Source organism: Notechis scutatus, chromosome 2 (genome assembly GCF_049901735.1).
Source record: "Notechis scutatus isolate UNSWTSFEM ecotype Mainland chromosome 2, rNotScu1.2, whole genome shotgun sequence".
NCBI lineage: Eukaryota > Metazoa > Chordata > Lepidosauria > Squamata > Elapidae > Notechis > Notechis scutatus.
Window position 1 is genome coordinate 142,055,068 of NC_142010.1, and position 72,089 is coordinate 142,127,156.

Here is a 72,089-nt window from a genome sequence, read left to right on the forward strand (position 1 = left end):
AGCCTATTTTCAATGCAGGTAAGCGCAGGGTCCACGTGGAAGCTCTGGGAGGGGGGAAAAGGGGTCTTCCGGAAGTGCCAGAAGTCCAGAAATGGGCCTGTTTCCAGATTCCGGATGGCCTCCAGAGCCAGGGGAGGCCGTTTTCGCCCTCTCAGAGGCCCGAGGGAAGCCTCTGGACCCTTGGGAAGGCAAAAAATGACCCTCCCAGAAGTTCTGGTAGGCCACGTCCACCATGGCCACGCCCACCCAGCAACTGGGCTGTGAACCGCTTGCTGGGATTTTTGAATCCCACCCCTGCTGCAGGGCCATAGGGTCCATGGCTCAACCTGAACGGTTCAATTGGCAATGATCTTGAGGAGATTCTTTCCCTCAGGTAGGACTCTGAAACCCCTGAAGGATGTAGGCAACTCTTGGGATTGAACTGCAACGAGAATAACAGCAACCAGTGGGCCTTTCAGCACAGCTGGACCAGCTGCTTTGCCAAAGCACCAATTTCAAGTAGCAACTTCTATGGTGACCAAGCTGTGAACCTTGCACTAAATGATTGCTCTTCTTGAGAGCAATAAAAACGCCTGAAGGAAGACATGAATAAAAGGAGCATGAGAGATTAAGTAAGAAGTAAGAAACTGTCAAATGTTGGAAGGAAAATTTATCTGGTTCGGAGCCAAGCTGGGAGAAAGACACTGGAGACATGGAGGCTGACTGGAAAGAAGGGTTTATTGATGAAGCAGAACCACCAACCACATGTGATTCTGGGCAAGTGAGAAAATGGTGGATGGCTCTTTATAACTTTCTGTGACTTTGAAGTTTGGACTGTTCTGGGGGTGGTGCAATAAAGGGGCTTGTGTTCTGAAAGGGTGTTGGGCAATTGCTATTGTGACTAATGGCTTTCGTCCTGTGTTGAATCTTGGGTGAGGGACTGTTTTCTAATTCTACCATTCTGCCATTGTTTCAAAATATCCTGTCTTAAATGGATTACCAAATCTGCATTTCTAAAAGCTGGCCTCCTCAGTTTCTGCTTAGGGACAGGTAGACTGCTGCTGGTTTCTGCCTCCCTTAAGAGCATGTGTCTTCATTTTTCCCTTCGGGGAAATATAAAATGTTTATTGATTGAATTTTATTTTTTTGAATTTATATTGCCGTCTATTCTCACATGGCTGCTTACAGAATATAAAACCTCATTTAAAACCATAAAACTAATACAAAAGAATCAAATAAATATAATTTTTAAAAAAATAAATCACCTCCCACCCTGGCGACAGCAGATCACAGGAGCCATTTAATATGCTCCATCCTGCTCTGGGTTCCCCAGGTCCGCTGGCTGAACCAGGTCTTCAGCGCCTTCCAGAAGAGTGTTAGAGTGGGGGCCATTTTAATCTCTGGGGGAATGATGTTCCAGAGAGAGGGAACCACCATGAAGAAGGCCCTGCTTCTGGGTCCCACCAGGTGTATCTCCCTCAGGGAATGGGACCAGAACATTCTCTGCCTCCCCGCTCCTGCCTTTTTAATATTTCTCAAATATTAATTCATTCTTGTAGGAGGCGGGGGGGGGCTTCCCACACTTTCTTGCCTTATAGTGCCAGTGGAATAATAAACACCATAAGCATATTTAGAACCATTATCACGTTTCCTCATTGCCAGGTCGCAAAGCAGTAAGCTCTGTGGCAGGAATGGATCACATGTTAGGCAGAGACAAAGATTTTAATTTAGCACACTAAGAATGTACAGAGTAGTCAGCTTGTAAAGATCCTCGTCAGATCCACGTGACAGAGAAAAAAATTAAAACGAAATTATCAAGAAGAGGATCAAAATGATTAGGTCAGGGAAGCAAAGAGCCATCATAACAGAAAGACACAATCTTGTGGTAAGGGATGATGGGACCTTTTGGATCCAACATCAGAAAACCCAGATTATGGGCACTTCACCAGGTCATGCTCTCAAAAACACAGAGTTATTTTGTAGGGAATATGTCTATCAGGATAAACGAACTAAGTATAACCAGTTGGAAGAGAACATGATCATATGAGAAACAGCTATATAATAAGGGAGTGCCCAAGGACCCAGTTTGGGGATTTCTTAACCAAAATTGCTGATGCAATGTCATTGTGTAGGGAAGAAGGGAACTGTTTAGCAAACTGGATCAAACTCTACAGGGAAGCATCCCACTGGTAAGAGGCTTGGACCAACAGGTTCAGCCAGTAGTCCATTAGCAAATCTTCCCTTTGTATGGCAGTTGAAATTGAAAGGCTCTTTAATAACAGATCACCCAAAGCTAGAGCAGTAGAAAAAGTGGTAAAGGCTGCTGTGTTTTTACAGAAGGTAATCAGGAGCAGCTTTTGAGCTGAGATAATACAACTGGCTGGCCCTTGTTTAGCAACCACAGTTGGGACGGTCAACTCGATCATTAAGCAAAATGGTTGCTAAATGAATCTATGACTGTGCTTATTATGTTACTTCAGTTTTCCTTTGCTAAATTACACACCCACGAATGTCATAGGATGTCATAAGAGGGAAGATTAGTCATAACGTTACTTTTTCCTCTCCGTCGTCACTGTGAATGGTCACTAAACAAGGTAGTCACTCAGTGAAGAATAGCTGTGGAGAGATTTATTAATGAGGAATATTCAAGAATCAATTTGCAACAATGAGCAAGTCTGTCAAAGCCCATTTAGTATTAGAGTGAGGATTGGAAAGAAAAGCAGAAAGATAAGATGGTTTAAACTTATGTTCCCAAGCAGAAATGAGGTGAGCCGGAGATGAGATCTTAGGAAAATGAAATTACACGTTTTTTTCTGGATACTTTATAGCTTTTGAATGTAATAACAAACCCAGAGAATTTTTCAGCATAATTCCTCTGAAGTAGCATCAATGTCTGACCCCAAGGTGCTTCTTTGGTGCTCCTTCTTTGTTCTAAACCACTGTAGAATTGCCTGTGCAATATCTTTCAAGCTTGAACAAACCATGTTAAGTCTTTCACAGCATAACTACTATTTATGGCACCGCCTTAGTGAACTACAAAAATCTGGGACACTACTAGGGGTGGCAACAAAATCCAGATCATGCCAGTCATTCATTGTCAGGTAGTGATCATCAGGTTTGTTGTCATGCAGATCAGCTAAACTCTTTTCTTTAAAAAGACTTATTTAATAAAAGAAAAACAGAACAAAGAAAATAAATAATGAAATAAAAAGGATAAAAAATATAGCAATACAACATATAAATAGAAGATAGGTAGAGGATAGGTAAGTAGGGAGAGAGAGAGAGAGAGAGAGAGAGAGAGAGAGAGAGAGAGAGAGAGAAAGAAGAAAGAGAGAGATGGATAGATACTGTAGATAGAGATAGAAAGATAGAGATAGAGATAGAGATAGAGATAGAGATAGAGATAGAGATAGAGATAGAGATAGAGATAGAGATAGAGATGGATGGATGGATGGATGGATGGATGGATGGATGGATAGATAGATAGATAGATAGATACTGTAGAGATAGATAGATAGATAGATAGATAGATAGATAGATAGATAGATAGATAGTTAGATAGATAGATAGATACTGCAGTAGATAGATAGATAGATAGATAGATAGATAGATAGATAGATAGATAGATAGATACTGTAGAGATAGATAGATAGATAGATAGATAGATAGATAGATAGATAGATAGATAGATCTGTCAAGTCATTAACTAGATCAGGGGTGTCAAACTCAAGGCCTGGGGTGCTTAGATCTGGCCCGCGGGACCACCCTGGAAACAACAAAGGACTGGCCCATGGTTCCTTTGCCAGCCAAAACGGAGCTCGGGAGGGCTGCTGGCAGAGGGTTGCAGGAGGCCATCGCAGTCAGAAATGGAGCTCACAAATCCATTTTCACTGGCAGAGCGCATGGGCCACCACATGAGTGATATTGAGCTGGCCACACCCACCCTGGACCCCTGAGGTCAAACACAACCCTGATGTGGCCCTCAATGAAATCAAGTTTGACAGCCCTGAAGTAGATTGACAAGATTTTCTCTATGAATAAATTAACAAATATTCTTATATATGAATAAATGTGAGTTTGTACTGTACAGGTAAATCCTTCAATAAAAGATTGGTGTATTTCATTGCAATTGTGCAGACATACGAACTCATTTATAAATTCCAGCATCAGGTTTTCTATCCACTAAGTAATTGGGGCTATAAATTGATCTTTCCAATGTTGATGGGTGGTCTCTTAACAATAAGAAAGTTATCATATTTTCCCCCACTGTCCTGACTGGAGACAATCACATTGTCTGTCCTGAAAACAGCTGTAAGTGAAGTGGATCTACTTCCCACCAGTTCCTTCATATGTCCTTTTCTCCCTTCCTTGAAATGGACTGACTCCGGGACTTCCGGTTTGGGTCTCTTCAGCAACAGACTAAAATCTGAGATCGTGTGTGGTTTCTATCTGTGCTCACTGCTGGAGCGTCCCGATCCTTTGGATTCGGGGCTGAAGCCACCCTGTAGAGGTGGTGGAGAGGGGGGAGATTGCTAGCTGAGTGGAGGGGAGCTGCATCTCTCCTCCTTGGCTGGCCTAAACTCCTTTCCCCGAAGGCGGTTGTAGCAGTGGTCAGAAATGGCCACCTCAAAGAAGAACCCGACTGGATAAGATTGTGCAGGAGGAAGACAAAGAGGAAAGCAGGACAGACCGGGGTAAACAACAGAGAACATCAAAGCAAGGTACCCTGAATCTAAAAGTACCTAGAGGGATACTTCTGAAAGAAAATCTTTAAGCGGCAAAGGAGAGAGAAAAGGAGGTTAAAAACCCTTTTTTAACCTTTATATTGACAATTACAAATGGTATGGAAAGAAATTTATATTAATCTATTTTGACACTAATAGGCAACCTTAAGCTGAAATCTAAGTGTTAAAAGGATAATAAAGATTTTTTCTTGGTCATTTTAAAGCCCTAAAAAGGAGAAGAGTGGAGGCAAAAGGGTGGGACTTGGAATAATGGAAAAATGGAGTGCCACCTGGAAAAATAAAGAGGATTAACAGTGAAACTTTGAAAAGACTCCTGAGGATACATTGTAACTGAAATCTTATTAAAAGATACAGTAACCCACGGAAAGGAAAAGTAAAGGAAAGAAACAAGAAGGAACAGTCTGGGATCATTTGGTGATTTAAAAAAAAAAAGCTTTTGGCATTGGTTTTTTCTTTCTTTTTCTGCTTTTACTTAAAGTCAATGGAGTGGTTGTTCAAAAGTGTTTAAAATGCCATCACTCCTGGAGGAATTGAAGAGTCTTAAAAAACAGAAAGAAGATGCAGAAAGGGGAGGAAGATCCTTTGGCTTCGTATTTGAATTTTTTGAAATGGAGATCCTGAACTATGAAAAGCAAAAGGAAAAGCTTCAAGAGCAAGAAGAAGGGCAAGACAAAGAAGAAGCCCTTTTCAATGATCAAATAATGCAAAGTGTGGTAATAAGGGGAAAAAGGGGGAAGGAGTTAAAAGTTTGAGATCAAAGGGAACAGCCAAAAAGAAAAATAGTCTGAAAAAGAAGTATAACAGCAAGGAGAAGCAGAAAAGAAAACTACAGAGGGGAAAATTAGAGAGAGAAGGGTATAAAAAAAGGGATGAGAAAAAGGGGGGAAAGATAGAAAGGGAAAGAACTTATGAGGGACAAAAACAGGAAATAAAGAAAAAGGGGAAACCTACTAGGATTAAAGATATTTGCTCAGCTAGAAAACACAGAGACAATGGTTAAATTAAGTTAAAAGTGAAGATTCTGCAAAGGTACAAAAGATAGTGTTGTGACAGTGGAATACTGTAATGAGATAAAAATGAAATAAGTAAATAATCTATGAGATAAAACTATTGTTATGTAATGGTATGTTTATTTATAATTAATGCAATAATAAAGAAGAGAGGGAAACATTGCAATTGTTTCTAAAGATTGATAAAATATTGAAAAGAAATGTGAAAGATTTATAAGGAAATTTATACCAGTTATTAGAATGAATTTGAATAATTATTTTGCTAATTAATAGTAAATAATTTATAAGATAAAACTGTATGACTATCCAATGGTATGCTTATTAACAGTAAAGTAATAATGAAGAAGGGAGGGAAACATTTCAATTGTTCTCAAAGATTGATAGATATTGAAAAGAAACGTGAAAGATTTACAAGGTTCATATCAGTACTAGAATGATTTTGAATAACTATTTTGTTTACTAATGTTTATATATATACAGTATATTGTTTTTGCTATGTTTTTAGAATTTTTCATTTTACATTTTCAAGGGGAAGTACCAAGCAGAGTCTGAATGATGAGATTTACATGATACTGTATAAAATAGATATTAGAAATTTGAATGTTATAATTTTAGAATGCACAAATTCAATGTTTAATGAGATTTCATATGATAATAACAATAAGATTTAAAGGTGTTGCACTTTGATTGGCAATCATAGGGGGAATTTTGCTTCTTAAGAATGTTGGAAGAGAACATATGAAATTGTAAAGAAGACAGACGAAAGTATAAGTACAATGAATAAAAAGATATAGAAATTTAGGTAAAAGAAATACAATTGAATAAGAAGAAAATGAGATAACCATAAAAGAAAATTAAGAGAAGTAAAGGGAGAAATAGTGAGAAGTTGGAAAAAGAGTAATAAGATATGAAGTTGAATACATAAGATGAATATGCATATGAAATTGTGTCTGTATGGAAATGTGATAACCCGGAACCATGCTGTACTCAAATAAGATGTTTTATTTGTTTTGTTAAAACTCAGTAAAACTTTATTAAAAAAAGAAAAGAAATGGACTGACTCCTGCTGGCCACCATGGGATGGACAGCATAGTTATTCTCCTGCAAGGCAGGGTGTGGCAACAAACACAATTGAAGTACTTAAGTATACTGTGTACATAATACCTCCAATGAAAATCCTATTACCCATGCTGCCTTGTTGCAAATGGTTGGGCAGGGAACAGTTGCAAAAGCTTGCCTACACACCATTTACTGTTCACTTCTGCATGGTTAAACAACTTATGTTCCTTCTCCTCTCTTTAACCAAAAAAATAATAGGATGGTAACTACCCTGTTCAGTGGTATGCCAAGATTATATGGCACAAAGCTCTATGAAATGTATATACAGGTATTTCAGCATAACCAAATAACAGAATAACAGAGTTGGAAGGGACCTTGGAGGTCTTCTAGTCCAACCCCCTGCTTAGGCAGGAAACCCTACACCATTTCAGACAAATAGTTATCCAATCTCTTCTTAAAAACGTCCAGTGTTGGAGCATTCACATCTTCTGGAGGCAAGTTGTTCCACTGATTAATTGTTCTGTCAGGAAATTTCTCCTTAGTTCTAGGTTGCTTCACTCCTTGATTAGTTTCCATCCATTGCTTCTTGTCCTGCCTTCAGGTGCTTTGGAAATTGATTGGCCCTCTTCTTTATGGTAACCCCTTAGATATTGGAAGACTGCTATCATGTCACCCTTAGTCCTTCTTTTCATTAAAAGAAGATCCTCGAAGTACAACCACCATTGGATCCAAAATTTCCACTGCTAAGCAAGGCAGTTGTTAAGTGAGGTTTCCCCCATTTTACAACTTTTTTTGCCACAGTTTTGAAGAATCACTCCAGCTGTTAAATGAATCGCTTAGTTGTTAAGTGAATCTGGCTTTCTCCATTGACTTTGTCAGGAGATGGCTGGGAAGATTACAAATGGAGGGTCCCATGATCCCAGGACAGTAAGACTGTCATAAACCCATACCAATTGCTAAGAGCCCAAATTTTGATCATGTGACCATGAGGATGCTGCGATGGTCATAAGCGTGAAAACTGGTCATAAGTCACTTTTTTCAGTGTCATTGTAATTTCAAATGGTCACTAAATGAAATGGTTGCAAGTTGAGGACTACCTGTAGTCATCTCCCCAGTTTGGTTTCCACCAGATGGTTTACACTACAGTTCCCATTCTTGCATGACCACTAGACATACTGGTAGAGGCCAATAGAAGCTATGACCCACAAGGGTAGAGTCTAGACAAATTTAATTTAAAATAAGAGTTGTTGCATTACTTTCACCCGCGGGATAAACCAGTGTTTGCCCCACCTTTACCGCACATTGGATAGATATATTTACCAACAAATTTAACACTAATTCAGCCCTGAGCTTCAGGCAAGTCACCTTCATTTACTTATTATTAAAATGCTTCTGACTGAATCTTTATTTGACACTTTATTTAAACATAGGCAAGGTGTTTTTTTGTTTTAGCTTAGTTGTAGATTGACGCAAACATAGAGAAATATCTGTTATAACTGGCAATCAGCTAGCATTCCTTGAGCTGCATGCTGGGGAAAAGACACTCCATTTGAAGAGTTTTGGAGACAAAGGATGAAATTTCCACTGCACAAATTTCATAACACTGTCTATACAGCACAGCACTCTTACAGGTTGGAGCAGCTCCCGGAGAATGGGGTGGGATTTGTTTTTGAGTTGACAGGCAGGGGATTGCCTCGTTGGAGGTTTTGCCAAGGCTAAAGAATAGGTGTAATGCCTTGAGAAAGGCATGTGGGCTCCATTGGCTCTCGTATTTGGATTGGTTCAATGGATAGGAAAACAACACAAAAATCTCAGTGCCCCTCTTACATGTTCTGCATGCGTTCCACAGCTGAAGCACAAAACCTTGATTATGAGTCCTGCCACTGACTCACAATATGACCTTGGGCAATTTCCTGTTCATGCTTCCCCATTGTGAAACAAGAATGCAGCTACATATGTCAGTGTGTGAAAGAGAGATGCTGCAAAACAAAATCACACCCTTGCATTTGGCATTAGTTAATCAGACAAAAATGCCAAATGAAATCCTCCTTTCACCAGTTAATGAGGGCTGGAAAGACAAGAATGTGAATCTGAAGATTAATTAAGAGATTAGATGGTAATTTAGCCAGGTTATGTGAGCACCGAACACATAACCCCGAGAGGCATTGTCCCATTTTACACGCTAAAGAATTAGAATTCCAGAAAACAAAGAGAAAAAGAAGAGGATTAAGGAAGGGTGGGGCCAAATTGACACGGACCACAGGTCTCCACATCTGCCTGATCACAGATGGTGCAGCAGCCAGGACCACAACCTTCAGCCCACATTAATACAACTCCAAAGCAGGTAAACTATCACTTAGGGTACATTTCCCAGCTGTGTCCCTGGCCTTTAAAACTGTTTCCATTTGCCTACATTTTGGAGGGACGGGCTAAAGATTTAAAGAGGGAACATTCCTTAGAAAGCCCTGTCCTGAGGTGCATTTTGAACTTGGGGAACCTTGACATTCAAACCTTCAGTGGAAACCATCTGCCAGTACAGCAGTACACGACTTAGCATATAATTAAATAAATAAAATAAATAATTAAATTAAATAAAGTATATCGTTAGTATAAAAATATATAAATATTAGCACGGAAAGATGCATGATCTACACCAGTGGTGGGGAACTATGGCCCTTTCATGACTTGTGGACAAACTCCCAGAATTCCTGAGCCAGCCAGAAATTCCTCTCAGATTTCTGAAGAATCATGTACAGGTGAAACTCGAAAAATTAGAACATCGTGCAAAAGTTCATTTATTTCAGTAACGCAACTTAAAAGGTGAAACTACTATATGAGATAGACTCATTACATGCAAAGCAAGATAGTTCAAGCCGTGATTTGCCATAATTGAGATGATTATGGCTTACAGCTCATGAAAACCCCAAATCCACAATCCCAGAAAATTAGAATATTACATGCAATCAATAAAACAAGGATTGTACGTAGAACAATGAAAAGTATAAGCATGCATATGTACTCAGTACTTGGTTTGGGCCCCTTTTGCAGCAATTACTGCCTCAATGCGGCGTGGCATGGAAGCTATCAGCCTGTGGCACTGCTGAGGTGTTATGGAAGACTAGGATGCTTCAATAGCGGCCTTCAGCTCTTCTGCATTGTTCGGTCTCATGTCTCTCATCTTTCTCTTAGTAATGCCCCATAGATTCTCTATGGGGTTCAGGTCAGGCGAGTTTGCTGGCCAATCAAGCACAGTAATCCCATGGTCATTGAACCAGGTTTTGGTGCTTTTGGCAGAGTGGGCAGGTGCCAAGTCCTGCTAGAAAATGAAGTCAGCATCCCCATAAAGCTCGTCTGTGGAAGGAAGCATGAAGTGCTCCAAAATCTCCTGGTAGACGGCTGCGTTGACCCTGGACTTAATGAAGCACAGTGGACCAACACCAGCAGATGACATGGCTCTCCAAATCAACACAGACTGTGGAAACTTCACACTGGGCTTCAAGCATCTTGCAGTGTGTGCCTCTCCATTCTTCCTCCAGACTCTGGGTCCTTGGTTTCCAAATGAGATGCAAAAGTTGCTCTCATCAGAAAAGAGGACTTTAGACCACTGAGCAACAAACCAGTTCTGTTTTTCTTTAGCACAGGTAAGACACTTCTGACGTTGTTGGTTGTTCAGGAGCGGCTTGACAAGAGAATGTCAAGCCCATGTCCAGGATCCGTCTGTGTGTGGTGGCTCTTGATGCACTGACTCCAGCGTCAGTCCACTCCTTGTGAAAGTCCCCAACACTTTTGAATGGCCTTTTCCTGACAATCCTCTCCAGGCTGCGGTCATCCCTGCTGCTTGTGCACCTTTTTCTTCCACACTTTTCCCTTCCACATAACTTTCTATTAATGTGCTTTGATACAGCACTTTGGGAACAGCCAACTTCTTTTGCAATTACCTTTTGAGGCTTTCCCTCCTTATGGAGGGTGTCAATGATGGTTTTGTGCACAACTGTCAGGTCAGCAGTCTTTCCCATGATTGTGATTCTTACTGAACCAGACTGAGAGACCATTTAAAGGCTCAGGAACCCTTTGCAGGTGTTATGGCTTAATTAGCTGATCAGAGTGGGACACTTTGAGCCTAGAATATTGAACCTTTTCACAATATTCTAATTTTCTGAGATTGTGGATTTTGGGTTTTCATGATCTGTAAGCCATAATCATCTCAATTATGACACATCACGGCTTGAACTATCTTGCTTTGCATGTAATGAGTCTATCTCATATATTAGTTTCACCTTTTAAGTTGCATTACTGAAAGAAATGAACTTTTGCACGATATTCTAATTTTTAGAGTTTCACCTGTAAAGGTTCTAACTAACCTATGCCAGCAAGTTTAGTGAATGATACAGTGGCTTACAGTTTACAAGTTAGTCTACATACCAATACCAAAGTAAGGAATGTGTAAATTATAATACAATAGCCCTTTATTTCACATGCTATCAAAATAATGGTTAGACATAGTTGCTAATGCACATTGGATAATTGAGAAAGCTAAAGAATACCCCAAAGAAGTCAACACATACTTCGTAGATTATACAGAAGGGACCTTGGAGGTCTTCTAGTCCAAACCCCACTCCTGCTCAGGCAGTAAACTCTATACTATTTCAGACAAATGGTTGTCCAATCTCTCCTTAAAAACACATTATCTGAACATCTATTCTTTAGAGAAGTTTATAATGCTGGGAAAAGTGAAAGGAAAGAGGAGATGACCACAACCAGAGGCAAGATGGATGGATCTGATTACAGTGGCAATAGGTGCACTCTTGGAAGAAACATCAAATTTGGGCCAGATCATTCTGGAAAAAGTATCTATGTGGTTTCTAAGAGCTGAAATGATCAATTAATCACACACATCAGGATCCCATTTTTTTAAAAAAAAAAATGCTGCTATTCAGCACCCTTTGTTAAGTCCTGTGATCATAATAGTAATATTCCTTCGGAGTCCTTGGTGTTCTGAGTTTAGTTGTTTGCTTGCAGACATTTCATTATCCAAGTAGATAACATCATCAGTGCATGCAACCTAGTTGGATGATGAAATGTTTCCAAGTAACCAACCAAGCTCAGAGAATACCAAGGACTCAGCAATTCACCCCTGAGCTACCTATATTCTCTTCCATTTCAACTCTTTCTCTTTGTGGTAAAGAGAAAATCTGCCATTTGCACCACCACGACAATTAAATAACTACAGGATTAATGAGGCCAACTAAGACAATTTAAAATCTAAAATAATTGTCCCTAGGAACTAATACATCAGGAATAATCTGCTAGATTGGTTTGTGATTGTTCTGCATATCCATTTACCTCCCTGGCAAAAGCCATAGAAGAATAATTGTTAATAAAGAATATTCACTTGCCAAGGTCCTTCAACTCTGAATATGAAAAATGGAGAGAAAAAAAGATAAAGGCAAAACAATGAAGCCAGTATCAAACTGGCCAGCTTGCAGCAACAGCATTGGCACGCTGGGGAAAACCCATCTCCACTCAAATCCAAATAACAACAGACTGCAGAAGTTGTTTCAGTTTGTTTAGAATACAAATGTGGAAATGGAAAGCATGCAAATACAGTGTCAACTATTAAATCATGTGATATTGGGGTGAATGAGAAATTAGAAAAGATGTAGAATGTGTGGACACAAGTCGGTTTATTCCAAAAGTGAATGTGTTATTTTTCAATTAGGTATCCAGCATTGGGAAATATTAAGCCTTTTGAAAACAAAAAAGTTACTAGTTGTTGTATTTTAATAAGCAAAGGGAAACCAGTGATATTTTTAGTAACATGAATTAAAGGAGAGAGAAAAGGTACACAAACTATATAGTTAGTTAGAATGTACCAAAAATGACACAGGTGTGCAAGCTTTTGAGTTCCTATTCAATCAATCAATAGAGCTGGGAGTGACCTTAGAGGTCTTCTAGACCAAGGGTCGCCAACCTTTTGGACCTCAGGGACCACCAAACTCATAATTTTAGATCCCAGGGACCACTAACTGGTTCTGTGGGCGTGGCCTAATTTGTGGGTATGGCTTGGTGGTCATGTGACTGGCTGGGCATGGCTTGTATGTAAATATTATAAATATTTATATAAGTATTGACTTTTTATTTTAAAAAAAGCAACTTTTACCCAAAATTAGGCAAAGCAGGCAGGCAGATTGAGTTGCTCACAGAATCACAGATTCATTCAGAGATCTATCCATCTGCCATTGGCTAGCTCAGTCTGTCACATAAAATTTGCTTGCAAGCAAACTCACAAAATTAACTCACAACACACCATGCATGTAAATATTGATTTTTTTATTTTAAAAAAGCAACTTTTATTCAAAATCAGGCAAAGCAGGCAGATTGAGTTGCTCACAGAATCATTCAGTGATCTATCTGCCATCAGCTAGCTCAGACTCTCAAATTTGCTTGCGGTGAGTCTGCACTGAATTTGCTTGCAAGCAAACCTTCAGTCCTAAGGGAGGTTCCCTGTACTTAAAAACAGAGCCGAAGTTCTAAAGACTAACTAGAAAGCAAGAAATCCAACCATTTTCTGCTTCCTAGCTAATCTAAATCTCCCGGCACAGCAGAACAGATGATGGTCGGAAAAATAAAAAATAAAAATTTAACAGGCAAATTTTCCCAGTAAGGAGTGAGTGGGCGGGGAGGGTTCCCGCGGGCCATGTGGGCCGTGCAGCCTTGTGTTTCTGTGCAGCCTGGATTAATTGCTCTGGGGGTGAGATTCCTCTGCGGCCCACCAAAATTTTCTCACGGCCCACCAGTGGGCCGGGGCCCAGCAGTTGGTGACCGCTGTTCTAGACCAACCCTGTGCTCATGCAGGAAACCCCATATCGTTTCAGATAAGTGGCTGTCCAGTCTTTTCTTTAAAAGCTCCAGTGATGAAGCACCTACAACTTCTGAAGGCAAGCTGATTGGCAGAGAATAGATGGGGGTGGGGCCAGTCAGAGGTGGTATTTGCCAGTTCTCTGAACTACTCAAAATTCCTGCTGCTGGTTCTCCAGAACTGGTCAGAACCTGCTGAATGCCACCTCTGGTTGAGGGGAATATGTCACACACATGTCCCCTTGGCACTGTTTCCAGGACATTCAGATTTGAATAGTAAGAGAATCCAGTTGTTTCAAATGAACTACCAATCTGTGTGCCCCTGAATAACCTGCTCCTAAACTAGTGTTCCTAGTCTAGAGATCAGAGAAGAGAAATTGTTTTCCCATCAGGCTTCAGAACATGACTCTCTCCCTTGGAGAGCTGGATCAACCTCGATCAATAACTGGCTGCCCAAAACTACTGCTGCCATGTGCTGTGTTGAAAATGTGCAATGTAAGCCATTTTATCTCTGCCACTCCACTGTGTAGCCTCTCTAACCCTCTTCTTTTGCCTTGGAGACTTGGATCAGCCTGAACAACAGCTGCCAGCTGTGTGTGTGTGTGTGTGTACGCATGTGTGTATGTGCTGCATTTTGAAGCATGAGAGAGAAAAAGAGATAGACTACTATTTTCACCCATCAGCTGGCATCCAAACTGGAATCAGCCTAGAGATCTGTTAGGTCCAGGGCGAAATTCCGTTTTGAAAAAAGCAGTTTTGATGCCAAAGTTAGGGTGAAACCTCTGCAGCTTGTTGGCTGCTTAAAGGAGGAAAACTTCAGTAATGACTTTAACAGTTGAATAACTAAGGCCAAGCTTAATTTTCCTCAGGAACGATTAGAGAGAAGAAGAAGGCAATATCATGAGGACATGGCTTTGCTCCAGTAGTCAAAAAATCCCTGTCAAAATTGGTTTAAAATATTTTCACAATTGTTACATCATTAATTGCAAAATATCAATGCTTTAAGTTTGTTTTAATCCTATTTTAATTGTGCTTTTATTTATTTATTTTTTCAAAAAAAATATTCTAGATTATTGTGATTCTTTGAATCATATATATATATATATATTATTGCTCTCCCCCCTACTTTGCTCTTGCTACCAGTTTATCATATTTCCTGACAGCATGAATAATATGTTCTTTTTTCCCCTTCCTATCTGAATTATTCATGCATTTACTGCAGAATGAAAGATAAGGACTTGATATCAGTTTCCTTAGAAATATTAATATGATTTTCTATGTCTAGTTATTTCAGTATAAATTATTGGGGGCAGGGGCAGCATGATGAAGCCATGGCAAGAGGGAGGCTTAACTCTTTCCTTTCCCATGTCACAATCTTAATGGAATTCAACCCTGCCTCTGCCCCAAACTGTTATCAAATACAAAATAGGTGTCTCTATCAATCTTCCCAGTGTTAATATCACTTGAAAACAGCAGCCTGAAGTTTATCTCATCCAAGCCTGTATCTGAAACATTATCTTGGAAGGAAGAGTGAGTGGGCTTTAACAAAATGTATAAGCCCCCAATCTAGTTGAGTCAAAATCATAGCCCCCTCCCCCCTGGGAGGGGGGAGAGGTAAAGTATAAAACAGCATAAAAAGGCATGTGCTGAAACAGAATTCCATTTAAGGTTCTGAACAGTTTAGGGCCTCCAGTTTTTCTAGGCACCTGTCTTCCAATATGAAACCTTAAAACTGCAGAGGGGCATTTCCTCACACACACCCCAAATAGCTGGGGACAATGTGTATTGTGAGAATGCAGGAGAGGTTTTGTTGTTGTTGTTGTTGTTGTTGTTGTTGTTGTTGTTGTTGTTGTTGTTGTTATTGTTTTACTGTGGCATTCCAACCCTGGTGCCTGTGTTGTTTGTTCTTCAGTGCCAGGTGAAAAATTGGCTTTCCACATTTGTATTTGGGACTTATTCATCAACAGCCATTATTGTCCATGTTGTGGCTTTTGCTGTTGCAACTATTTAAAGTTCTGCTGAATTTTATTTTACCCTATTATTTTGTGTATTTGTGCCGTGTGATCCACTCTGAGATTTATAAACTAGTAGTGAGCTATACTTACTGTAATAACTAAAATTCAATTCAAGAGCTGGACCAAGATCAAAGGATCCAATTTAACCTTGGCATTTTTCCTTAGGTGAGAGTCTTTTGGCTGGCTTAATGACACCATGATTGGTCAGCATTCAGCTCAATATTGGCATGTCTTCCCCTTCCTCCAGCTTTCCTCATTTTGGAAAATCCGCTTTTGTCTTAGAAATTTAATCCTCCTCCTCTCTCTTAAATGGTGCTTCTCTGGTTTTCAGATGAGGGTTTTCTAAGTGAGTGTTTTCTTGCCACTCCCTTATCCCTGCTGGTTTTTGTGCAAATCCTTGCCGATAATTTCCATCCAGCACCAAGTTTCACATACTCAATGATCATTGAATCACACTTTCCTCCAACCCTTTCCCAGATCAGAGATCTATTTTAAAACACCTGGTAAAGTTCATCTGTCTGAATGCTAAGACCCATTCAGCTTCCCAAGGCCTCACTCAGGTTTAGAGTATAGAAGTACTAAATGGATAGTGGAGAAGATTAAGTCTCTAGCATGTTATTTTCTTGTGTGTGAGGAGGGAAGTGTGAGGAAGTTCACACCAACTCCAGGACTTTTCCTGCTCAGATGAATGACAACCATTGGATGGACAACTGAGCTACTAGATGTAGTGGTGTCCACCACCCATTGAAATATATAGCGATGGTGTTCAAAGATAGGAATTAAGGTGTAGGTACTCCAGAATTACTGGTAATCAAATTGTTAACAAATCTTGGGTTTCTTATTTGCATGAACTTTCTTGCCTGGCACTTCTGACTACATGCTGAGTTGCTCAAGGAGTGATTCAGAGGCTAGGAGCTTTCTTCACCAAGTTGTTCAATCAAGGTTTGCTCATTACATGGATCAACAAAGGAAAGCAACTCAGTCTTGATCAATGCTTCTCACTTAGGATTCGACATAAAGTAGAGCACCTGCTTACAAGGCTGCATTCTTCAGAAAAGAGCAAGTATTAAACTCCCAACCCAACTCCTAAACAGGATCAGGTCATGGAGTATTTAAGAAGCACCGAGTTTCATTGACTTTAAATCAAAGCCATTTGACTGGCCTTTCTCTTCAAATGTTGGGACTTAACTGTCCCCACAGGAAGATGCCAGACTGAGGAAACTACATGCACTCATTATTTCTGCATTCCTCTCCTTTTCTCAAGAATCAGCTAACAAGATTGCCAGGCAGATTGCTGGGAGAAATATCTTTTCAACCAGAGACTTTCGATATTACCCATTCTGGGCGTGTGTCCACCCACCACTTTGAACACGGCACTGTCATTCCTAGAGTATTCACAACTCCGATCTATTGCAGGCTGGCACAAAGCAAGAGGAAGTGGTAAAGATGGGTGGTTTGCTCAAGCCTGGGAAGGCATTTACTCTGGTACTCTTGCTGGCACTAAATGACACACCAGCGCCGTGGGAGTGGATGTTTAGCAGATAGTGCTTTTACAGCTGCAACTAAGCTATCTGATGAATCTCTTCCTATGACAGGCCTAAAAGCAGATCCTCTAACTCAGGGGTGTCCAACCTTGGCAACTTTAAGACTTGTGGACTTCAACTCCCAGAATTCCTCAGCCAGCAAAGCTGGCTGGGGAATTCTGGGAATTGAAGTCCACAAGTCTTAAAGTTGCCAAGGTTGGACACTCCTGCTCTAACTCATCAAGCCCAGTGTAGACCACTGGCTTGTGGTACCCTGCTGAATACTACCGTAGATAATCTTGTTGTTTCTATAATGTCATGCAAGCAGCAAAGAACAGGATATTCATCAGCCATTGAGTAGAGCCTAGTACAGCCTAGAGTCCATACCAGAAAAGGCTGTATATCAGTCCCCCCAAAATGGGGCACTAACACGACCAATGCTATTGTTCACTGAAGCACCATGGTGGTGGGGATCTTGGTCAAGAACCTGATTTGGGGAAAGAGATGTTTTCATTCTTTCTCTCTTTTCAGCATGTCTCTAGTCCAGATCTGCTTCCTATGGCGGGCAGTTAATGGCAGTAACACTGCAGCACCTTCTGACATTTTTCTTGAATGATGAGCAGTAGACCAGTGTGGTTTTCCAATGTCTAACTATTCTACAACAGTATAATAATAAATCCTCCGTCCTGAGGCATTACTATTGAAATGCACAAATTAGAATGATCAGGAACGCAGGAATGAATTGTTCTGTGGAAAAGTTGTGACAAATGTTGCATCCCCCAAAGTTTAGACTTTAGATTTTTTTTTTCTTATCCTTTTTTTTCTACATCTTTCCAGTAGAGGATGCACACTGGCGTTCTATTAAGAAAACACAAAGCCTCAAATCTCGTTGTTTCCAATTTAGTATATTAGCTCAAAGGAGTATTGTAGGTGGATTTGCATAAACTGTCTTTGAAAGGAAACAGAAAAGCTAACAGGATAGGTATTTTTCTATGACCAAAGAGGTTTGCATGTTTTTAGGTTAATTCTTCATGAATGCTTAACTGCAGCACCAGAATGCTCGACTCCACAGTGGCAGATAATTAATATCAGAGGTGGTATTCAGCAGGTTCCGATACTGGAGAACCAGTAGCGGAAATTTTGAGTAGTTTGGAGAACCAGCAAATACCACCTCTGACTGGAGATTTTACAGTATCCTTCCCCAGCCACACCCACAGAACCAGTAGTTACAAAATTTGAATCCCACCACTGATTAACATAGTGCCACCTCTAATCAATGACATTGGTTTCCATGCCACCTGAAAAATGTAATCCTGCCAGATTCTCATGTAATCCATCTTATTTATTTTATTTATTAATTCAACTAATATGGCTACCCCTCCAGGAGAATTCAACTCTGGGTATCTAGCATTGGATTAAAAGAATTTAAAAAAAAACACCCCAAGCTACAAAAATAAAAATATGAAGTCAATCGTATTCAGATCAATAACTCTAAACACAGGCTTACCTAGCACTCTGGCCGAGGGCTCAAGGGAAAAAGAAATCTAGTTGCCCTCAAGGAAATGGAGTTTTCCTGAAGGAATTGGCCAGTAGTGCATTCCAGCTGTTGACCAAAGCTGGGAATTCCCACAACACTGTCTTAAACTCTAGGATATCAAACCATGTGGTAGGGTTGCATCACTATTATCCTTCTCATCTTTCCCATTACCTATTTCTTTCGCATCTTATGACTAACACTTTGCTCTTTGTATCTTATGATTTATGCTGATTGTTTTTATTTAGTATGTTATGACTAGCACTGAGTTTGTATCTGATGATTTGTGATGATTGTATTATGATTGTGATGATGATTTATCATTTGTTGCTTGTATGTACACCGAGAACTTATGGACTGGAGACAAATTCCTTGTGTGTCTAATCACACTTGGCCAATAAAGAATTCTGTTCTATTCTGTTCTGTTCTGTTCTGTCCTTTTCTGCTCTGCTCTGTTCTAATAGGAATGCTTAATTACAATACTCTTCATTCAAACCAAGATTTGTGAAGAAGTTATAAAACATCATTATAAACAGCAAGATATGAACTGATTAAACAGAAAAAGAAAATTGGAATGATCAAGATGACCATGGAGCCAAAGAAAACATAAAATGTGGTAAATAATAATTATCCTCGTTTTTTTGTGTCACGGTGAAAATTAAAAAGTCAAAAGTATCAGTTATAAGACCAGAAATTAATTGTAATAAGGCTTTAAAATATATTTTGGGACTTTGTAACTGATACTGCCCCAGGAGGAGAAAGTGTAAAAGGAAGAAGATGAAACATTTTGTGTCTGTTTGGATTGCTTGATGACTTTGGGACTCTTGGAAACTACTCTAAGATTTAAAACATTTGGGTTGTTTTTTTAAAAAAGAAGAAGAAGAAGAAGAAGAAGAAGGAGAAGGAGAAGGAGAAGGAGAAGGAGAAGGAGAAGGAGAAGGAGAAGAAGAAGAAGAAGAAGAAGAAGAAGAAGAAGAAGAAGAAGAAGAAGAAGAAGAAGAAGAAGAAGAAGAAGAAGAAGAAGAAGAAGAAGAAGAAGAAGAAGAAGAAGAAGCCATCTTTAATGGACTAATTAAGAAAGAAAAGAGGAAGAGGGGAAGGAAAATGGAGAATTTAAGAGTTAAAAAAACAACCAAGAAAGAGAAAAATAAGGTGAAAAATCGATACAATGTCAGAAAGCAACAGAAAAGAGGAATACAACAGAGAGGGGAAGCTAAAAAGGCGGAGGTTAGGAGATGGGGAGGCAAAAAAGCTACATTGGATAAGAAAGGAAGGGGAAAAGGGGGAAAAAGCTACAAAGGCTTGAAACAAGATGGAAAAAAGCAGATTTTTTTTTAGAGACAAAGGGTAAAGTACAATTTAAAAAAGATTCTGCAAAAGTACATAAGATAGTATTGTAGTACTTGCATTTGAAATAAAAAATTGGAATATTATAAGATCTAACAAAATATTAAAATATTAAATGCTTAATAATGATAGATTTCAATATTTAATAAAACATTAAAGGGAATGTGTAAAATGTTTAATTATTTGCTATTGTTTTAATGTTATTATAAATGTATTGCTTCATTTTGTTTTGTTTTTTGTTTCTTTAAATAATGTATTAAGCAGAATTAGAATGGAAATTATATATTTAACTATATTACAAATTTATCATTTTCTTATTTTAAAATGTAACATGTAGAATGTACTAAGCAGAATCAGAATGGAACTTATGCATTATTTCAAGTGTTAAATTAAGGGGAAAGATAGAAAGGCGTCATACTTCAACCAGTGATTACAGGGGAAATTTTCTGTTAAAGAGAAGAGATAAATAGATAATTGGAAAAGAACGGACAAAAGATACAAGTATAATGATTTAAATTAAGATGAAATAAACAAAATATAATTAAGAGAGTGAAAAGAGGGGAGAAGTTATATAGAAAATATAGAATGGTAAATAAGAAAAGTAATGGTATATAAGGTGAGCATGAATTTGATTTTGGTCTGTAAAAAAGATGTAACCCGGGGCTAAGCCACTTTCCAAAAAGAAGTTTTATGTTTTATGTTTTGCATTTTGTGTGTTTATGTTTGATTGAAAATTAATAAAACCTTGATAGAAAGAAATATAATTAAATAAAAGTGAAGGGAGAAATAACGAGAAACTCGGAAAAGATATATATGTGTTTAAATGGAAATGTGATAATTTGGAACTATGCTCTACAAAATAATGCTTTATTTGCTTTGTTAAAACCTATAAGTAGCTTTTAGAAAGGAGGTTTTATGCTTCTATGTCTTAAGTTTTGTTTGTCTTTAAAAAATTAATAAAATTTGTTTTAAAAAAATGTATCAGTTACAACAAAAATGCTATTATTAAGGATGCAAGTACTATATCTAATTCTCAGCAGAGATAGGAAAAAAGTGATACAATCTTTGCACTTGGTTTCATATATGTATCAAACAATCACTATTTTTTATTTTGGATATTGTGTTTTAAAATATTATTAAACCTCAGATGGTGACATAAGTGGAGAAATTTTTAAAAGAATGATATTCAAAACTGGATGACTGAATAAATATAAACCATACGATTGAGGGCACTAGGTATGTCTAATCTAACAAAGAGAAGGACTAGGGGTAATAAGATAGCAGTCGTCCAATACTTGAGGGCAGGGGTGGGATTCAAATTTTTTAGCAACCAGTTCTGTGGGCATGGCTAAGTTGGTGGGCATGGCTTGGTGGTCATGTGACTGGGTGGATGTGGCTTGGTGGTCTCATGTGAATGGCTGGGCGTGGCCAACTCAACATTGCTCACGTCAAGGGGCACTTCTCGCCTGGCCTCTTTTGACTGGGGATGCTGCAATGGTCATAAGTGTGAAAAAGGGTCATAAGTCACTTTTTTCAGTGCCATTGTAACTTTGAATGGTCACTAAATGAACTGCTGTAAGTCAAGGATTACCTGTACAAAAATAGAAAAAGCTTCTTTGCTTGCAAAAAGCTGCCCTAAATACCAATCATTAGATTAAAAATACCTGCAAGCAATGGTGGGATTCAAACTTTTTTACTACCAGTTCTCTTGGTGGGCGTGGCTTGGTGGGCGTGGCAGGGGAAAGATACTGCAAAATCTCCATTCCCTCTCCACCTCACTAACCTGCTTTCCAGCTCCATTCTCCTGTGGGGGCAACAAAACAAGACCCCAGCCAATCAGCTGGGACTCAGGAGGCAGAGAATAGATGGGGCAGGGTCCATCAGAGGTGGTATTTGCCGATTCTCTGAACTGCTCAAAATTTCTGCTACCAGTTCTCCAGAACTGGTCAGAACCTGCTGAATACCACCTCTGAAGCATAGTGATTGATGAGGGATAGTGGAATATGCAGTTCGGTAATACCTGGATAGTTACAAGTCTTCCAACCTTATTATAATTCATGTAAAAAAGTAATTTGAAAACAACATGAAAATATCATCCATAATGTGCTGAAGATATCAATAGCTCCATAGCAGAAATTATACTTATTTTTCTTCTAAATATGCTTTCTAATAGTGTTGCTCTTAAAAATACAAGATGTCATTTATTGGTTCTTAGGAGGATTGGTTCTTAGAGTGTATCAGATTTTGTTTGAATTTTTTCTTCTCAAATCAGGCAACGCCAAGCACAGAAGAGGAAATTAATATCAGATACTCCTTCCAATAATTCCCTTCAGAAACTATCAAAGTCAGATCACTTTGGCTTTAGAGCAGGGGTGTCAAACTGGATTACTTTGAGGGCCAGATCAGCCTTGTAGTTCTCCGCAGGCCGGGTGGGCGGGGGGTGAGACAGGATGGGCGCCTCCTGCAGCACCCTGCTGGCCAAATTGAGGCATGGGGGGGACCCTGTGAGCACCCCCTGCACCGCGTTTTTGACCTGGACGGCTTCTGCAGCACCCCGCCAGCTAAAACGGGGCATGGGGGAGCCTCGTGTGCCCCCCCCACACCCTGTTTTGGTTGTCAGAGGCACCACCAGCAGGTCCTTTGCTATTTCCAATGTGGGCCAGATTTAGGAACCCCCGCTAGCTACATGCGGGCCATGGTCCTTGAATCTGACATCCCTGTTTTACAGGAATCATTGAATATGTCAGATTTTTCTTTTGAAGCTAAATCAAGGGTCCTTCATGCTTATTCTGGTAAACAAAAACAAAAAAAAAGATCAACTGCATACCTCAGATATGCCTGTGTTAAAATGTACAAGACATTGGCTGAAATGTAGGAAAATCTCTTTAGATAATAGATTCCCAGCCTTTTCCTCTTTCCTTAGTGCTCTGTTTGAACAGGTACTCCAGGGTTCCTCAACCTCCAGTCCGTGGACCAACACCGGGCCGTGGCATGCCAGCAACTAGGCTGCACAAACAAAGGAAGTCCCATCCGTGGGATGCAGGCAGCATGCAAAACCACACACCCTCTGGTCCATGGAACAACCTCTCTCCACAGAACCAGTCCCAGGTGCCCAAAAGATTGTGGGCTGCTGAGATACTCCATTCTTCTTTTAAATGTTTATTTGTCATCTTCTTTTTTTTAAAGGAAAAACTCCCTAGATTAAAACAGCAGTAAAACACATTAGAATTATGCAATATTCTCTTCTGTCCCTCCATCTGATTCCAATCTGAATCACAAATGCAGCATTCTGCAGCACCCAGGATTTCCAAACACCCATCAGAGGAAGTTTCAAGTAGAACCTAAATGCAATAATGTAATGTGGGTGGTCAGATAACCATTCAGCTTCGATTAACCTAAGCTGTAGGAAAGTGCTTGTAGTTACCACAAAAGCCAACGTTAAAAAAAAAAAAAAATACAAACAGTGGCAATAAGTGGAAACTGAAAAATCTAGCTACACTGGAAGAACAAAATAGCTAAGTGCTGAATACAGTATTGCATTGGCTGTATCAGAGTAATAAAGCAATTCCTCCCTAGCTTTGCATGGAATGTTTGTGTGGCTCTGCAGCTCCATGCAAAATCACATCAGGAAGGCTCTAAGATCATACCCTGTATCTTGTACTTCTCTCTGACGTATGTTGGACATGTCCCCATATCTGCTACAGAATCTCTAATCTTCTAGAGGAGTTTTAAAGGTAAAATGAGGTCTATAGAGGGGGTGGAAAATCTGTTATACTGAATACAGTCTAAACCATACATTTATCAACAGGAAAACACAGACATAGACTTTTTCGTCTTCTTTTTTCTAACTACACATTACAGTAATTCTTCTACTGGCAACACTGCCAGGAAGTTTTTAGAAAAAAATCTGAAAAGCAGATTTATGATGCAAAACAGTAAGGTGGAATAATGGTCCTTGGTACGTACGGCCTAGTTTCAAAACCAACATTTCATAACTAAACGAATTTACTAAATAATCATGATTTTGCTTCTTAAGATCAGGGGTTGATTCCGCCTGAACATCATCTTAATGAGGAGATGTTTAATTTTAATTGTTCTCGTTGCTTTGAATAAAACCTTTTTGTTTCTGCCACAAATTGTGTGGGATTGGTAGGAAGGTTTCTTAGGATCGCAAGGAAAGGAGAAACTGGTGCAAACAGCCTCAATAGAAATAACACTCTAAAATCACACACACATACTTTTCAACTCTCTTCATATAGCTGGAAACTGTGTCTTGGATGTAAGAAGTTCTTCAGTCTAAAGTCAGGGGTGTCCAACCTTGGCAACTTTAAGCCTGGAGGACTTCAACTCCCAGAATTCCCCAGCCAGCTTTGCTGGCTGGGGAATTCTGGGAGTTGAAGTCCTCCAGGCTTAAAGTTGCCAAGGTTGGACACCCCTGGTCTAAATCAAAACAAACATATTGAAATAAATGTCATAGGCTTAGAGACGCCAGAAATGTTCCTTGCTTTTTCTGCAAAAATCTTTAAAAAACCGCTTAAGTGAAATTATGGAGTTTCCAGACCACAGGCTTGCGGTTACAGAGCAAAATTCTGGCTCCACTATAGTTCTACCCAAATAAGTTCCCTTTCTTGGTGGCTGGGAATCCCAACCCACCAAGTTCTTATTCTTTCCCTCCCTTACCCTTCTAAAGCAATGCTTCTCAAAGATGTGATTTCAAGAACCTCCCCGCCCCTGCAGGATGCGGTGTGGTAGGATTTCCCCTGCTTTTTAACGGACAACTCGTCAATACATGCAAACATTCGACATTTAACCAAAATCTTAAAAAGCTACTTCATTTCTTTCTCTTTCTCTCTGCTTTTTTTTTTTTTTTTACTTCCTCCACTGTTGTCCAACGGAGAGGGGAAGCCCCAGACCTTTTTTAATCAGAAGTGATAAAAGCTATGAGAGTGTGATCTTAGCTGCTTCAGTTGCGCAGGAGGTCCGTTCTGGCATCTGAAACTAAAACTCTGGCCATTCCACTGCAAAGTGATCAGTATGGTTTTTTTTTCCCACCACAGAGAAAGTAAGAGATATAGCTTACAGAACATGAGTCTTGATGCCAATCCAAGACATTCCAGGCTCCTTCCAAAATTTTTTTTTCTAAACATTTTATATACAGAGCCGTAAAGCATGTGTTTATCTATCTCACTACTTAGTAAGAAATTAATCATTTCTAGCCTGTAAATGCAACAATGCTGCCCCAGAATGTCAGAATGGGGGTCCAAGTACCTCCACCTGCAGTTGTGCAGAGGATGAGATTTTAATGAAGAGTTTCTTTGCTTCACGACTGCTGGTCATCCTTTTGTATTGCTTCCAGCCTCGTCTTCATTAGGAAAGGGAAAAAAAGGAGGCAAGAGACAATTAAGATGGTTTGTTTGGCTTTGTTTTAGTGTGAACCACTGCAATTTCTTCAATAAACTATAGTTAAACAAGTCACAGGGGCCACAATGTCCCACTGGTTAAGGACCCTGAGCTTGTCAACTGCAAAGCTGACAGCTTGGGTTTAAGATCCGACACTGTGCAACTAGGTGAGCTCCCATTACTAGACCCAGCTCCTCCCACCTAGCAGTTCGAAAACATGCAAAATGCAAGTAAATAAATAGATACCACTTCAGTGGGAAGGTAACAATATTCTGTGTGCCTCGGTGTATAGTCGTGCTGGCCATGAAACAGAAATGAGTACTGCCCCCTAGAGTCAGACATTACTGAATAGGGGAAAATTTTACCTTTAAGTTTAAACAAACCACTACTTTCCTCAGTATGTGAACGAAATCAGAGACAAGGATGGATGTAGGTGTGAGTGGATTATGTGTATATGTGAGAGAGAGTGATTGTGTGCTACAGTTTTGTCAATGTTGACTCTAGCACTTTTGCCTGCGAGGGGAGAAATTTCTTTTGTTCACATTGAATACAAATTGGTTTAATATTTAATCTTAATGAACTATTAATATTACTCATTAAATAATATTAAACTATTTAATTTTGCAGTTTTGAATCAATAATGGAAAAGTAAGGATAATTTAATTCATCAGGGAAAAGTCCCTGCAAAAACAGGTATTTGAGGCACTACCATAAGAAAAATTTTTTTTTTAGAAAAAACACACATAAAATAGCTGTTTTTTTAACCAAGCAGTTTAATAAAAATAAAATAAATGTAAAACTAATTTGCAAATAGACTGCATAGTTTGTAAAAATGAAAACTGATTAAAAACTCCAACATTAATACATTTGCATATTTGCACACAATACCTACCTCCCCCATCACAATTGTTTTTCTAAAATAGAAGGTAGCCGTTGAGTGAAGAAAGATTTCCAGGGCCCCGATATATTATGAAATTAAATTTTCTTTATCCCCATTTCCCTCTCCTTTATTTTTTTTTTCAGTTAAATGCACTATATTAGATAATCGGAAGCAATTGTGATCAGTAGCATTCATGACCTTGTTTCAAATTCTAAATTAATAATATCCTGGGAGAAAAAGGAGGCTACTCAAGTTTGCAGTCTAAAGCCAGACATTAAAAACAGTAGGTTCAAATAAAAATTATTCAAATCAAAGCTCAAACAAGCATTTTGCTTTTTGATAGTAAAACTGACCAACAAATAGCATTTAATTATATGCATGTTCCTATGGGCACTTCAGACACTTTGCCCATTTAACCAAAAAATCTAAAATCTAAAATGTCCCTGAGTATGTTGACCAACACAAGGAAATAAATAATAGTGAGCTGTGTTAAATGTCAGAAGGAACTACAAGCACACCAATTAACTGAAGGATAATTTTATGTTAGTGGGGATAATTGCAAGGATAATTTTAAGCAGTAAGATATAGAGAAATCTCTCACTCTCCAGAAAATACTTGAATATGTTGCTAGAGAGATCATAGCTGCTCATCATGCTATCTATCTGCAGTCAGGAAATGTTAATTCACTGAGAAAATGTGGTGCTTTGTAACAGAACTTTTGGGTCTTATGGACTCATCTCCAGATGAACTGGAAATGTGTTCCTCTGAATTTGTCGTAGACCCCTTCTCTTAGCTCATGCTTTGCCTTCAGAATGGAGGGAAAATGACAGCAGTTTTTTTCCCCCTTCTCCAAAGGGACTACAGTGTGTAGGTCTCTGGTTCTCCAGTATAGGGAATGAACATACTGTCAGGTTTTGGGGAGGTTAGACCATAGAGGATGAAGTGTGAGAAAGGCACAGTGGCATTTGATTCTTCATGATTTGCATACAGAACATATACTGCTGTTCCAGCTTTGATTTTTAATATTGTGGACAATGGCCAGAAAGGGTAACCTCCCCAAAACACAGAAAGGCTTTAGCAATTCACAACAGTATTCTGGCTTTTTAAGGAGCTTGCAAATTTCTTTGGAAAAACTACAAAAAGTTCTGAAAGCTGTAATGAAATGCTTGAATTCATCATCCTAGTCCAATATCTTCCAGGAATTCCTTTTTCCTGTCCTCAGATTCACCCAAATTCAAACAGAGGATGAAACAATGTTAGATTCCCTTGTTCGATTCACACCACAGTTCTGAGAGGATGATCCAGAGACATGCCAACAGGTAATTCAGTCTATCATAAATCAAAACCCTTTTCTGACACCCTCCTGCAGACACTCTTACGGACACCTAAGAAATGGTGTATAAGACTGATGGAGGTGAAGTGAAGTGTTATGAAAAAGCTAGTAGCCAGCTTCTTTATTTATTTATTTATTTATTTATTTATTTTATTTATTTATTTGATTTGCCAATTGTTTACAAGATAATAAGTATAAGTGTATACATAGTTGTGAATACATGGAATGGGTACATATAAGAAAAATAAAAGAAGAATAAGAGAAACAATAGGACAGGGACGGTAGGCACGTTGGTGCGCTTATGCACGCCCCCCACAGACCTCTTAGGAAAGGGGTGAGGTCAATAGTAGACAGTCTAAGGTTAAAGTTTTTGGGGTTTGGGGAAGAAACTACAGAGTCGGGTAGAGTATTCCAGACATTGACCACTCTATTGCTGAAGTCGTATTTCCTGCAATCAAGTTTGGTGCGGTTAACTTTGAGTTTGTATCTATTGTGTGCTCTTGTGTTGTTATGGTTGAAGCTGAAGTATTCACTGACAGGTAGGACATTGCAATGTATGATTTTATATACCATGCTTAAATCAGACCGAAGACGGCGTAATTCAAGGTTTTCTAGTTCTAGAATTTCAAGTCTGGTGGCATAAGGTATTCTACAACGAGTAGAGGAGTGGAGAACTTACTTATTATTAGCGAAAGTGGCTCCTTACCAGATCATGGGAATGCTTTTAGACCAATAGTCTCAGTGTTAAAGCTACCTGAAGATATATTGGTTCTAATGGGAAATAGTTGAGTTAATGGGATTTTAAAAAAACAACAACCTGTCCCTTTCTTTCAAAAAGACTCACTGAGAATTCTGCTTGGAAAAGAATCACTTTCAGTTTTAGGCAGCTGCCAACTGAAATGTATGTTGGAAATGGGAACAACATGAAGGAATCTTTTATCATGTTTGGTGGACATGTACAAAAACTAAAATAACTGTATTCGCATAGATACTTTGATACAGAGGATTTTAATGATTAATATCCAACTGAAGCCAGAATTTTTCCTTCTAGCATTAGTGGGTAAATAGTTAGAAAAAAGCCATGGAAGATCATTTCAGTGTATGATTCCAGCAGTGAGATTACTACACGTACAATGATTCAACACTAGTCACTATGGAGGAATGATTGATGAAGTTGACAGATTTTGGTGAAATTGATAAATTAATTTATCTGATTAGAGAAAAGACATTATAGTTAAATGGAAGCTTCTTATAGACTTTTTAGGTAAAAATGAAAATAATGAACATATGGTTTTGATGTTTAGTCAGTATAAATTATAGAAAGATAAGTAGTACAATGTAATCTTACAGAAGTTTTACACACACACACACACAAATATATATATATATTTGTGTGTGTGTGTGTGTGTTGCTACGTTGCTACAACTTTAAAAGAACAACTACAATGACGTGGGAAAATACCCGAACAAAGCTGAATGCCATACATGTAAGTACCCGCGAAAACTTAAGAAAACATATATATATACATACACACACACACACACACACACTTATAACTGTGGTGAAGAATATTGGAAGCCACTTTATATCTTTTTTCTTTTTTCTCTCAACCTTTTTTTTTCTTGCACATTTGGTTTTCTTTTCCCTTTCTTACTTAGCTTTTCTAATTAGCCTTAGCTTTTCTCTTCTTGTTGAAAAGTTTTAATAAAAATTATATTTAAAAAAGGAAGTCTGTTCTAACTACAGGTAGTTGACTTACAACAGTTCATTTGCTGAACGTTCAAAGTCACAACAGCACTGAAAAAAGTGACTTATGACAATTTTTCACACTTATGTCCATTACAGCATCCCCACGTGATTTACATTCGGATGCTTGACAACTGACTCATATTTATGACAGTGGCAGTGTCCCGGAATCATATGATCCTCTTTTGCAAACTTCTGACAAGCAAAGTCAGCGTAGAAGCCAGATTTCCCTTAACAACTGTGTTACTAACTTAACAGCTGCAGTGCTTCACTTAAAAACTGTGGCAAGAAAAGTTGTACAATGGGGCAAAACTCACTTAACAAATGTCTCACTTCACAACATAAATTTTGGGCTCAATTACAGTCGTAAATTAAGGACTATCTATATAGCGTAGCTTGTCACAGAACACAATATGAAGGGATTAAAGGATGGTGACAGCTTCCATCACTGAATAAGAAAGAATCGACACAGCTATGAAAGGGCTTGTCACTGCGGTGAGTTCTTCACTTCACCCCTTCAGGCTAGCCAACAGCTAAGTTTGCCTAACCCCAATGTTAGTTTTTCTTTTTCTTTTTTTCAATTTGCGGAGACTGTTTTAACATATTCAGAAATGGAATTCTTCTTCCAACTGCATTCTGTTCCAGGATAGACTGTGCCTTATAATATTAGAAATGAATTGTGCGATACTAGCAGACAAAACTTGGACTGACTACCGTTAAAACTGACCACCATTAAAAGATGCTGAATGTATGGTTGCAAGAGATTATTAATGAACAAATAGAACTAGAACCAGAATTATTTTTATTGGGGATATTCAAAAATAAATATGGGAGAAATATAAAATATATAATATTACATATTCTGACTTCAGCCAGAATTGCTTATGCCCAGTGTTGGAAACATACATGTATACCACTAGATGAACTGCTCATTCAAAAAATAATGACCTGTGCCGAGATGGAATAATTAACTCTGATGTTACAAGAGAGAGAGGAGACCGAGTATTATAAAATTTGGGGAAAATGGTATGACTGGATTGAGCAAAGATAGATAAAGGATGATGAAATAATGATAAGCAATACATAAGTTAAATGTTTATATTCACATAAATTGTGTATATTTGTAAATAATGCACAAAATAGTAGTATAAGATGAATGCCACAATTTGTTGAAGTTAAGATGTTTACACTCTTTGTTTTTTAAAATTATCGAAGATTAATCAAGTTTATTTAAAAATAAAGAAAGAAAGAAAAGATGCTGAATGTATTAAAATTAGGCAACAGACCAATAGACCAATTTTTAGATTGCAACATCTCCAGCTGTGAAGGCATTTCCTACTAGGTTTTCTCAGAAAAGGAGACAGCTGAGAAGGTTCCTCAAAATGTGTAACAGTGAGTAAGTCATCTTTTTGCAGAATCATACTACATATATGCCTATAAATACTTTTCTATAGATAAGGAATTTCTATAGAATTCATTTCCATAGATAAGGAATTGAAAAAAGACAGAGGCAGTGGTTCACACTGTAGTAAGCAAATCAACATATCGTTACTATTCGGAAACTGAAGCTATTGCACAACAGGCCAAAAAAGTTAAAGATGACGCTTGTAGTGCTTTTGGAAAATCTTAGATATACCTTAGGTGTGGTCCCATCATTTATGAGAAAGGACAAGGTGGGATACCAGCATCCATGTTATGCATCTTTTTTTTGTACTAAGGACAATAGCATTGGGACTGAGAATGTAAAGTAGAACCATGTTGATGAAGCACATTTTAACTATGGTCACACAGTTTTCATTATTCTGAGCCAAAACTCCACTGAACTGATTTCAATGAAAAAAAAATCTTGTATTCTAACACCTGAGTGTGCCTGATGGCCCTTAGGAACAAACAATACTTCCTTCCATGTAGGTGGAAGAAAGACCTATGTTAAGATATTACATTTCCTTTTTTACCTAAACATCAATGGTGGAGAAGTGTCCAATTTTATAAAAACGTGCTTTACATACTCAAAACTCTTAATTCCACAGTGAAAAGCCATTTGAAATATTTCAATATTGGAAGTCAATTTTCAACAATTTTTGCATAGTTTTAGGATTTGGTGCATTTTAATTATCAAGGTAAAAGTTATTAATGAAAGAAGTAGTGAAAAGTGGTCTTTCCTTCCAACAATGAACTGTTATTTATGACACTGTAAATGATCTCCACTACCTTAAGGACAATAATTATCAATTTTAGTATCTGAACATACTAATCTGTACATCTATTTAATCTAGTCTATAATCTATGTCCAAAATTCTGCTATGTATCAACTTCTTTGGGTTGGGTAAAGGAAACTAATAACTTAGTTTTACTGCTTTTATAAAGACACTTATGTTTGCCTGGTGGATTTCTGATCATCTATGGACCCCTCAAGTAATGAGATATCTTCAAATGTCCCATCTCTGTACATCTGACTATTGAAGCTGGACAAATTCTTCATTCTTATATTTAAAAATGACATTGATATATTTTCTTGTATAGCTGTCAAAAGCTCTCTTCCTTTTTCTAGCAGGAATATAGCTCGGTTAATAACTGCCTCCTGGTGGTTCAGATTTCCTTCCATCTAATTAATCTGACATTAGATCTTCCATACAACGGGGATACTTGTGATCTTTAGCATTCCAGCTGTACCCAGAGGATTCTTCCTTATGTAATATTAGCAAGAAGGAGACCCAAAGACCAAGACCAACCTCCAGCGCAAAGCTGAGGCCACCTATAAAACTGTCCTTAGCTATCTCAGTTGGTTGTGTTTTCTTCTTCCACTGACATAATTCTAGCCATTTATTTATTTATTTATTTTTGTCAATTGCTACAAGATATAAGTAAAAACATAGTTATGAATACATGGATACATATAAGAAAAATAAAAACTAAAAGAAACAATAGGACAGGGATGGTAGGCACGTTGATGCGCTTATGCACGCCCCCTACAGACCTCTTAGGAAAGGGGTGAGGTCAATAGTAGACAGTCTAAGGTTAACGTTTTTGGGGTTTGGGGAAGAAACCACAGAGTCAGGTAGAGTATTCCAGACATTGACCACTCTGTTGCTGAAGTCATATTTCCTGCAATCAAGTTTGGTGCGGTTTACCTTGAGTTTGTATCTATTGTGTGCTCTTGTGTTGTTATGGTTGAAGCTGAAGTATTCATTGACAGGTAGGACATTGAAATGTATGATTTTATATAGTATACTTAGATCGGACCGAAGGCGGAGTAGTTGTAGGTTTTCTAGGTCTAGAATTTCGAGTCTGGCGACATAAGGTATTCTGCAACGAGTAGAGGAGTGGAGAACTCTTTTTGTGAAATATTTCTGGACTTTCTCAACTGTGTTAATATCAGATACGTAATGCAGGTTCCAGACTGATGAGCTGTATTCGAGTATTGGTCTAGCAAATGGTTTGTATGCTCTAGTTAGTAGTGTAATATTACCAGAGAAAAAGCTACGTAAGATTAGGTTAACAACTCTTAACGCCTTTTTGGCTATGTAGTTACAGTGGGCTCTAGCACTTAGATCATTAGAGATGAGTACGCCAAGATCCTTGACAGATTTTGGATCATCAACAAGGTTGTAGAATACCTTATGCCACCAGACTTGAAATTCTAGAACTAGAAAACCTTGAATTACACCGTCTTCTGTCTGATTTAAGCATGGTATATAAAATCATACATTGCAATGTCCTACCTGTCAATGAATACTTCAGCTTCAACCATAACAACACAAGAGCACACAATAGATACAAACTCAAGGTTAACCGCACCAAACTTGATTGCAGGAAATACGACTTCAGTAACAGAGTGGTCAATGTCTGGAATACTCTACCTGACTCTGTAGTTTCTTCCCCAAACCCCAAAAACTTTAACCTTAGACTGTCTACTATTGACCTCACCCTTTCCTAAGAGGTCTGTAGGGGCGTGCATAAGCGCACCAACGTGCCTACCGTCCCTGTCCTATTGTTTCTCTTATTCTTCTTTTATTTTTCTTATATGTACCCATTTCATGTATTCACAACTATGTATACACTTATACTTATTATCTTGTAAACAATTGGCAAAGCAAATAAATAATTAATAAATAAATAAATAAATAAATAAATAAATAAATAAATAAATAAATAAATAAATAAATAAATAAATAAAGTCTTGAATATTCAGCCTGTATTTTATTTTCTGATTATTATTTTTTTGCCAATATGTAGGACAGAGCATTTATTTGTTGAGATTTGAAGTTGCCATTTGCTTTACCATTCTGATACATAGTCAAGGTCTTTTTGAAGGGTAGCAGTAGTGTCTGTGGTGTTGAATAGCTTTACATCATCAGCAAAGAGAACGCAGTTGCTTTTGATATGATCACAGAGGTCATTTATGTAGAGTATGAAAAGAGTTGGTCCTAGAACACTGCCTTGGGGGACACTACTGTTGACAGGTACAGAATTGGATAGGGCACTCCCAGTTTTGACCATTTGTTGTCTGTTTGTCAGGAATGCTTCTATCCAGTTATGCAGGTGTCCAGAGATACCATAAGATTTTAGTTTTAGGAGTAGTTTGTCATGTACCACTGAATCAAAGGCTTTACAGAAGTCTATGTAGATTGCATCTATTGCTTTGCCCTGATCGAGTTGTGTAGTCCATATGTTTTTCATTGCCATGGGCACACTATCTACAACACCAGTATAGGAAATTCTTGGAGTTGAAATATCATCCATGGTTGAGAAACACTGATGTACAACACTTCATTGCTGATATGATCAGGGGTTTGATCATTAGATCACTTGAGGCTACTGTAGGCATACATATACACAAACACACACATGCCCCTGGTTACTGAGAATTGCTCTAAATGACCTTTTTTACTTGGTCTACTGAATAAATTGATGCTTGGCTTCCTCACAGGCATATGCGTGCATAATGCCTTTCTAGTGCTTTATGAATGCTTGCTAGGTTTTATGAGGGCTCCTTGTAACCAGGGATTTAACACTCTTTCAAAACAGCACTAGACCTATGTTAATAGGATGGAGTGGAACGGAACAGAACAGAACAGAACAGAACAGAAAAAAACAGAATAGAATAACAGAGTTGGAAGGGAGCTTGGAGGTCTTCTAGTCCAACCCCCTGCTTAGGCAGGAAACCCTACACCATTTCAGACAAACGGTTGTCCAATCTCTTCTTAAAAACTTCCAGTGTTGGAGCATTTACAACTTCCGGAGGTAAGTTGTTCCACTGATTAATTGCTCTAACTGTCAGGAAATTTCTCCTTAGTTCTAAGTTGCTTCTCTCCTTGATTAGTTTCCATCCATTGCTTCTTGCCCTGCCTTCAGGTGCTTTGGAGAATAGTTTGACTCCCTCTTCTTTCTGGCAACCCTGAGATATTTGAACACTGCTATCGTGTCACCCACTAGTCCTTCTTTTCATTAAATTAGACCTACCCAATTTTTAAAAGCTGCACAGAAATTTGACATAAACAGGAAAGTTAGCTAGGATTTGCCAGGTGTGCCTTGCTGGTTCTGTCACCAAGTTCAGATTTTCTTCTGTGACAAAAGATTTTATGTGGCCAAAAATTTTTATTCTGTTTACAGCCTTGATTGGATGAGGTCACTTTCCACACCCCTATATTCCCCTATCCTTGCTCCCCTATCCTTGCTAATAAGGAGAGCAATTGATGGTGGTTTCTCCTGCTAATATGTGGTGGGAGAAAAATCAAATCAGGAATGCTTGTCCCACATTAAAACCATAAGGACAGCATCACTGTCTGGCCTTCTGATGAGGTAGAATGAAGCTTGGCAGTGCAATTTATGTGGCACAATTTTCCATCTCCTGAAGATCGGAAGAAATCTCTTTAACTCAGCTGTATGACTGTGCCCACAGACACAGTGGTATAAATGTGAATTTTCCACATTGTCTCTTATGTGAACTGAAAATATCAACCCTCACACAGTTCCGTAGAATCAGCTAGTGTTATTTACTCCGAATTACTTCTCAAGAAACACATTGCAATCTTTAGGGAGATACAGTTCAGTCATGTTTCACTGTTGTTTGAAATACTCTGGACTGGATCCAGTATTATTTATATTCAGATTGCATTCATTGGTATCATTGCAACACAGGCACAACAAATCTAACTTCTACATATGACTCTCTAGATCCATCTTCTGGTTCCTTCTTTTACTAACAATTAGTAATGGCAAATGAATGTAAATGTGGGATTTTTTAGATCATCTTCCACACTAAAGATCTAATGTTGGAAGCCAAAAGAACAGAGTAGTGCAATTGTATGGCATACGCTTTCATGGAGTAGAGACCAATTCATCAAATCAAATTAGACTTTGTGTAGTCTTACACTTTCATTCTCAACCATCTTCTATCACAGGATGCAAGTTGGCTAAGCTAGCAGTTGTTTATCTACACCAGGGGTGTCAAACTCAAGGCCCGCGGGCCAAATCCGGCCCACGGGGTGCTTAGATCTGGCCTGAGGGGCTGCCCTGGAAACAGTAAAGGACCGGCCTGCGGTGCCTCTGCCAGAGAAAACAGCTCTGTTTTCGCTGGCAAAAGGTTGCAGCAGGCCATCCCAGATGAAAATGGAGCTTGGGAGTCCATTTTTGCTTTCAGAGCGATCGGGCCACCACACGCGTCCCCTGACATGAGTGATGTCAAGCTGGCCACAAACACAGACACACACACACACACCCCGAGGTCAAACACAACCCTGATGTGGTCCTCAATGAAATCGAGTTTGACAACTCTGATCTACATACTTACCAGTGTTCCGAAACCTTTTGGTTTGGTACACACATTTAGAATTTTGAAAGTAAGTTGTCAGCACAGAAATGGCTCTTGTAAATTACGAAATGGCTACAACAGAAGGCAGAAAGTCCTGTTTGATCACAAAAGGACTGTCATAATGAACAAATCCAGTCTCCGCTCTTCCTATTTTACTTTATTGTTTTTTTCTCCCTAGGCCAGCTTCCAAGGAAAGCTCTGGGACTGCAGCCACTTTACCACAGTGAGTTTCTAAGAATATCTATAAAGCTGATGCTGACAACCATTCTCAGAAATAAAAGTAAGGGTAAAACTGGAGAAAGGTGTTTTGTTTTGCTGTGTGTAAGTTTTTAATTATTTTTCAAAAACTTTGGGTGTTTGTGTGTAAGTGCAGATCTGTCTGTCTATCTGTCTGTCTGTCTGTCTGTCTGTCTCCATCCAATTGGTAGACAGTGCTTTTAATGGACACTAGGATTGGTGTCAAGGACATTCCATTGAGGATCTCAGGATTAGATTAAATCTTCTGGTAACTTCAGCAAACTTTTTGTATCGGATGCTGTCAGGAGACAGGTTTTATGAAGCCCTAAAACCACACTGGATATGCCAAAACGGGCATGCCAAAGTGTCCATACATCTAAACAAATCCTTTGAAATGCTGTGGGTGCTATTCATTTCTTCCAGTCCAAGAAGGAGACCCCCTCTGCTGTATATCTCCGCCTGGATACACAGGCAGGCGGCAATACTTCCTCCCATGAGGTTAAAGGGGGCAGGCTGTGTTTGCCTTTGCATGAGGTGTAACCGTGTGCCTATGACACCAGCAGGATTTATGAGACCCATTAAAGCTATGAAGATCATGCTCCCTGACAGAGAAAAACAGTTGGTTAGGAAGCCCTGGGGCTCCTCCTGGGGCATACCTGGTTCCTAGCTCCTGCTTCCAACTTTTCCAGGCCTTTCAGGGCCATTTCTCAAGTTAGTTTTGAACAGGGTGATTAATGTTTCTCTGCTGAGAGCAAAAGGCTGTGTTTCCTTGGCAGGAACATTCCCCAGCTGAACTGTTGCAAAGATTGAGCTTCCTTCCTCTGACTAGGAATGAAGATCTTCGCCTCAATCCTCTCCCTTACTGGCCCGCTCTTGCAAAGGATGCTACAGGCTGGGGGAGATGGGAACTGATGCCCAGAGTTAAGATGAAATGATATATTATAAGCTGACATGGCACCTCATAATACTCTACATGTGACTTGGAATATCTAGACCTCAGGGAATCTCCAAATACTTTTCTCAAAGGTAAAAAAAAAAATGACAGTAATAATAAATAAGAATTTGTTTCCTTTTCATCCTAAGTGAGCCGCCCAAGGTGACTACCTCCTGCTTCCTAATGATAGAACTCACTCTGCTTTTCTGGCAGTCTTTTTCTATTGGTAAAAATATTCAGAAGTTGCTTTGGGTCTAAAACAGGCATCCAATATTATTATATTGACTTCTTTTAGTTCAGGAAAAAAAAGAGCTGTAGGGCCACTTGTTAAGTTTGGCACATTTACAGTCACAGAACCTGCGCTTCTTTAGTCTGTGCCAGTCAGGCTGCAACTAGCATACTGTGTCCAGTTCTGAGCATTGCATTTTAAAAAGGATCCTGACAAAATGGAGTGTGAACAGGGAAGAGAAGTTAAGATATAAAGGCCTTGGAAGGAAGACCATATGAGGAAGAGTTTGGGGTGGGTGGGAAGTAGGGCTGACATGATAGCAGTGTCCTAATATTTCAGAGGCTGCCACAGAGTCAAGCTATTCTCCAGAGCATCTGAGGGCAGAACAAGAAGCTATGGGTGGAAACTAATTGAGGAGAGAAGCAACCTAGAACTAAGGAAAGTTTTCCTGACAGAACAATTAACCAGTGGAAAAACTTGCCTCCAGAAGTTGTAAAGGCTCCAACACTGGAAGTTTTTAAGAAAAGATTAGATAGCCATTTGTCTGAAGTGGTGTAGGTAGGGTTTCCTGCCTAAGCAGGGGGTTGGAGTAGAAGACCTCCAAGGTCCCTTCCAACTCTTCTATTCTCTTCTATTCTCTTCTCTTCTATTCTATTCTATTCTATTCTATTCTATTCTATTCTATTCTATTCTATTCTATTCCATTCCATTCCATTCCATTCCATTCCATTCTAAAATTGTCTTCAAGTATCTGAAAAGCACCTAATGAAAAATTTGGAGCAGAATAATTCAGAGTTGTTCCAGAGCACAGAACAAAAATCAGTGAGTTTAAATTAGGAGGGAGTAGATTTTACTTGGACATCAGGAAACAATAAGTAAGGTCTGTTCGGCAGTAGGATACAATGCCTCGGGAGGTGTCCGTTGATTTAGTTATTTGTTTGAATCCTGCCTTTCTTATTTTTACAAATAACTCAAGATGGTGAACATATCTGTTCTGTACAGTCAATTTACATACTCGTAGCCCCGCGTCGCGATTGGCTAAAGCGCACGGCGACCGGATTGGTCGAGCGGGCCGCACTGATTGGCCCGTTGCGAATCCCCCGCGATTGGTGGAAACTAATCGCGGGAGATTCAGCGGTGCCATTGGCCGGCCGCCGCGGCTCGGAAATAAAAGCCGCAGTTTTTCCCTCCAAGCTTAAGCTGTATCCGGAGCCAATAAAGAGCTGAAACCAAGTCACTGACTCCGAGCTTCCTTCCCGCGACGGACACGACACTGGCGACGAAGGTGGGATCCAGAGAATAACCACCGAGCACGTGTCCCGAGGAAGACAAAGACCGACGAGATGGCCAGCATGACCCCACCAGCACCCTTCAACCCGGCTACCGAGGACTGGGAATCGTACACGGATAGATTCCTAATGTTCCTCAAAGTAGCAATTTGAAGGATGCGAACGGGCAAAAGAAAAGGGCCGTTTTCCTCACACACTGCGGGCCCGCAGTGTTTAAGATGGCCAAAGCCCTCGCGAAGCCCGAGGATGTGAAGGCAATGGACTGGGCCGATCTCGAGCCACTCCTTCGGAACCACTACGCCCCCGCTGTGCCCATCCTCATCCGGCGGGATGAGTTCTATCGGCGGAACCAGCGGCAGGACGAGAGCATCAGCGACTTCATAGCCGCCTTGCGGGACCTAGGGGGGATGTGCGAGTTCCGGGACCTGGACGATGTCCTCCGAGACCGCGTGGTCCTAGGCCTCAGGGATCAGGCACTAAAAAGTCGACTGATGGCAAAAGGCAACATCGAACTCGGGACGCCCTGGCCGAAGCTTCGCGGCGAAGCCACCCGGAAGTCAGCAGCCAGACTTCGGAGGGCAGACAACGGGACCGCACTGAAACCCCCGAGGCAAGCCGACGAGAGACCACCACACACCACGGGGACCTGGACTCCGCCTCCGATACCACGGACGAGGAGGAAGACGTCCACCGGCTACAAACAGGACGGGACCGGCGAGATCAACGGGGTCGTAAGTCGGGGAACCAGTGCGCCGGGTGCGGGGGAAATCACCTTCGATCAGAATGCCGGTTCATCGACGCGATCTGCCGGCATTGCAACAAGAAGGGCCACATCGCCCGAGTCTGCCGACTCAGAAAGACACACAGCCCCCGCCGGCGAGAACCAAGCAACCGGGGACGAGACGACACCCCCCCGAGGACCAGAGATCACCAAGCCGACAATCGCTGGAGCCGAGACAACCGAGGGCGACGGAACGTGGAAGGCCGCCAGAGAGAAGAAACCCACCAGACGGTCACCATCGGCCATGCCGAAACCACTGATGCCCGGAAGGTCTACGTGGAGGTGAGCATCGAGGGCGAGCCATGCCGGATGGAGGTAGACTCCGGATCCTACCTCTCCATGGTCGCCTGGAAAGAACTCAAGCGACTGGTGCCAAACATCCAGAAAAGAGGACTGGAGAACCAGAAGCTGATCATCAAGGACTATCAGGGGAACCGCATCCCCGTCATTGGGACCGGACAGTTCGAGGTGACTTTCAAAAACCGCACCGCGAAGCTTCCCCTGACTATCGTGGACCGGAACCGACCCAGCCTCTTAGGACTCCAATGGTTCGCGCCACTCGGGATCGAGGTCACGGGAATAAACCACACCACAGAGGCCGACTGGGAGCAGCAACTGGCGAGGGATTTCCAAGAAGTATTCGACGGCACCCTAGGCAAGTACAAAGGGCCCCCTATCTCCTTCAGCCTAGACCCAAATGTCGCCCCCATACGCCTAAAACCCAGACGGGTGCCTTTTGCACTCCGGAAGAAAATAGACGAGCAGATTGACAAGCTCGTCAAACAGGGGGTTTTGCAGCCAATCGACCACGCCCGGTGGGAGACCCCTATAGTCACCCCAGTCAAGCCAGATGGGTCAGTAAGGATCTGCGGGGACTATAAGGCCACCCTCAATTGCGCCCTGCAACAAAGCGCCTACCCCGTCCCAGTAGTGCAACACCTATTACACTCGCTGGGGGGGGGGCAAGGTCTTTGCGAAGCTCGACCTGGCGCAAGCCTATCAGCAACTGCCGGTCGATGAAGAAACCGCCGAGGCGCAAACAATAGTCACCCACCGGGGAGCGTTTCGTTGTAACCGACTCCAGTTTGGAGTCAGCGTGGCCCCAGGAATTTTCCAGAGCCTCATGGAGAGGCTGCTGCGAGGAATCAAGGGGGTGGTCCCCTATTTTGACGATGTATTAGTGTCGGCAGCCAACCAGGAGGAATTAGAGGGTCGCCTAAGGGAGGTACTAGAAAAATTCAAAGGGGCCGGGCTGAAGGTGAAGAAAGAGAAATGCCAGCTATGCACAGAGCAAGTCGAGTTCCTGGGGTACCTCCTAGACCGACATGGCATCCACCCAACCGGAAGCAAAATCAAAGCCATAAAGGAAGCCCCCACACCCAAGAACAAAACAGAGCTGCAGGCATTTCTGGGACTGCTAAATTTTTACAGTGTGTTCTTGCCCCAAAAGGCGACCGCGGCAGAGCCTTTGCATAGGCTCCTGGACAGGACGGCCAAATGGACCTGGGGGAAACGGGAGGACACCGCATTCAAGAACACCAAAGACCTGCTCACCTCGGATGCCGTCCTCATTCAGTATAATGAGACCCTACCCATCGCCGTCACATGCGACGCCTCACCCTTTGGCGTCGGCGCAGTCCTCAGCCATACACTTCCGGACGGAAAAGAAGCACCCATCGCTTTCTTTTCGAGAACACTCAGCAAACCCGAAAGAAACTACAGCCAATTAGACAAGGAGGCACTGGCCATCGTCGCAGCGGTAAAGAAGTTCCACGAGTACCTCTACGGCCGCCGTTTCACCCTCATCACGGACCACAAGCCACTGCTGGGCATCCTGGCGGGGAACAAGGCCACCCGAACATCCTATCCCCCAGGATGACAAGGTGGTCCGAGTTCCTCGCCGCCTACGACTACCGGCTCACACACAGACCCGGTAAGACGATCTCCCATGCAGACGCGCTGAGCCGCTCACTGCTTCCCGACCTAGACAACGACCCAGCTCCCACGACGACCACCCTCAGCATAGAGACATTGCCTGACCTACCCATAACCGCGTCAGACATTGCCCGAGAGACTAATAAAGACAAGCGTCTGGCGCGGGTATTACATTGGGTAGAAAAGGGATGGCCAGAGAAAGACAACGATGAAGCATTCAGGACATTCCGAAACTGGCAAACAGAACTGTCACTACAGAAAGGTTGTTTGCTATGGGGGGACAGGGTGGTCATACCGGAAAAATTGCAAGGGAAAGTATTAAAATTACTACACGAAGGGCACCCGGGGATTGTGAGGACTAAAGCTTTGGCCAGAAGCTATGCTTGGTGGCCAGGTATGGACAAGGAGATCGAGGCCTGGGTAGCCAAGTGCTCGCGCTGCCAAGAAACCAGACCAAATCCCCCGCAGCACCAATATTAGAATGGGAAACGCCCAGGGGCCATGGTCGAGACTCCATATAGATTTTGCCGGGCCCACAAAAGGGAACACATTCCTCATCACGGTGGATGCTTACTCCAACTGGCTGGGGTAAGCAACATGAAGACCACCACAACAGATGCGGTAACCAAGGTCTTAAACAAGCTTTTCGCAACCCACGGCCTCCCGGATGTCATCGTGTCAGACAACGGACCCCAGTTCACCTCGCTGGAATTCGAAAAATTCCTAGCGGGAACGAGGCATACGACACGCACTGACAGCGACGGCGCATCCGGCGGCCAATGGTAGGGCAGAACGGATGGTTCAATTTACAAAGAGAACCCTCCAAAAATCGAACACGGGACATACAAGAAAAATAAATAAAATGCTCCTAATACAACATATAACCCCAAACACAACGACAAACAAAAGCCCGGCAGAATTACTGATGGGGAGAAAACTAAGGTCACCACTCGACAGACTACACCCCACATACAACCCGGAAAAACCCCCGGACTCATCAAGCAAGCACCGGGTTTTTGCACCAGGCGACGCAGTCTATGCAAAAAACCTTACCGGAGACCCACTATGGGTACCGGCAACTATAACCCAACTGACAGGACCCCACTCCTACCGGCTACAGACAACCGACGGACAAACATGGAAACGCCACATCGATCAATTAAGATCAAGAACAAAAAACACAACCGACACGCAACCAAACACAGACGACCCCGTTAACACAAACCAAGAGGGGAGGGAAGATACAGGGGATCAAGAAAGAATTGAAAATAACCAGCAATACTCACCAGTCAACAGCCAGCCCGAAGTCTCACCAGGAAGAAACAGCCAGGCCAGCTCAACCAGCCCGGAAAGACCAGGCAGGAGCGGCGAAAGTCGCAGCTCGACCAACCCGGGTAGACCGGGAGGGAGCTGCAACAAGAGGCCCAGCGACACCTTCCAGGGGGTTCCATCGACAAGGCCAAGAGAAACAGAGGTCCCGACCGAACCGGCCGGGAGCCAAACAACAACTAATCTGCGCAAGTCAAGTAGGCAAGCACGAAGCCCCGCCTACCTACGGGACTACGTTACGTAGGACCGAACCAAGAGGGGAGGGGTGTTCTGTACAGTCAATTTACATACTCGTAGCCCCGCGTCGCGATTGGCTAAAGCGCGCGGCGACCGGATTGGTCGAGCGGGCCGCACTGATTGGCCCGTTGCGAATCCCCCGCGATTGGTGGAAACTAATCGCAGGAGATTCGAAGCGGTGCCATTGGCCGCGGCCGCCGCGGCTCGGAAATAAAAGCCGCAGTTTTTCCCTCCAAGCTTAAGCTGTATCCGGAGCCAATAAAGAGCTGAAACCAAGTCACTGACTCCGAGCTTCCTTCCCGCGACGGACACGACAATATCCAACACATCTCCTCCTCCTATTGTCCCCACAAGAAATGAGTTGGGCTGAGAGAGAGTGGCATGTTGGACTCCCAATTGCTGGAAGTACTTAAACAGAAGTTGAATGCCAAGGATGCTATAGTAGTGGATTTCTTCATTGGGTGCAGGGGTGGTATTCAGCAGGTTCTGACCAGTTCTGGAGAACTGGTAGCGGAAATTTTGAGTAGTTCGGAGAACCGGCAAATACCACCTCTGACTGGAGATTTTACGGTATCCTTCCCCTGTCACGCCCACCAAGCCACACCCACAGAACCTGTAGTTAAAAAATTTGAATGCCACCACTGATTTGGGTGGGTAGGTTACACTAAATGGTCTCTAATGTTATTTCCAATTTTCTCATTCTACGAGTCTGTATTCTTAGTGCTAACCTCTCCAAAAAACTTCTTAAGAAGGCTGCATTTTCACAATTTGCCAGCCAGTTGCAGCTAGAGACTCTTCTGCTGTTGTAAAAACAGCTCAGCCAACAATGTGAACAATAGGTTGCTTAGTACCACCATTATTACAAAATTGCGTGGTGTTCAGATTTTCAGCCTACATCAAGGGCAGTCGGCAAATTCTATGGAAATTTATGAGGTCATTTAAAAATAGCACATAAACTGGCTTTTTATTACCAACCACACCGGGGAGTAATTGCATTTGCACAACATGCTTACTCATAGTTTACTTATGCTTACTCATAGCTAATTCAATCATGGCTTAATCGATTTTCCCAACTTCTTACGCTTGCATCGAACACTGAATCATAACCTACTTTCATGGGCAAGCTAGCACAAGCTAATCCTGTAATTTGCTAACAGAGACAAGTGACACAAGCTAACTAAAAGAAAATTGGCTGCTTTGTGGCTTAATCTGTCACATAAATACAATCTCCATTTTTATTTTTAGTATATGGTTTATCATACTTATCTTATATTGAGATAATTGGGTCTATCTTGCTATTAGGTTTATATTGGCTTACAACAATTTTCCAGCTGATCTTGGCCATTGCTACTTTCCTAGTTGGACTAGCCCAGAACTACACAGTAACTGAGTCCCTGCAGGATTCCATTGATGGTCCTACTATATCAGGACAAGGAAATCTGAGGATGGTGATAACCCTGGCCAGTTAACTCTCAAGTGGGTGACCCCCTTAAGAAGTTCATAGCATTGGAGGAGCCAAATTCTCAGGCCAGTTTCACCCCCGCCTTCAGACTCACTAGTATTTCCAAACTATGAAGCGTCCTACATTTGGGAAGATGCAGACAGAGTCCAAGGAAGGTGTGAAGAATCTTTAGTTGTATTGCTATAGTAAATCCCAACATTTCCCAACATTGCATTGTATTTTTTAATTGTTCATTTTGATCTTTTTAGGGAGGTGTGTATGTTAAGATTACAATAAAGCAAAATATTTAGGAACTCCTACATTAGCATCATTTCCAAATATTGCAAGCAACACACTGAAAAGACAATGGAAGCCCAACCAATAACCTTCTACAGGTAGTCCTTGACTTACAACCATTCATTCAGCAACTGTTCGAAGTTACAACAGCACTCAGAAAAGTGACCTATGTTTCAGTACCAGTAATGAATTTACAGATTTCTCCCAAATATCCTCTTTTTAAGGTGAGGTTTCTTTTGAAGTAATTTTGACATCTGGTACCTCGACAGACAAGCCATATTATTTATATGAATTTTAATATGTATGAATATGGAAGTAGCTTGGTTTTCATTATCCCCCAGTTTAGCACATGAGACTAATATTTGATAGTACTCCCCCACCCAAGTACCAAATAAATCCAATCCTTCCTGCTTTTAAAACTGAGCCAAAGTCAACTAGTGTTGCTATCTAGCTAGATTTCTTTGAGACAGAGGTCTAATTTGCAGATAAACATATTTGCTTAGAAAAAAAGTAACTGAAAGTGTTTTTAGAAGCGTGGTTTTGGTGTGGGACACCCAGCTGATATTAAACAAAAATCCTTTTGTGAATCTACTAAAAATCAACCAGGAATCTGTTAGTAGGGCCTGACCCTTTTCTCTGCCCAACTTTATTTTAGGACAAGATCTCTAAAATAACCAATTTTAACCCTCAATGGTCAAGGGAACTATCTATTATTGATGATTTTGTGATTGTTGTGGTTGTTATTCATAGTACCAATAATTAAGGTAGCATTTATTATATTATTTTCATATAATAAATGTTTGGGGATGATGAACAATCTGAAATTTCATGAAGGGGTTGACAAACTGCCCAGGAAATAAGAGATTCTTTAAGATGCTATATAGGCAGAATATAAAAATGCCTCTTGCAATAATAAGAGGTTTCTTTTCTAATCAATTCAGCATATCTGACATCAATTGGAACATCATAAGAAAAGCATGATCTATTTCACATAAAATCATATAAAGACGGTTTATAATCCTGCCGTGGAACAGAGATTTGGCACAAGCAGGGGGATGTTACATCTTTGTAATTTTTTCTTGTGACTGATAGACTCCTCAAACAATCATGCCCTAATTCATGTTTCCAAACAAACATTTTAAGTGGAAGTTATATTTATTTTTTTGCTTCTTTTTACTTCAGTAGGAACATTCTTCATAGCAGTCAGCAGAAGGAAGTTGTAAATTCATTTGTAGCACAAACAGAGAATGGGAGGAAACAGAAAGGAAGGTATGTCTCTATTGTTACCCATGTCATTTGATGAAAAATCTATGCTTTCTAAAGGATCCAAAACAGTCTCCTCTAATCTAGAATACAACACGCAGAATCCCAGGACTGCATGCCAAATGACTTATCTGAGAGATGTAGTCCTAGCACTGATGATGTTACCTAGTTTGGTAATGAAATGCTTGCAAGAAAACCACCAGGCTCAAAGAGCACCAAGGACCCTACAGTTCAACCCTGAGCTACAAATATTATCTTCTATCAGATGTCGTCCTATCAGATCTTCAAAGCGCAAGACTGGGAAAAGCTAATTAATCTCTTGGTTCCATTCTCTGGTTCGGAGAATGCAGTGAAGAGACCTGAGTTTAAATACAGATAGTCCTCAACTTACAACCATTTGCTTAGCAACCAATTGAAGTTACAAGGGCACAGAAAAAAGTGGTCCTGGCACTTGAGACTCTTGTAGCTTCCCCATGATCGTGTGATCAAAATTTGGGCACTTGGCAACCAGCAGGTGTTTACAATTGTTGCAGCATCCTGGGGTCAAATGATCTCCATTTGCAACTTTCCCAGCCTGCTCTGTCAAGCCAAAGTCAATTGGAGAAGCTAGATTTGCTTAATAATCTTGTTTGATGTTACTATCTTATTCTGGAAGTCAAAGCCTTTTTTCCCCCTCCCCCTTCTTTTCTATACTTTTCCCTTCCCTTCCCCCTCCCCTACTTTTTCTATTATTTGCTTTTGTATTTTTGTGTTTGGTATTATAAACTAAAAAAAAACCTGAATGGAAAAATAATCTTGTGATTCATTTAACGATGGTGGTGATTTGCTTAACAGCCACGGCAAAAAAGATCTGAAATTGGATGCAATTAACAATTGCTAACAATCACCTTGTTTAGTGTTTAGCCCCTAGGACCTGTATACTGCTTGAGTCAAAAAGAGGGCTGTGAATACAGACCCTCACATCCTGGACATAAACTGTTTCAACTCCTACTCTCAAAATGACACTATAGAGCACTGCACATCAGAACAACTAGAACAAGGACAGTTTTTCCCCAAATGCCATCACTCTGCTAAACAAATAATTCCCTCAACACTGTCAAACTATTTACAAAGTCTGCACTACTATTACTATTAATCTTCTCATCACTCCTTATCACCCCTCCCCTCCCACTTGTGACTGTATGACTGTAACTTTGTCACTTGCATGCTTATGATTTATACTGACTGTTTCCTAGTATGATTTGATTGATTATTGTACCCTATGACTATCATTAAGTGTTGTACCTTATGATTCTTGACGAATGTATCTTTTCTCTTTATGTACACTGAGAGCATTTGCATCAAGACAAATTCCTTGTGTGTCCAATCCCACTTGGCCAATAAAGAATTCCATTCCATTCCATTCCATTCCATTCCATTCCATTCCTTTCCATTCCATTCCATTCCATTCCATTCCATTCTATTCTATTCTATTCTATTCTATATTCTAATGCAAGCCTGTGGCTCTCAGCTGTCCTTGAATGTCAGTTCCAGCAGCTCCATTCAACAGAGCTAATGGTGAATGCTGGGAATTATAGTTTGTCACAATTGGGTGGATGACACTAATGGGTTCTGTCTCCTAGAAGTAAATAGCAAGTCTCTACTAATTTATATCTCTTACTTCTAGCATTAACAGACCATTTCTCCAGAAGCTCCTTGCCTAACATTGAACAAATCATGTTTCCATAACTGACTTCCTCATATCTAAAGCTTCAGATTTTAAAGAGACCAAAATAGGAGGGAGATTCCCATTGAAATGTGTTTTCTACAGAACAATTTTGTAACTCTTGTGTCCTTCAAAGAAGCGTGCTACATTCTCTGGAATATTATCTATTCTAGGTTACTGTACTTAAAGACTATTGTAAAATCTGTGTATGTTTTATATTACCTGATTGATTCTCCTTACTGTCTTTTCCCTCCATTTAATAAAGCTTCTTAATTTAAAAGCTAAGATCTTGAATATGGTATAGGTTTCTGACAACCCAAGGATTTTACTGTTACATGTTAAACATTCCTCTATGCTGCAAGCTGCAACAAAAATAGTGGCAATTGACCAAAACAAGCTGAACTAAATGATTGACTAGTAGTTAACATCTCTCAAATTAAAAACCTGTAGACCTTCAAGTCTCCCTACTCAGGAACTTAGGTTGAATCAGGGGGTAACATGAAAAAATAACAACAAACCGTTGCAAGTAGGCAGATGGATGATTTTTCACAATCATTATCTATAAAGGCATATACATCAAAGTCACATTTTCTCTTCTGCTTTGACAAGATGGTCATGGACAAACATGCAAAAAATGTATTCCACTCAGATGAACAGTACTGAAGCAACATCTTTATATGCATCTCTATATGAAGCCCAGGAACCTGCTGAAAATGAGATTATTTTTGACATGCAAGGAAACAAACATTGACACTTTAGGCTTTTTTTTTAACCCAACCCTTGCTTTCAGCTTTGAAACATTCAGTGGTTCTACATGATCCCAACATTAGGAATAGAGGAGGGGGGGATAATATTTCTTTAGTTGAATGTTTGAACATCATGTTGAGCCTATTTTACTAGCTTTCCTTTATGTCCCATCTCAAAATGGTAGAAAATGGGAGCCTGAGGGCACAGATAAACCTCCAAGTGGTCCACCATGCAGTCAGAACTGAGGAAGCTTCTTGGATGAGAAGTGAAATGTCATCTAGCAGAACAAGAAAGTCCTGTTGCCTTTTGAAAAAGCACCTTTGGGACAACCATGATCTGGACGACTGAGAATCTCCATCGACAGATAGAAAACCAAATTTTGGCAATCTCTTGTAGGGGGAGGAGGCTATCCGGATTTGGGGGGAGAGGCTTGAGGGCACGTATTGCTTCTCCCTGCAATATAATGTATGAGTGGGAAATGTATATAAATAAATAAATAAATAAATAAATAAATAAATAAATAAATAAATAAATAAATAAGATTGGTAAAATGCTTTAAGAAAATAGCTGTCCTGATATTATTCCACAGTTTTATGAAGGACCATGATTAATTACCATTGCTAAAATTATTACCAAAACACACTGGGAGCGTCATTTGAAATTGTGCATTTGAAATGCACGTTTTGCCATGGGGAAAGCGTGCAAAATACTTCTTCGGTTCCAACCATGGAACAAAAAGCAGAAGGGCGAGTCTGTTGCACATCTTTCTCTTGTTTCCTGGAGCATATGAAATCTGGTACAAAGGAGGTGCTCATCACTCTGACTTCCTTTTTCCTTTGGCTATACCAGCAGAACATTGTCTCCGGCACCAGGCTACTGTACTTGCCAATTGAGAGGATAGAGAGAGGGAGGGAGAGAGAGACCCAAAGCGTGATTGGTTATTTTTATTTTAGCCATTATGATTGGAAACTTTGGGTAGAAGCCTCCTGGGATATATGAATCTAGCAAATTCTGGATTCATCCAGCAATGACTGTTAAGCAATCCATGGGCATGTGAATCTGGCCAGGGACTGGGTTCTTCCTTAAAGCCTGTTGCAGCCAACTCTGGAGTGAGTTCAGGAGGAAGACTGGTCTGGGGCCAAAATGTTTCCTCCAATGACTGAAATGTTAGATCTTGAGGATTCTCTGTAGATCATATTAAGCTTGCAAGCTGATGCCATCACCGTATCATACTAATACACTTATAAAGAGAGGTGCCCTCTATACCAGTGGCCCCCAACCTTTTTTGTCCCACGGCCTGGTACCGGCATCACAAAATGATCCACGGACCGGTACCGGCATCAGCACGCACGACCAAGGCAAGGCGAGCTGAGCGACCGGCCAGCCAGCCATCCCCCGCTTCTCCCCGCCACCTTCAACTCCTCCTTTGTACCTTTGTCGATGGGCTTTTCGGGCTCTTTCTTAATCTCCTCCTAACGCGAGACTCCACCGCCATCGGGACGGCTCTTCGTTTGAAGCCGCTCCCCCCGACGAAACTAAGGCGCGAGGATTCAGCACCCAAATGCCGCTTTCCAACCGACAACCGACAAGCTCACCCGGAAGCACTTTCTCAAGCGCCGTCGAAACAAGATGGCGGCGCCCACTTCTTTGCGGCCCAGTAAAAAATGCTCCACGGACCAGTACCGGTCCAGGGCCCGGTGGTTGGGGACCACTGCTCTATACAATGTGAACTACATTCTGTATATAACCTGTATACTGTAACATTGTAAACATAACCTGTTTAAGGAAAACAGTAAAGTGTTTTCCATAACTTTTCCTCAAATCAAGTAGCTTTCAGAAAAGGACTTTCATAAAACTAGAGTATGATTCTGAATTGAGGAAAGATCTGCTTATGGGGACTACTACTAAGCCAGTAGAGGCTTTATACCAGCAGCTTTCAAACTCTAATCAAGAATCCTATAGGAGCTGTCAAGCCCTATGCAACTTGTTCTCATGCTGTCGATTCTCCCCATTGTTGACAATACTACCACTTGTAACCTATGTATATATACATATACATATATACATACATATATAATTTTATTAAAGATTTTTAAAAGGAAGATAAAAGTAACACAGAGTAATATAAAATAAGAAAAAAAGAAAAGAAAAAGAAATCAAAGTGCAAGAAAGAAAAAGTAAAAGTAAAAAAGAAAGAAAAAAGATACAAAGAAGTAGTTTCTGATCTTCTTTACAGCAGTTATAACTACAATTACAAATTTATTTCCTTATTCTATGGTTACAACATAATACTCTTCTTTCTATAATCTATCCTGTCAAATCATCAAAACCATAAATCAACATTTCACTTTTTCTTTTTCACACAAAATGTCTACAATTTTTTATTCATTCACCAAGCATGACAAAATGTCACTTAATGTTGATCACATTCCCAACATAAATTTGAAGTGCCTTTATACATTCTAGACAATTTCTCAGTATATAATTTTATAAAAATTCTCTTTAAGGTTATAATATAGTATAAATTTCAATCACATATATCATAACCATTTTAGCCCATTTTATCCTATATTCTTTTACTTCTTCTGTTTCAAACTTCAACAGAAGTTTATACATTCTAACAATTACTTGTTCATCGTTTGCAGACAATTCTATTTCACTCAGTCTTACAATGTTCAAACTCATATGTTCATTTATCTACTTTAAATCTTTTTAATAATTGCAAACCATCGATAATTATATCCCCCTGCTACCAGTTTTTCTCTTGGTTTTATTTTATATTCCCCTTAATAAAACTGTTATTTCATGCTAACTTAGCCTTTTATGTTGACCTATTATTTCTTGTCTACATTTTTCTTGTGCTCTGATCCATGAAGGTGTTTTCAGGCACAACTTGTGTTTGTATCATCTAAAAATGATTTTAGTTTAACATGAATCAGGAAGAGCATAGATATTTGATTAAAACAATTTCCCCATCCCACCTTAGGAACTTCTACTGCCACCTCTAACTGAAATGTATCCAAAAATAACAGCAATTTGGTGGAGTCCCATCCAAGCCACATAGATTATAAAAAACAAAAATAAAAGAGGAAATATTTCAGCCTGGAAATGCTCTGGGGCCAGACAGTACTTTTCCCAGTGTCTCAACATACTTAACAGAATAACAGAATTGGGAGGGAACTTGTAGGTCATCTAGTCCAACCCCCACCCACAGGAGGCAACCATACATTTCTGACAGATGGCAGTCCAGTCTCTTCTTGAAAGCTTCCAGTGATGAAGTTCCCACAACCTCTGAAGGCAAGCTGTTCAATTGGTTGATTTCTCTTACTGTCAGAAAATTTATCCTTATTTCCAGGTTGAATCTCTCCTGGTTCAGTTTCCATCCATTATTCCTTGTTTGGCCTTCAGGTGCTTTGGAAAATAGGTTGACTCCCTCCTCTGATCATCACTGTGTTAATAAATCCTTTTTCAATACTGTATATTTTTTAAAAATCCATGATGCTTGATGAATCGATAAATAGATCAGATTCCTTTTAAAAATTGTTCTGCAATTGCTTAGACTATTTCTCATAAATATTTGCACCATCAAGGGCTTCTTCAGGAGATATACAGATAGCTAAAATGTTCCCTGAAGATAAAATTTTTAAAAATCTGAAGATCACTCAATCCTCCCATCCAAATACAGTAAAAATCACAACATCTTAAAAAGACTAAGAGATTCAAATCTGGTGTAAGGCAGTATTTCTAAACTAGGTGTCCTGCAGCAATTCTGTTCTTACAGTATGAAGACTGGGAATTGTAACACCAACAGATCTAGATATATCAAATGAGGAAAGTTAGCCAAAAGGCATAAGATTGTTCAAAATACTTCAGATGAGATTTGAACTAGATATTTTTTTTCACATTGGAGTTGCTCTGTCTAGAATAATACAAATTCAACATGCAATTTCGCATATTTCTGTGCAGTAGTAAATCCCACCAAGTTCAATGCCACTTCGATATATAGACATTGGGCTGAAATCTTAATGGGATTAGAACAGAATACTTTTACTCTCAGTCAGAAGCCTACCCTGAGTAGATTTCTTAGTGCTCAAGATAGAATGAGTAACACATTAATTTAAAAGCTCTATTGTCATTAGATAATTCAGCTGTACTGTAGTCATTATCATCACCCAGAAACTTCCAGACCCCAACAAGGCTTTGTTTCTATGCTACTGTATTCTAAGTTGTCAATTACAGGTCAGAAATTTCAAAATTTTGCCAGTAGCCCAGACTAAATGCTAAGAAGGGTAGGTGTCTTTTTAATCTTTCACAGGATAAACTCTGAAGTGTTTAGAAGATGAATCTCTAATGAATTGGCACCATTATTCTACCTCCCACAAGGAGGCAGCAAACATTGCCCAGAGGGCAGTTCAGGACAGAGAAATCCACAGCATCTGTTTGGTTGTGTCTTTTGCAATTGGGCCATGGAGGGCTCCACAAATACTTGTGATGTTGAAACTTGACCACAGTTTCCCCTTTGGCCAAGTGGGTGTTGCCCAGAGACCACAGAACCTGCCATTAGGGGGAAAAATAACTCTTTCCTGGCTTCACTGGAAAAAAGACGATACCAGAAGTGAAGCTGCTTACAGTCTGTCTTGTTAAGGTTCTCGCTTCCTGAACTCAATTCAGACTAGAGGCTTCAGGGGATAGGTGTAGAAATTAAGGGAGAAAATATGTTCTCTGTTTGCTACTGGGGGAAAAAATTAAACTAGGGATGACATAACATTTCGCTTATCTTTGAGGCTGGGGGGGGGGAGAGAGTCAACTGTCCAGCAGAATTTCAATTTGGGTGAAAGAATAATCTTGAGCGCAGATCACTTTGGGATTCCTTGGTTGCAAAAATAAAAAGTGAGCCAGGATGGTTTACCCTTCTGCTTCTCTCATCATTGTTGCTTAATCATGCAACAGGAATATCCCAGAAGAAGATGGTGTAGCACATAAACTGGAAACTATCCAAAAGTCCCTGTTTTGGATCTCAGCCATGAACTCACTAAAGATTGTCTTAAACAAGCCATTATTTAATAATGAACAATGGCTACTGAATAATAATGACTGATTGCTCTGAATGAATATTATTCTTCAGCCTTGAGATGAAAGTAGATGTGCAAATGGTGAACCCATTATTTAAATCTATGAGTGGTTAACCATGACTGCAGCTCAGGTATAAAGGCCATGCTTTGTATATACTATTCCCGGAATCAATTTTACTTATTTTCAGCCAAAAGAAAACTCACAAAAGGAATAATGTGAAAACCTGCCATGTCTGAAATTCCAGCAAGCTACTGCATTAGGCACGTAGACCAGGGTGGGAAATATGGTTCACCAGATGTTGATAAACTATTGTTCCCAGAAGTCCCATTCAACCTGATCATTGGTGAAAGAGGTTTGGGAGCTGAAATACAGCAACATTTGAAACTTCTTTGGCTTTGCATTATTGGCCTTGATCAATAATTAATTTATCCAGGTATGGAGTTATTTTGCTATGTTCCTAACAAAAAAAAAATGCATATAAAATTGAGCATGGGGATGCAGTCTAAAAGCAAAAGCATTGTTGAATTATCCTACTAATTCTATTCCCTACAATGTATTGTTGACATTTCTAGTTAAAGGGTGGAGCATGTCATATCCAATATTGGGATTGTAGATAAAACATAAAGATATTGGTTGGATTCACATATTGCCTTAAGCCATTGTTTAACCATGGTTTACTGATTAAGACACGATTGGCTGGGTACATACATGACTCATATCAGAGACAAAAACAGGTGACTGGTGGCTGTTAAAATCAGGATGGCCCCTATTGGCCATTCCAAACTGATGTTCTCTTATCTGGTCCTTGGTCAACCTCATCTGCTGCCATCTAATTTATAAAGGCCTGGAAACAGTGGTGCTGTAATAGTGATCTATTCTAATTTGCACAATACCATAGACTGCTCAGCCAGCAGTGCTGTAAGAGAGCACAAGAGATTTGTGGGGAAAAGTGTTAAATGTTGAGATAAAATCCCATTATTCCTAATGGAATCTGGAAGGACAGAAGAAGAGGGGAGGGGAGGGGGAAAGAGAAAGGGAGGGGGAGGAGAGGAAAAGAAAGGAGTCTGGGAGCCATTCTTTCCTTTTTATGTTCTATTCAACTCAATTTACCACATAATATGGGACATAACCTCTGGCGCAGTGGTTAGACTGCAGTACTGCAAGCTATTTCTGCAGCCAGCTGCCTACAATTTGGCAGATCGAATCCCACCAGGCTCAAGGTCGACTCAGCCTTCCCTCCTTCCGAGGTGGGTAAAATGAGGACCCAGATTGTTGGGGGCAATAAGCTGACTCTGTAAACCGCTTAGAGAGGGCTGTAAAGCACTATAAAGCGGTATATAAGTCTAAGTGCTATTGCTATAGTATGGTACAGGGGGAACCTTAAAGAGGATGGATAGGGAGATACAAATCCTATAATTGCTGGATGCTTTTCCTGCTTATAGGTGATATCAGGGGTGGGATTCAATTTTTTTAACAACTGGTTCTGTGGGCGTGGCTAGGTAGGTGTGGCTAGGTGGGTGTGGCTATGTGACTGGGTGGGTGTGGCTTCTTCATTTTCTTGAAGCACCCCTCCGCTTCATATTTTTTTTTGCATCCTGGGCCTCAGGTAAGCCTCCTAGGGAGCGTTTTTGCTCCCAGGAAGCTTCCCTGAGGCCCAGGAAGGCAAAAATGGAGCATGGGGGAGGGGAGCAGCACCATCCCCACCCCCATGTGCCCCTTTTTGCCTCCTGGACCTCAGGAAAGCATCCTGGGCGAAGCAGTAAGACAGCGAGGGGGATCCCAGCAGAGCTGATCATCAGAACAGCTGATCGTCAGGAGGGGAAAAAAGAAAAGAAATACCTTAAGGACTGACTGGGAGGGGAGGGCAGAGCGGGGAGGGGAGGGGTAGGTGGAGAGGGAGGGGCCAGCCTGGGGCATGATTTGCCAGTTCTTCGAACTGCGTAGAATTGTAACAACCGGTTCTATAGAACCGGTCCAAACCAAGAGAATCCCACTCCTGCGTGATATAGAGGGGAGGGTGGAGAGCAGCAAAGCTAAGGTAGTCAGCCAATCACTTTGCTTATTTCATATTTGCACATTCAAAATGAGGACAGGGTCACTCCGCAGTGAACCAGCACAGAGGCCCAAGTGTCCAGGGAGAGACTATCAATGAGCGCAGCAAACAGCAATATCCAAGCAGCCAGAGCAGCACAATAAAAGCCCCAACTTTTGGGGCAAGCTACAAAAAGAGGTGATGAGGTTTCGATCGAATTGCTGGGACCACCCTCTTGCCTGCTTTAACCCCAAGAATGGTCCTGGCAGCAACTTTCTCTCAGTGGCTACCCTTCTGCTCTTAAACTATGAAAGGGTTGGGAGCGGTATGTGTTAGTTCATTGTGCAATAGCATTAGACCGCTTGGTGCTTTTACTCTATATGGCTTTTCTTGGGTAAGCCTAAGGCTGAAAAATAGTGGAAAGATGGAGACCACCCTCTTGCCTCCCAAACAGAGCATGGAGGAATCTGAAAGTCAACATTTGGGGTCTACATAAAGAAAGGAAAGGAATGGGATGGGAGTTCTAAATAAAAGTGACTCAGCTCATGTGACCCAGTAGAAAATATTATTTTTCCCGGCTCACATTGATTTAGGATGCTGCGTAATATTTCCCAGAACTCATCTCTAGTTCTTCCATCATCATCATTTACTGGAGTTTAACCTGAGGCAATCACTAACTTATGGGTTCTTATTTACATATACCTTCACGCGACTTTGAAAACATCAATTCATACTTTCCAACAGTTTAACCCTGTCATAATTATATCTTTGTGTGTATTCATCACCTCTCCTCCATCTTTATTAAGATCTATTACATCCTTCCCCTTTCTCCTAGTTTCAGGGATATATATGAGTCTACTTTTTAAATTTTCCTTAATTAATTCATGCTCTTTGCCATTTATTCACCTTTCTCCTAGTTTCAGGGATACATATGAGTCTACTTTTTAAATTTTCTTTAATTAATTCATGCTCTTTGCCATTTATTCATCTTGCGTTCCAAGTCACAATCCTCCATATGGCATGATCATTGCCTTAGACCCAATGGATATTGTGTACTGCAGCCTATCATGGATTTGATCAAGCCTAATGCTTGTTAGTACCATTAAGAAGATGTAGTTGAGGTTACTAGCTTTAGTTGTAACTGTGCCCCACACAGCATTCCGTGATAAATGGTAAGACCAGTTTTACCCTGAGCACATTCTTTGTGGGCTATGCAAGAAAGCTAGGATTGTTACTAATTACTACCAAACTAATCTACAGTTGCCCACGTCCTGTCAACTGGGAGGAATATACAGTGTACTGACCTAGACTCTAGAGTAGGGATGGAGCAATTAATTTCCACAAGGGACCACATGAGAAACTGGGACTCTTATGGAGGGCTGCCACCACTGCCCAGCCATCTTGCTGTCCTGCCACCCCTCTGTCTTCCTACTGTCCCCCACCCCCAACCTCAATGTTTTGCCCCCCCACCATGCTGATGTCCTGCCCCAACGCCAATGCCATCACCGCTATGGGCCCGATAAGGACAGCCTAAGGGCCAGAAGGGTTCCACGGGCTGTAAAATGCCCAGGTCTGCTCTAGAAGTATTCAATCTATCAGCAGAGCATAAAGAGATGTTCTGCTTTTTAAGCAAGTCGGTTTCTATGGAGTCAGAGAGAGGTAGAACTCCCCTAACAGATTATTCCAACTTTCTCTGCCAGGCATTTACCTCACCCAAAACCTCTGGTTAAACAGAGCAGCTGGGGTTTGGATCAAGGAAGAAAAGGGAAGACTGGTTTGTTTGTTTTTTGGTGACAGCAAATACAGCTGCCTGATAGGGCCACTGCTATGTGTGTCTTCTAATCTAAACAACAAATGGCTAACAGGGTTACCTGAAGATCCCAAGGGATGCTGCCCCCTGCAGAAGCTTCTCATCTATTTATATTTGGCAGTCAGGGTCATCAGAGGGCCCTGGCATAATCAACATTTGATATATGGCGAGAAGGGCTTCATTTCGTGGACCTGGCCTGAGGCCTTGGACTCCCCCCCTTACATCAGTGTGGAGTATTAGGGGGACAGGAGATGATGATGAGAGAAAGATAAATTAGTCCAGCCTGCCCAAAGCGTATAATCTACCTATTAAGGCTTAGTGGGGCATTATTGACTTGAGTCATTTGTAGGAGAAAGGTTTTCTTTATCTGTGAATTTGTGGGTGAAGATGGCTTGTCACAGAACATATTTTCTTTGGTTGTTTGAAAGAGTAGCATTTCATAGGCAAGCATAGGAGCTATGGTGGAAAGGATACTCAGCAAGGACAAAGGCCTAACAAACCAACTAATTTATATTACATTACAAGAGGAGCGGATTATTTCTTACAACTTAGACTTTTCCCAGCCTAACATCCTCTAAATGCATTGTTAACTTGTTGAATTTTCAGGCTGCATGATTTTCATACTGAAGCACACATGTGCCTATTTAATTTTTTTTTTTCCACAACACTACTACCTCCAAAGAATTGTTCAGAAATCATTCCTGTGAGATTATTTTAGGTGGAACGGTCCCTGAGGGCAGTTTGGACATTTATGCAAATGCCTTCTTTCCATTTCCAATCAGTTCTTCAACTTTCAAAGCATTTGGAAGATCTGTTTGCTGCCTTCAGTCCTGCCATCTTTGGAACACTGAAAACGTGCTGATATCATGACTGAAGCTCTTCCCTTCAGGTGATACCCACCCACCCTCCAAATTAACAAAACCTCCCTCAAATAAAATTCAGCTCCTGGTGACTGCACTGAAATATCCATGTTACTTTCTTGATAATGATATTGCTTTCTTTCAACAGAAGCTTCTAGACAACATCTTTCAATTAGTGCCTCATTCAAACTACTATCTGTCCTGGAGCAAAAAAAAAGTCGGGGGGACATCCCCTTTTGCCATTCCACAGAGGGTGGGGGGAATGAAATTGCTAACCACATTTACTCCATTGCCATCCTTTTTTTTTTTTCTTCTGTTCAATTCTGTTCAATTCTCAGAGATTGCCTGGGCAAGTCCCTGCAATTTTCTTGGCAAGGTTTTTCAGAAGTGGTTTGCCCTTGCTCTCTTTCTAGGGCTGAGAGAAAATGACTGGCCCAAGGTCACTCATTGACCTATGGCAGGATTTGAACTCACGCCCTCCCCATTTCTAGTCTGATATCTTAACCCCTAGATCCAGCTGGCTCTCTATTCCCATCCTACCATTCCTATTTTGTGTTTGCAAGAGAAACCTGAACATTTGCAACGAAATGAAGCTGTGAAAGAATTTATCCTGCACAGTAATAAAAAATCCCTTTAAAAGTTGTGAAATGTTGGCAAAGGTGCTTTCTGCAATGCCTATAACTATCATTTTGGAGTGCTGAACTGGGGGAGAGTGGGCGGTAAGTTCTAAACAAAGGGTATGCTATTTAAGCTGCAGGAATTGGAATTGTTGCAGGGGTATACAGTATTTACAGTTAGATGAGATTGTGCACACTTGATTCAGAGGTGAATCTATTCTTCAACAGAGCTCAAGTGGAAGGTCGAGGCGTATGATGTAATTTGTGCAACACTTCAGTCCTCTTGAAATAACAGGAAACAAAGTCTGAAACAAAACACATCACGGGGTAAGGCCTAAAAACTACTATTCACATCATTCTTGCTGCCACATGAGATTTCTCATCATTCTAAGTTGGTCTATACATCTTGAGACTGATATGCATTCCCCAAAAAGTCATATGGTAAAGGCTGTCATGTGCTTTACCACTTGAGTTTCAGTTTGAGTCTCTGGGAATTCAATAAACACAGGACTGGTTTTGAATACTAGTAAAGGTAAAGGTTCCCTTCACACATACATGCTAGTCGTTTCCGGTTCTAGGGGCAGTGCTCATCTCCGTTACAAAGCCAAAGAGCCAGAGCTGTCCAAAGACGTCTCTGTGGTCATGTGGCTGGCATGACTAAATGCCGAAGGTGCACAGAACACTGTTACCTTCCCACCAAAGTGGTCCCTATTTTTCTACTTGCATTTTTACATGCTTTCGAACTGCTAGGTTGGCAGAAGCTGGGACAAGTAACAGGAGCTCACTCCGTTACACGGTGCTAGGGATTCGAATCGCCAAACTGTCAACCTTTCTGATCAACAAGCTCAGTGTCTTAGCCACTGAGCCACTGAGCTACCTCCATATTAAACAACTGCAGGGAGAATTATTGGAGATAAAGACATTGTTTTTATTACTGTGTTGCTAGCTTCCAGGTCATGTACCCACATTTTCATGACACTCTTAGGACTCATTTTTACATCTTTCTAACCACATTACAAACCTGCCCCACTAACCACTTTTAAACAGCACAAACTCACAGAGTGAACCCTAGTCCATAGCAGAAGAAGCTAAGTCTCCTTTAGCTATCCCTGATTTAAAATAGGATGTCTCCCTTCTCCTGATGCTATTCTTGTCACGAACATGACATAGGATCCTTTACTGATGATGTGGTTGATAAGGCATGATGATGGGTTGGGATCTGTTAGCCTCAACTTAGGCTGCTCCAGGAAGATCCCATTGCTGGCCTCTGTTGTCTATGGACCTTATGGCTTGGGTGCAGGAGAAACCACCAGCTGTCCTTCTACAGAAGCTTCTGCCCACATAATGGGGCTTTCTGAACTGCCTGTATCAGGGCATACATAGTTTCCTCACACATCCAGACTTGTGTTTTGAAAAAATGCTAGCCTTGTGTTTCAGAATCACCCTTTTAAGTAAAAGACAGTCCATTTGTAAGTATTACTTTTCCATAAGTCAAATGTTCTCAATCTGGAAGGCTGCCTGTTGTTAATATGTAAAGAACAGCTCAACTGCCCAGGTACAGAAATGGCTAGTCACCTGAGCAACAGGAAAGGTGGTAAACACCTCCATCTCAGGCAACATACATACTCACCCCAGCCTACTCCTCCAGGCATTAAGGAGGGTGAGGGATGGTTGGTTTTTCCCCAGCCCACGTTACATTGTGTGGAGGGAAGGCTAAGCCAGAGCAATCCACCCATCAGTATTCTTAGCTTATTCCACATGAGCTCTGTATGGACAACACTTCTTGTTGGTCTTCTTCCTGAATTAGAATAGACTCAATTGTCAGAGCAGAACAATTTATGGCTTATTCTTTTCTTCAGACTCAAGGACTTAAGGGTGTAGCCATCTGGTAGTGCCTCTGGTTTAAGCACAAAAGAATTGTGCAGTTGTTAGGGTAGGCATTTAAAAGAGAATCTTTAGAAAGAACAATGAACTTTAATAATTATTTAATAAGAGTGGAACAGTTTATATTTTTGACTAGGATTCAAAGAATTCTCTACCAAACACGCACTGTAAATAAGGTTAATATGATAACCTCTTTCGTTAAGCCACAGTCACTTGGAGCCCAAGCAAAGGAATTGAAAGCAGAAAAGCCATATGTTATGTGAGTGATCCACAGTTTGTGAAATTGGGTGGAATACAAATTGTGTAAATCAGTAACATGGGAGAAAAGTAATCCTATTATTAATTTCAGGTTTCATTTACAAGTATCTAAAAATTTTGAAGTTTCTTTTTGAGACCCAGGAGGAGACATTCCTTCACATCAGACATCTCTCTCATTTTCTCTATATATTCAGAGCAAATAAGGGCCACAGCCAAATATGAGCAGTGAAGATGCTCATATTTGGCTGGCATGAATAAATCTTTCTAAAGAAATAGATTTCACAGAGAGAGCAAACAGGACGTGGCCATCTCTAGAACCTGCCCTAGATTGTACCGATAGCCAAATAGCATTTAACTATCACATCATGCAAATTCAATCCTGTCAATACATGTCAAGAAATGCTACAGTCTTCGTGGCATTGGGTAACCAATATCCTGGGAACTGGCCAAATTATCAGAGAATTGCAGCTCCCTCCCATCCTTTCTATGGTCCTTGTTTATAAGTGACATTTGGGAATTTTAGCACTTTTTGTTGCTCCGATCTTCCATGTTTGAAAAACAATGTTAGTTCAGCCCCCATTATCAGACAGTTTCTATTGACAGTCTTGAAGGAACTGTGGGGCAGTCTAATTTTAGAGCAAAGAGAAAAGCCAATAATAATTCTGAAATGAGGCCTGTACCCACGGGCTGAATTTACCTGGCCATCAACCTCCCAGATGTGGCTGGCTGCCAAGAAGTCCATCCGCCTCCTCAAACACATCAAAGCCACCTTCACAGCCCTAACTGGATTAGATCCTTCCCAGAAGCCAGCATATTTTGCTCAGTATCGTTCTATAAACAGCTCACTTCAGACTAGCTTCATTCTTACAAATTGAATTTATTTCAGGCACATTTGAAGCCAGTGGACCAGCTCATGATTTCATTAGCTGGGCCCATAGCCCACAGGGTGGAAAGGCCTGTCGGCCTGATGAAGATCTATAGTCCAATATCAGCCCAACAAGCGATAAAGGCAGGCTCCCAGCAGAGATATTACATAGGGGACAATCTACTCGTGGCTTCTATGCTCTGTGTGATGGATTAACATATAAATCCTCACACCATCACACACCAAGAACAGAGCTGGGCTGGGGAAGTAAAAAAAGCATTATTTGGTTTAAGCCAACTTTTAAAGCCTGGAGCAACCAGTCAAGTCACAGCAAAAGACTAAGATTTTCCCTGAGATTGACCGTCAAGGGAAACGTCATTATACTTGCATCTCATTCTACCTTATTTTGGGAGGCTCAAAGAGCATTCTCATTTCTTCTTTGTAGAACTGAACAGTCGCTATCAGGTCAACCTCATTCATCCCTAGTTTTCATAAACAGCCCCAAAGCTTCCTGAAGGAAGGAAGGACTCGTTTACACAGTACTCTCATCAGGGATACTCAGATGCTTGGTGTTCATATGGAGCAGCCTGAAGCATGAAAGTAAGATATTCCATGTGGGATTGCAGTGAGCATTTAATATTGGACTGCAAATCAATCAGTATTATCCTCTGTGGCAGAGGATGGTGGAAATGGCCTTGAAAAAGGAATTCAGCCACCATTGTGTAAAAATCAATCTAGCCCAGATAGACAGGAAGTGGTGAGGAAAAAAATTCAAGTATACATCACCTTGGGTTTTTTTTACTATAAGAGATGAGAGGAAGAATCTTTGTCAGGCTTTTTAAATTTAGTTATTTTGTGCCTTTAAATCAGAGTTCACTCCTAGCAAGTGCCTGGACAAGTCCCTACAGGGTTTTTTTGGCAACATTTCCCAAAGTTGTTTGTCACTGTCTGTTTCCTAGGACTGAGGGAAAATGGCAGGCCCAAGGTCATTCACCTGGTTTTGGGCCTCAGGCAGGACTAGAACTCAAAGCTTTCTGGTTTCTAGCCTGATACTTTCATCACCACATACACCAAATGGACTCTCATCATGCTTTTAGATAGTGTTATTACACCCTACAATAATAAAATGGAGTTCCAGTAGTTCATGTGGCATTCAAATGCCTTAAGGGATTTTGGCTGATCAGGATTCAAACAACAAGATTTTAATTATTTTTTATATTTGTTGTATTTCAAGAGAAAGTGCTAAGTCACTAAAATTGTTTATACTTGCAATGAAGGAAGGAGAAGTAAATTTTTTATATATTTCTTTTCTTTTTCTTTGCTATATTATTTTTTTCTATTTTTTGTGCCTACTGATTTTTATTTTCATTTAATTTGGATTACATTTTTATTGTTCTAATTGTAATCTTTAATAAAAGTATTATTAAAAAAGAAAAAAAATTAAATAACTTTTTAAATCTAATATTTAGCCAGATTTTAAATGTTTACCACCTAGCACCAGCTCAACTGCTTCTGGAAGTTGAGCTGGTGCTATTCTTGCAGCTGTTCTCTCTCAGTAAAGAAGCTTTTTGACTATATGTGTATACCTACATGTGTTAGTACAGGTGATTAAAACTTGTTTTACAATTCAATGATCCAACTAATGTAAGGCTTATAGCCCTCTGGCCCAGTGCAGGACACGGCAACAATACTTGTCCCCATTAGTTTCTTTTTAAAGTATGTTGTCCACAAAGAGGAAAGGGAAGATCAATGCAGCAGACAAAACAGCCTGTAGAAAATTGCCTTGTTTTGCCCATTAGGATAAGCCATGGCTTGTGTCAATACTGGTTTTTGAGTAAGTCATAATTGGCCAGATTTAAAATTGCTAAATCATGAACTACAGTTTTCAAATCACGACATAACATACTAAACCCAAATTTTAAAAAACTCATTTGATTAACAATAAGCTATGAATTAAGGATTATGAACCATAATTACTAGATCACTATTTACACTGTAAATAGAGTAAATTTATTCTATTTAGTAGAATTTATTTTAGTAAATTTATTAGTAAATTTATTCTATTTGTTCTCAACCACAAACAAATGAAGAACATTTTAGCTTATGATATGAGAAATTTTTCTGCTTATTTTCAGCATTTAAATGTTCTTACTTTTCAGAAAATCATTTCTATGTTTCTACTTTAGTACTGAAACAGAAAAGCAGAAACTTCCGAGGTAATCATATATTCTGAAAATGCTTTTGAGCCTAATTGAAGTTTTGCTCAAAACTGAAGAGTGCTAACACAGTATGATGTGTGGGAAAAAATTATCAAATGCACATTCTGTATACTGTAAGTTAGACATTCAAATGATCGGCATGCCAAGTGATTTGTAGAAAGAGCTTTAAATACATTTGGCCTAGTGACAGGAACTTGTTTTAATCAAGCTGAAATTGATTTGAAAGTTGTTTTATTCCTGACAGTGTGGGCCCATTCATTTCTGTTTGTCTCTTTATTAGCAAACAGATTGGGAAAAAGTATTTAAAACAAAACCCTACCAAACCTGGTTTTTCGAGTTGAAAGTGTGCATATAGTTTAAATTAGTAATCTTACCTCTCATAAACCATTTTTTCCACTTCTTACAGATAAGGATGGGAAAAATTAACCATTAGTCTCTGTTCTTGAGACTGAATTAAGAGAATCATGCTTTATCCTTTCCTTACCCAATGTTGTGAATGTAGCCTGCAGATCAGTGACTTAGATTTCACAGTCTGATGATGAGTGAAAAGTGGCTTCTTATCATATACACCAAGCCAGATATTCTCTCTGCTGGCAAAAAAAAAAGGTGTTTTTTTTATCTGTTTAAAACAGAGAGTGAAGGCCATGGAAAGGGACTAGATAAGGAATAAGGTTCCCATCTCCCAAGAATATCTGATGAATATAGGGAGAAATTGTAGAGACCCAGCAACCTTGAGACAGAGAATTAGTTGCCTCAGGAATGTACAGTAGAAATAGGTAAAATCAGAGCCAAATGTAGTCTGCATTATTACACTCTAATCACTGCACCACCATGGCTCATAATACCTAATACCTAATTTTAAATGGTGGCAGATTACTATTTTAGTAATAAAATGTGCTTTTGTTCATTTTTAATGATATTGGTTTATCTCTCAAGGAAGAAGGGCTCTAGTCCTCATCTCCCAATATAGGTGGTCTTTGACTTACAACTTCAACTGAGAAGCAAATTTCCTTTCCTAAGTAAGGCAGTTTTAAAACAAGTTGTGCCTGATTTCTTGCCACCATTGTTAAGCGAATCAAGGCAATTGTTAAATGAATCACGTGGTATGAAGAGAATCCCCCATTGAGTTTGGATGTTGGAAGCTAACAGGGAAGGTTGCAAATGGTGGTCACATAACCCCGGGACACTGTAATTGGTTGTAAATATATGGTGGTTGCCAAGACCCGAATTTTGATTATGTGGCTGTAGTGACAGTTGTAAGGGCCAGGACTGGTCACCACTTTTTCAATGCCATTGTAGCAATAGCAGTAGTAATAGCACTTAGACTTATTGTGATGACCCAGAGCAGAGGTCGCCAACCTTTTGGACCTCAGGGACCACCAAACTCATAATTTTAAATCCCAGGGACCCAGGTTCTCTGGACGTAGCCTAATTTGTGGGTGTGGCTTGGTGGTCATGTGACTGGCTGGGCATGGCTTGTATGTAAATATTATAAACATTTATACAAATATTGAATTTTTTATTAAAAAAGAGCAACTTTTACCCAAAAGCAGGCAGGCAGATTGAGTTTCTCACACTCATTCAGTGATCTATCTATCTGCCATCGGCTAGCTCAGTCTGTCACATAAAAAATAGCAATTTAGCAGGCAAGTTTGCCAGGTAAGGAGTGAGTGGGTGAGGAGGCTTCCTGCAGGCGGCACAGCCTTGTGTTTCTGTGCAGCCTGGATGAATTGCTTTGGGAGGGAGACTTCTAGGGGTGAGACTTCTCTGTGGCCCACCAAAATTTTCTTGTGGCCCACCAGTTGGCGACCGTTGACCCAGAGTGTACTATAAACGTAACAAAACCCAAAATGTAAATAAATGTCTTTTACTGCCTCCAACTTGGCCCCAGTGTTCAATAATACTCAGTTGGAGATAAAACGTACTCAAAAATAGTCTTCAAAAGAAAGCAATACAGTCCAGATTTAATGAGCAGATAAGGTGAAATAAAAAACCAAACAAACTACAATGACGAAATTTCCACAACGGAACAGGAGAAGTATTTACCAAATTCAAGGAGATAACAAGGCACAGTCTGTTGGAAGGACGCCAACCAAGATAACTTCAGACCAGCCAGTATGCAGGTCCAAACTCTTATGCAGTTCTCACACCTGCGGCCCATGATGAGGATCAAGGCCTTCTCCACCCAAGTAAACCACATCTCTCCCTTATCTTTTCTTCCCGGCGTGCCCTAGGATGGATAGGGGATGGGCCTGGATCTTCCTCTGACTGCTCAGCCAGCCTCTGCCCTTCCCCAGCCTCCTCCACAGCCTCCGGAGCCACACTTCCACTCCCTGTCAGCTGTTCCTCCTCTCCCTCAGAGTCAGTCTCCACCAGGAGCATGACACATATACTGCTTCACAGTGTTTTACAGCCCTCTCTAAGCAATTTAGAGACTCAACATATTGCTCTCAACAATCTGGGTTTTCATTTTACCCACCTTGAAAGGATGGAAGGCTATGTCAACCTTGAGCTGGTTAGGATTGAACCTCTGGCAGTTGGCAGAATTAGCCTGCAATACTGCATTCTAACCACTGCGCCACTACAGATCTTATAAATTTGAGTAATCATTAAACAAATGGCTGTAAGTCGAGGACTACCTGTAATACCTGGCCAAGAGGTAGCATCACTGAATTGTTTTCAATTTTACATTTTGATATTGTCAGAAAAGCCACACAGGTTGCACAAATCTTATCTCATGTGTACTGGAGTTAAGGAGTAGACAATAGGTGAAATGCGCCCTGAATGATAGGTGCTAGGAACAGTAACTACTAAGTCATTACTCTAAAGGATGGAGAGACCAGAGCATTGAGACCTAGAGAGCTTCCAGGGTTTCCAATTTTCCACTACAGCTAGTCTTCAACTTATAAACACAATTGAGCCCAAATTTTGTGTTACTAAGCAAGACATTTGTGAATTTTGCTCCATTTGACAACTTTTCTTGCCACAATTGGTGAATCACTGTGGTTGTTAAGTTAGTCACATGGTTGTTAAGTGAATCTGGCTTCCCCATTGACTTGATTGTCAGAAGGTAAAAAATGGGGATCACAGAACCTCAGGATCAGTGGTGGCATTCGACCGGTTCGGCCCGGTTCTGCCAAGCAGGTAGGAGTGATGAGCAGCGGAGACCAAAGTGGTTCTCTCCGCCGTTCTGCTATTGGGCCCAGCCGCCCAACCAGGCTCCCATACTCACCTTTATCCTCTGAATTTGAAGCGTAGCTGCTTTGCGCGGCATAGAATAGTGCCACGCGGCAGCAGCTGAAGCGACCGGAATTGTGCAGGCTTGCAGGAGGCGAGTTAAAACGCCTCTGCGCTTGCACAAATACCTCTGTGCCTGCACAAAGTGTGCATTTGGCGCGCGTGTGCATGCAAAGTGTGTGCATGCGCACAAAGTGTGGCACGTGCGCAAAGCGCGCCCACCAAGCCACACCCACCAAACTGATGGCAACAATATTTGAATCCCACCACTGCTCAGGATATTGCAACTGTCATAAATATGAATCCGTTGCCAAGCATCAGAATTTTGCTCATGTGACCATGGAGATGCTGCAATGGTCTTATGTGTGAAAAACTATCATAAGTCACTATTTTCTTTTTCTTTTTTTTAATAAATTTTATTAAGTTTTCAAATTTTAAAAAACATAAAACTTTATACATTGTTATCAACATCAAGACATCTTTTGTATCTCCTTACATTTTTCAGTATATGTATTTACTTACTACGGTACTTTACCATGACATCTTACTCTTGCTGTAAATCAATATCTTTTATCCTTACACATCAATCTTCTCCATGGTATATTTACATATTTACATATTCCCTCATTCTTTTCCTAATTGCTATTTTATTTTCTTTTTATTTCTAAACCACTCATACCAGGCATCCCAGGCCCTATAGTAAATTGAATCTTCTCTGTCTTTTATTTTCATTGTTAGCTTGTCCATCTCTATACAATCTATTGTTTTTTTTATAACCATGCCTTCTGGTTACTATTTTCAATGCTGTTGTAACTTGGAACGGTTACTAAATGAACTGTTGTAATTTGAGGACTACCTGCTTGCTGGTCTCAAGGATGGCTACACCCAGTTTGGCTACCTTCTGCATGTCTATGCTGCCAGAAATTAAACTTCATTTGATTGGTGCTTAAGTCTAGAAAATGGAAAAGACATGAACTTTGCTTGTGCAAATCCAATGTAACCACATAGGCACTAATCACTGAAATTTAAAAAAAAATCATATTCCTTGCAACAATCTATTTTTAAAAATTGTTTTGGGCTCATCCACATATCAGTATGGAAAGGAATATGGAGGGAAAAAACAGGTTCCAACTCACCATTTCACTATTCCTCTTTCAAGAGAATAGGGATTACTCTCTTCCCCAGCTCTTCCTAATTTACAATTTACATCTGCAAAATTATTTTATTTGGGATGATTATGTACAAAAGTATGCCCCACATGATTCATGTTGCTTTCAGGGTTGTTGTTGCTTTTCTGGAAAAGTAGTCTGGTTCTTTTAGGCTTTCCTCTTTCAGCAGGTTTGATAACTATGCATATCCATTTATATATTTTTATTCATACAGCCATTCAAGGTTAATTATGCTTTGAATGTGACAGTGTTGGAAAGATAAGAAAGAGCGGGGAACTGGTGTTTCCTGCCCCACAAATCTACTTGGCTTGAAATAAAACCTGTTTATTTCCCAGGAAGATATGTGCATATACATACCTTATAAATGATTAAATAACATCTTTCAACAAGCATCACCAAAGCAGCATATAATCAATTAGATTAAAAGAAAGAGTAAAAGCTAACCTTTCATCATCTTTATACTCCGGTGAATTGTCTGAAAAGTCTTATTCTCTAAAAATGGGGGAGATAAGAATAATTTAAAAGGTAAAGAGATACAGACAACAATGAAGGCTTCGATCCTTATGCCAAAAGAGGTTTTATTCATTTGTCAGAGGTATACATTTTTCATGGGTCCCCACTGCAATTCCACTACTGCTGAGTTATCCTGCAGCTGCTGTTTACATTTCACAACCCTGCATGTTAAGGTCATTTGCACATTTGACATGTCTGCTTTGGTTTTTCAGTCAGACAGGTTATAAATTTGTATATTTTAAATTGTTCAGAATTTTTTTTTTTCATAAATGACATGACCACAGCATCTCCCTCTGCTATTTATTAAAGGAGCCCGACTTTTTTCTTCTTCGCATGATTCCAGGGGTGGGGGTGGGGTGGGGGGAGAAATACTGCTGCTTCAAGGTATCTACTCATTAAAGATTGAAGTTTAAAGTTGAGACCACTTTTAAAAAAGAAGCACCTTGACTTCAAGGCTGACACAAAAGGTTGGGGAGGGGGGAGAAAAAGTCAGACTATTTTAATCCATAGCAAGGAGGTGCCAGAAGTAATACCACAGCCTTTAAAAAAGCATCAGGCATTCAACCACAACTCTGGTCCTTCCTCTCGACTTGGCTGCCCTGGATTGACCTCCCGATATTGAAGCCCTGTTTTCCGGAAAGGCCCTGTTTCTAAAAGGCCAAGGAACACAGAGGGCCTCCAGCTCTGGATGGCAAAAGGCCTTGTGTGAAGAAAAGCCATGGGGAAGAATTAGCCTCCCCCCATCAAGGCTTAATGACTACAGTCGTCAGAAGGGAACACTTGGAGGCTTATCTGAAAGAACTAGAGATTAAATAATAGATATCTAGCTTGGAATGAGAAGTACCTTACAAACAGAGAAAGCCTGCTAAATTGCTGAACATGAAACTGTGTTGGAAGAATTATCCTTCTAGGTTCAGTTCCAAGTGGGGGGGAAGACACTGGAAACATGGAGGCTGGTTGGAAAGATGGTTTAATGGTGGGCAGGACCACATGCCTTGGATGAAGAAAGAAGGAATGGGCTGAGATGCTGAGAGACCCTTAGTTTTATAACCTCTGTTGGGCTCCACCTTAGTGTTTCCTGTTCCTGTGCAAGAAATGTATCCCACTGGCTGTCAGACTCCCAAGGGTCTGACAAAGTTAGTCTTAACTAACTTTGTAGACTTTGTCTGGACCACACAGCTTCACCTGAGTGTTGGCTGATGCAATCTTCCCAGGCCAGGTGGTGAGATGGGTAGAGGGCTTTGTTATGTAGAGTACTCTGGCCTAGGCCTTAATGGCCCATTAGCAAAGGGGGGGGGGTGAGTTTCTACCTCTCTGAGGTGAGTTTTTGCTTCTGAGTTTCTACTCTTTTTAGGGGAAATATTCTGCCTTTTTAATATTTCCCAGTATATTTCATTTTTCTAGGAGAGGGGTGGGTGCTAACTTCCTACAAGTGTCTTTCGGTTTTTGTTTTTTCTGTCAGGGCTTTTCCCCTCTGCCTATTTCAAGCACTCTCCACCCACCCTCGAGTCAGCAGAAAATCAACTACTGTAGGAAGTTAGCACCCACCCCACTCCTGGAAAATTGAAATATCCTAGGAAATATTAAAAAGACAAAATATTTCCCCTAAAAAGAGTAGAAACTCAGAAGCAGAAACTCATCTCAGAAGCAGAAGCTCACCCCCACCTTTGTTAATGGGTGGGCCATTAAGGCCTGGGCCAGAATATTTTACATAACAAAGATCTCCAGGTAAAGCTATAGCAATTGCCCAAAGCCCTTTTTATTACATCATCATCCAGCAAGGCTCAACCAAACCTGGAACTCAGGACAGCCTACTGAGTTCCCCTGCATGGCCCCATGGGTGTCTGACAACCAATCAGAATACAAGCTCAAATTCAAATCTCAATAGAGGGTATAAAACCAGGCACTTTCAGCCCTCCTCCTTCTTCTTGATCTTTTCCTTCACCTTGAAGTATTATGTAATCACCCTTTTCACTTTGGAGCTCCAGGCCATGTGGTCCTGTCCACCATTAAACCATCTTCCCAAACAGCCTCCATGGTTCCAGTCTTTTCTCCCACTTGGAACTGAACCCGGAAGGATCATTCTTCCAAGACTACAAACAATTTTCTTGTCCCCATTTTGTTGTGCTAAGTATTGCCTGACTCTTCGCAACCCAATGGACCATATCATGCTGGGCCCCTTTACTGTCTGCCGGCTTTTGCCCAAATTCATGTTTATTGGGTTAATGACACTACCTAGCCAATTATCAAGCCCAACTGAGCCCGCTCTGGCTTGTGGCAGGGAATCAGTGTATATGGATTTTGCCCTGTGGTAGGGATTCAGTGCATATGGGTTTTGGACCTACTAAGTAAAGCATCTGGTGGATTCCTCCAATATTGCTCTCCCACCAGCAGGAGGAAAATCATCATCTAGTCACAGCAGGGCTGTAACAAAGGGAGGGCAGGGGGAGTGTATCTTGAGGCTTGGAAGAAGAGTTTCACCTTGCCTGAGATTATAAAGCTTAAGATCAACCTGAGCAGACAAATTGTCATGGATGCTGTCCTTCTAAAGCTTCAAAAGACAAACTGAATATAGATAGTCCTTGTTTAGAGTCCCAAACTGGGGAGTGGTAAGTCAGTCACTAAATAAAACAGCTGAGAAGTGAAAGCATGTGTGTGTTTATGATCTCACTTCAGCTTTGCTTTATGGACCTACAGACTTAAAATTATTTTTTTATGACTGTTGAAAAAGTGGTCATTACATGAGGCAGTCACTAAGTGGGGACTATATATTGCTCTCTTTGACCCCCATGGCTATTTGCACATTGCTGCATCATTCTTGCACAATAATAGCTGTTTTGTGCAAGCCCACTTTTGCAGGTTGTTCTCGTTTATCTTTCCTGTGG

The 72,089-nt window shown here is 40.5% G+C and overlaps 1 long non-coding RNA gene across 1 annotated transcript; it reads right to left on the bottom strand.

Annotated features, from left to right (window-relative positions):
* Positions 1-24,315: 24,315 nt before the first annotated feature.
* LOC148132291 (uncharacterized) lies at positions 24,316-59,369 on the bottom strand. The gene is made up of 3 exons (XR_015747329.1): positions 59,257-59,369; positions 25,339-25,432; positions 24,316-24,366 (listed from the first exon to the last, which is right to left on the bottom strand). It is a non-coding gene; the product is annotated as an uncharacterized LOC148132291 (long non-coding RNA).
* Positions 59,370-72,089: the final 12,720 nt, after the last annotated feature.